Genomic DNA, 72,089 nt, shown 5'->3' on the forward strand with positions numbered 1-72,089 from the left:
CTGTAAACCTGTTCTTTATGATCCTAGATGAGAGGCGTTGGTGGGCTAGATTGACCACCCATCAGTATTTTCGCAGGAAGTCCGTTCTTTTAACCAGGCGTCTGTAGTCTGCTCTAGTTTACTTACGTACGAAGAGAAACGGGAAATTGGATACATAATATTAAGGGGCAAGGCGGAGAGAAAAAAGTACAGAAGATGGAAGTGAAATGGAATATGACGAGAAATTACAAGAAACTAAGAAATAGTGTTAGGAGATAGCAGAGAAGAACAAAGGGTGGGTGTAAATAACCCAGGAATAAGAAACAGGAAGAGACATCAAAGAGTAGAGAAAAAACATAGTAGAGAGGTGAGAATAAAATGCAGGGTAGTAAAGGAAAGACAAACAATTGAGGGAAAGAAAGAAAAGAATCTGAGAGAGATAGACACGATAGAAATGTGAGCGACAAGAGACTTCACTTGTCAAGGGTGAGGTACCGGCATTATTAGCCTCATGATTTTTGCAATCGATTATGAAACATGGAATTCTAGATCACGAATGTTGAAAAGCCTGAGATAGTTGATTGTGCCCCTTATTTTTCTTAAGAAATGGTGGCGACTATATCTCAGTGTACACAATTGATAATGACAGACAGCAGTTTGGCTGCACATACATGTGCAGCTGTGCCAGGATAAGGCATGGACTTATTTTTAATTTCCAAACTCAAATACATTCAACACACACCTATGATTGTCTTTTCATATTGCATATTGATAAAACTACATTTTCAGGGTAATCACATATTTCGATACTGTGTGTGCTTAGGAAAAGTTGATACAAAAAAGACAGTAGTAAAATGTAACGGATAATTTTCCTCAAGTACTCAGTTGAAGCCTAATTAATTAATTGCTCTCAGGCCCTGGTCATGGGGCAAGTAGCGGGTACTGGGACACAGCTGTGGGGGTGAGGCCGTTTGCCTCTGATCTTGGCTTTTGGATCTGGGTTTGGTGGCTGCAGAACTTAGCACAAGTTCACTCGTGACACAGATAAAATGGCCTGGTCATGCTCCAATTGCAAAAAAACACCTCATGATGCCACCAGCGTGCTATTCGCATAAACCTGTGACAGGACTGAAGTCCTCTGCCACTATGGACAACACACTTGGTGCACCCCTCCAGGTCCAGGAGAGGTCCACAACTGGACTCTTTATCAGCAAGTAGGCCTAGACCTTCATGCACATGCTAGATTAGCATAAGGCTGGGGCCCAGATCCCAAAACAGGATACAATGCACTCACAGGTGTAGATGCAGACCAGGAGATTCAACTGGTCATATTCCCTTCCCAAAGTGTCAGAGAGCCTTTTACAACACTGCTAGCCACTGTATGTATGTATGTATGTATAGGCATTCTATATAGCGCACTACTTACCCGGAGGGTCCCAAGGCGCTTCGACCGCTGCGAAACCCTTCCTGGCTTCCCTGAGAGATGGTCCCTTAATGGGTATCTCCAGGGTGAGACCAGGCATCCCCGGCAGTCTGGTGGGGCCGTTAGTGAAGATGAGGCAAGCTAATGCCCAGAGTTGCCGAGTGTGATCGCTGATCAGAGTGGGCACCGAGGCGAGAGAATTATCGAGTCCGCTGACCCTGGTCCAGAAACCTGCCGCGCCGGGAATCGAACCCTGGTCCCGGGCCGTCCTCTGCTCTCGGGTCTGCCGCCTCTAACCAGTGAGCCACACTACCTCACTGTGGTGTTGGTTATATAGATGTTTTGTGACAACAAACACAACTCCTTCAGATAAAAAGTATTAGGCCCTCCTTGGTAACGAATTTTGACTTCTAGTCATGCTGCCTACCTATTTCATTACTTTTATACTATTGCTCCATCTATTTTGATATGGACCTACAATTGCTTTTTTTCCTCAGATTTTCACCCTCAACTTTGTCCCGTTTTACTGATTTTTTACAGCAGTTGTCCATATGTTGCCTGCATGCCATGTTGTCACCAATGGGACACACACACAAATAGCTATACACGGAGTGTATTGTTTTTGATCTCTGCCCTCCAAAAGCTAAAATGGCTGGTGGAAAATCAAACTTGCTGTTTTGGATCAGCAAGCTCCAGAGATCAACTTTATAGTGGCTGCACTAGGCAGTCAAACTGGAACCATTTAATCTCTTTCCCTTGTATTTTTAAACCACAAGAAAGAAGATGCAAAGCACAGAGCTGATGTACTTATTGGCTGACCATGGTTGACTGAACATACATTTTTCATTGATGAGCCCCTTCGGCTAACTGGATATTGTCAGGCCAGGGGTGGTCTGTAAGACTGCATAGCATCTATGCTTCAGTTGATATGATTCAGAAATCGACATACAGAAACCTTGGTTCAGTCTATTTGGTCTCCACGGTTGAGATGACCCAGTAGAGATGCATGAATGCCCATTTTATGCCAACCAGTGGTTTTCACCTGTGGGGCAGGGCATATGCAAACTGGAACAACCTGTTGCTTTCACATAAGATCCATTACATGTGCCTGCTCAGTGGTATAAAATACTTTTCAAAACAGTTGGATTCCCATAGTTAAATACACTGGCCATTGCAATGCACAGGCTGGCCACAGAGGTCCCAAAATCTCCATTGTTCTGTACAATCTCGACTAATTCATGTGCAAAGAAAACAAACATTGGCAAATCCAAACTGTCTGGCCTATGTGAGAGCTATTGGCTTTAGCAATGCGCTTTATCCATGTTGTACATCAGTGTGGCTGCTGTTTAGCATGGCTGAAAGTTAGTGCCATGGAGTGGGGTAAAATGGAGTGGGGTAGATTGGGGTGGGGTAGATTGGAGTGGGGTAGATTGGTTTAGAGTGTAGAGGGGTAAATTGGGGTAAAGTGGAGTAGAGTAGAGTGGGCTAGATTGGAGTAGGTTGTAGTGGGGTAGATTGGAGTGGGCTAGAGTGGGGTAGTGTGAGAGGGTGGGTCAGAAAGTAAAGAGAGGAGGTCTTATGTGCTGCTGAATGATGGCTTCATTTATTGAAAAAGTACCAAAAAGAAAGTAAACATCGATATAACAAAAACAATTCGGTGCAAAAGTCTTTGAGTCGCCTTCTTCCTCTCTTGGATTGGGGATGGGACCACTTCTTTTCATAAGGCTTCGGTGAGGTACCACCCCGGGAACATCGTGGAAAAAGAAGAGAAAAGGCGGTCAAGATCACTGTTTTCTACAGGGAAGTTAATTCCACCACTTGTTGCCCCAAAAGTGCTCAGGGAATGATGGAAACTAATATCCGTTTCCAGTAGGGATAGGTCGCAAAAAGGGGGAAAAAATGATTTAGGATAATTAACAGAAAAGCGGCCTCTTTATATTTGAGTAGGCATAGATCTGCCAATACCTCACGAGGCTCGAATAGCTAACATGGCTCTTTGGTAAAGAGACAGACTTGCGGAATTAACGTGGTAGGGTAAGGAATGTGCCAAGTCCGCATAACATTCAAAGAAAATGGGAAGGGTAGTGGTACACGTGTGGCCTTATAACTATGGTGCATATATCAGTGCCCCGTGTCCCTTAAGTCCCTTGGACTTGCCTCCCGCCTCCATTTATTTATACTGACCCCTTCCTGATTCACTTACCGCCGTGGCCGCAGTTCTCCTGAACTGCGGCGGCGTCTGGGCCTTCCTCCGGGGGTGTCCACCAATCTTCGGACCACTCCTCCCGTTCGGCATCAAAGGCTTCCGCGTCTGCTTCTCATCCTGGTGGCTCCGCGTCTGCTTCTAGTCCTGGTTGCTCATGGCTCTCGGTCCTCTGGGCACTGCTCCGTACTCCTTTGTCCGCGGGGCTACCCTTGAGCGATCTTCCGTCCACGTCTTCCGAGTTTTCAAGTGAAGTCCCCGCCTCTGTACTCGTCCATGATTGGGCGATGTCATCAAAGGGGCGTTCTGGTTTCTGTTTGGGAGAGGAGGCACATGGAGTTAACCCTTTCCGCGTTGTGGTTATTGAGGCGGCCTGTTTCATTACATTAAAGGGCTCGGAACCGGCTAAAAGAGGGGCAATGTCCCGGTCGTCCTCACACCCCCTTCCCTAACATTCTTGTTCGCAAGAATTGAGTCAAGAGGATACAGAGATAAGTAATCAGCATTGGCCTGATCTCTGCCCTTCCTGTGTTTGGTATTGAAATGATAGGGCTGTAGTGCAAGGAACCATCTCAGTATCCTGTTGTTGTACCCCTTGTGTCTGGACAACCATTCTAGAGGGGTTTGATCGGTAAGAAAGAGTGAACTCCCTCCCTTCTATGTAGCACCAAAGGGCTTCAATGTCTCATTTGATGGTGAGTGCCTCCTTTTTGATAACAGCATAGTTTTTCTCCTGAGGAAACAACTTCCTGCTGATATAGAGGATGGGTCTCTCTTGTCCCTGGGAGTCAACTTGAGACAACACTGCGCCCAAACCTGTGTCTGACGCATCTGTTTGCAAGATGAAGGGTTTGGAATAGTCTGGACTCAAAAACAGCGGATGGAACGTCAGGGCTTGCTTTAAATTTTGGAAGGCTTGTGCCAAGTCCGCATAACATTCAAAGAAAATGGGAGGGGTAGTGGTACGCGTGTGGTCTTATAACTATGGTGCATATATCAGTGCCCCGTGTCCCTTAAGTCCCTTGGACTTGCCTCCCGCCTCCATTTATTTATACTGACCCCTTCCTGATTCACTTACCGCCGTGGCCGCAGTTCTCCTGAACTGCGGCGGCGTCTGGGCCTTTCTCCGGGGGTGTCCACCAATCTTCGGACCACTCCTCCCGTTCGGCATCAAAGGCTTCCGCGTCTGCTTCTCATCCTGGTGGCTCCGCGTCTGCTTCTAGTCCTGGTTGCTCATGGCTCTCGGTCCTCTGGGCACTGCTCCGTACTCCTTCGTCCGCTGGGCTACCCTTGAGCGATCTTCCTTCCACGTCTTCCGAGTTTTCAAGTGAAGTCCCCGCCTCTGTACTCGTCCATGATTGGGCGATGTCATCAAAGGGGCGTTATGGTTTCTGTTCGGGAGAGGAGGCAAATGGAGTTAACCCTTTCCGCGTTGTGGTTATTGAGGCGGCCTGTTTCATTACATTAAAGGGCTCGGAACCGGCTAAAAGAGGGGCAATGTCCCGGTCGTCCTCACACCCCCTTCCCTAACATTCTTGTTCGCAAGAATTGAGTCAAGAGGATACCGAGATAAGTAATCAGCATTGGCCTGATCTCTGCCCTTCCTGTGTTTGGTATTGAAATGATAGGGCTGTAGTGCAAGGAACCATCTCAGTATCCTGTTGTTGTACCCCTTGTGTCTGGACAACCATTCTAGAGGGGTTTGATCGGTAAGAAAGAGTGAACTCCCTCCCTTCTATGTAGCACCAAAGGGCTTCAATGGCTCATTTGATGGTGAGTGCCTCCTTTTGGATAACAGCATAGTTTTTCTCCTGAGGAAACAACTTCCTGCTGATATAGAGGATGGGTCTCTCTTGTCCCTGGGAGTCAACTTGAGACAACACTGCGCCCAAACCTGTGTCTGACGCATCTGTTTGCAAGATGAAGGGTTTGGAATAGTCTGGACTCAATAACACCGGATGGAACGTCAGGGCTTGCTTTAAATTTTGGAAGGCTTGGAGGACGGGAGGAGAGGGGTGCTTCAGCTCCTTCTCTGCCAATATGTTCTTCTGTAACAGGTCAGTCAAGGGAGAGGCTATTTGGGAAAAATTGGGGATAAATCTTCTGTAAGATCCCAAGACTCCAAGAAACGCCCTCAACTCTTTTTTTGTTTTGGAAAATGGGATGTTGGATATAGCCGCTACTTTCTCTGTTTGGGGTTTTATGTATCCTTCCCCTAAGAGGTACCCTAAATATTTCACCGATTGGGCAGCGAGTTTGCTCTTAGCTGGGTTTATAGTTAGGCCGGCTTTTCTTAGAACTTGGATCACTCGTGTTAAGTGGGCAAGGTATTCTTCCCAAAATGAACTGTGGATAACAATATCATCTAGGTACACCGCTGAGAACTCAGAATAGGGTTTTAAAACTGTGTTCATTAGGCATTGGAAAGTGGCAGGAGCCCCATGAAGACCAAATGGGAGAACAGTAAAATGGTATAGATCGCTGGGAGTTGCAAAAGCTGTTTTCTCCCGGTCTCCAGGTCTTAGGGGCACCTGCCAATACCCCTTACACAAGTCGAGGGTACTGATATATCAATGGGTACCTAGACGATCAACCAACTCATCGACTCTCCGGAGGGGATGTGAATCAAAACAGGAGATCTAGTTCACCTCCCGAAAGTCGATGCAAAATCGGATGAACCCATCTGGTTTGGGGACGAGGACAATGGGGGAATTCCACTCACTATTCGAGGGTTCGATGATACCCATCTTCAACATTTGCTGTACCTCGTTTTCTATGGCTTGTCTACGGGACTCAGGCACACGATAAGGGCGTAATTTCACCTTGGCTCAGGTAAGGGTTATTATGGCATACTCCACTAGGTGGGTTTTAACAGGAAGTAAGGAGAAAACGTCTTGTAGGGATTGTAAGTGGGTTTCTAGCTCTTTCTTATGGGTTTCTGGGAGGTCTTCGTCAATACTTTGTCGGAACAATGGCTCAAGTCCTGGGGTAAGTCCTAATTGCACCGGAATAGCTCCCTCCCATCTCTTTAAAAGATTGACATGATTTATCTGGGTCTTCTCCTTCTTCTGAGGGTCTAATTCTAGGCAATAGGTTACAGGTGTAACTTTTTCGATGACCCTGTAAGGCCCCTGACACCGTCCCAATAACTTATGATCCGAAGAGGGTATCATTGAGAGGACGAAGTCATTAATATCAAAGGACTGCATCTTGGCTTTTTTATTATACTGGATTTGTTGGGCACTCTGGGCTTGTTCAAGATGAGACTGGACAAGATTATGAATCTGACTCAGATGTGTTTTCAAACTAAGTATGTATTCTGAAAGGGGTTTTGGTTCTTCCTCCCACTCTTCCTTTAACATGTCTAGCACGGCCGTACAACAATTTGAAGGGAGAATATCCCGTGTTCTTTTGGACTCGGCAATGAATTGCAAAGAAGGCTAGGGGAAGCATATCTTCCCACTTCCTAGTTTCAAGATCCAACAACTTCTTTAATGTTGTCTTCAGGGTGGCGGTATACCGTTCCACCAGCCCGTTTGTTTGGGGGTGGTATGCTGACGTGCGGATCTGTTTAATGTTTAGGGAGAGACACACCTGCTTCATGAGACGAGACATAAAAGGGGTTCCCTGGTCTGTAACCAGTTCTTTCAGAAACCCTACTCTCGAAAAGAAGCAGATCATTGCCTTGGCTATCTGGGAAGCATTTTGGTTGACGTAAGGCTACTGCTTCTGGAAAGCGGGTGGCATAATCGACCAAGACCAGCACAAAGCGACATCCACTTCGTGAGGGTAGCAGGGGGCCTATCATATCCATGCCAACCCGGGAAAAGGGTTCTTGGATAACCGGTAAGGGGCATAAGGAGGCACGCGATGGCAGAGTCCTACTGTTTCTTTGGCAGATGGCACATTCTTTACAGTATTTACAGTATTTCCAAACCTGTGAGAAAATGCCAGGCCATTAGAATCCCTCCAATATTGTTTTTTCCATTTTGTCCTCACCAAAATGCCCTCCCATCAAGTGACTGTGGGCCAGGAACAAAACCTTTTCCCTGTAAGACTGGGGTACCAATAACTGAGTTGGGAACCCCCTCCCACCCTTACAATATAATAGGTTCTTCCTGACAAAAAACTGAGGACCTACTTTCTCAGGATCTTCTTCTCTCGTGGCCTGGTTCCAGGCTTCCCTTAAGGCTGGATCAGCCCACTGGGCCTCCTGAAACCCTTTCCCGTATTGCCACATTGGGATCTCATTGCTACGGGTTAGGGCAACCCTTGTCCAATTCCTTTTCTTTCTCTTTTTCTGCTTGCCTCTCTTCTTGGGCTTTCCTGGGATAATATCTGGATCTGATTCTTGGGAAAAAGGTGCTGACTTCCTCCACTCCTCCCCCTCTGTCCAGCTTTCCTGCCCTAATTTAGGCATATGAGGATAGTCATTTCCCAAGACTAATGGTTCGGGCAAACGGGGGATAAGCCCTACTTTTAATGCTTCAGCTCTCATGGAAGGGCCGTGCTGGATCTTCATTTCTGTGGTGGGATATCAATGACTGTCGCCATGCACGCACTGGATCGTGACATACCCTGTAGTTTCTGGCGTTCCACCCGGAATTGCTCGTGGCTGGATAACACTTTGTAGACAGTCAGTGTTGATTAAGGCCTGTCTTTCCTCCCCATTCACTTGTACTGTCCTACGATAGGGAGGACGGTAATCTGAGGAACCACAATAATAATTGCGTACCAACCCAATTTCCATGGGTTCCTCCTTTTGGAGACAGAATCGGGCTATATGGCGGATGGTGCCATAATTGTAACATTGTGGTCCAGGTTGCAAAGGGGCCAGGGGAGGGGCTGGGATGGATGGCCCTGGAGGAAGGGTAATGGTTTCAGGCTTGCGCGGGGGTTGAGGTCGCCTATTGGATTTTAAGGGGGTTACTAGGTGTTTCCAATGTGTATCTTCCTGTCTCCTTGGGGGTTCTTGTGCCCTATGGAAAGCACTAGCGATGTCAATGGCCCGGTCCAAGGTCAAACCTGTATGTTGTCTCACCCATTTTTGAATGTTTGGGTATAAAGACAACAGGTATTGTTCTAATGCTTGTTGGGGCTTCAACCACCTATCGGCCATATCCCGGACTCGCTAGGCCAGGGCACGAGGAGTTTCCTGGGGACCTTCTTTAAGTTGTTGCAGTCGGATTTGCTCCATCCTGTGGCCCAAGCCATGCGTTCAAAAATTTAAAAAAAATAATAGGGGTCCTCTCCCGCTACATATTTCTGGAGTACCACCGAGGGAAACCCCATTTTACCCCTTTGTTGGCTGAGGGTGTTGGCCAACTTCCCAATAGCAGCCTCATGGGATTGGCTCTGCTCTGCCAAGGATCTATGTATTTTTTCCTGGTCTTCTTCGGCGACGGACAAAACATTTTCCATACATCGCTCCAGTTTCTCTTGACTTTCGGCCATCTTCTTGACGACTGCCTCCATCTTCCCAGATCCCACTTCTGACACTAGATGTGAGAGGGAGGGTCCGAAAGTAAAGTGAGGAGGTCTTATGTGTGGCTGAATGATGGCTTCATTTATTGATAAAGTACCAAAAAGAAAGAAAACATCAGTATAACAAAAAAATTTGGTGGCATAGTCTTTGAGTCGCCTTCTTCCTCTCTTGGATTGGGGATGCAACCTCTTCTTTTCACAAGGCTTCGGTGTGGCACCACCCCGGGTATGTTGTGGAAAAAGAAGAGAAAAGGCGGTCAAGATCACTGTTTTCTACAGGGAACTTAGAGGCATATTATCAAGGCGGGCGATATGAGATTATCGCTGCTTTTGCAGCTGTTTTCGGACTCAAAGCGGCGATAATTTTATCGCCCTATTAGCAAGCTGTAGCTAACAGCAGTTAGCGACAGCGAGCGGTTTGGGGCCCGCTTTGCATGTCAGCAATATTTATCACTAATGACATGCAAAGTGGGCGAACCCAACCTGTTAGCGACTGAAAGCAGTTGATAACATCGCTATTGCCTATTATATAAATTTCTTTATTCGGTTTTTGTCATTATAAAACCATAAAAGCAGCAATATGAAATTTACAGCATTCAAATAATTCACACAGAAAGATTTTTAAAGATTCCTTCGATGCCTAATAATACATTTTAAAAAGTTCAGTATATGATAACAGGTGCGCTCAGAGTCTAACATCTGTAAAAGGATCATGGCCGGACGACATTGTCTAAGACCCCATGCTTTTAGTAGTGGGAATAGCCAGATTTTCCTGTGAGGGAGATAGTATTTGCAAAACAGTATCGTGTGCATACATGTTTGTGCGGAGGTCTCATCACAGGGGCATAAAGTCAATTTTGATTCCCAAGTGTTCGTTTGCGGGAAAGCGACACAGTGAAACAGATTGAGTCTTAGTCTGGTTAAGAGCATCCTTTCGTATGAGTTAATTTCCAGTGCAAGATAGGGCTGGATTTGTGGCGATAACTGTACCATGTTTGCGTGTTGTACAGATTGTTTATTCGAAAGCAGGGTAATTCTGAGCGACTCTAGGTGGCTCATTGCTTTCTGTTTCAGCTCCTTCTTGCTTATTTCAGTCAGAGATAGTGGAATAAAGTAATATCTTTCTAAACCCATGTCCGTAAAGAATCGTTTTACGTAGGTAAGCCAGGCTATTCTGTGCGCATTATCCAGGGCCATTGAATCCTCTAGAATGGCCTTGGTCAGCATGTTCTTGTCGGATAACCATATGCGCCTCCAGAGTAGCAGTGGCTGGACTTTAATTAGGTCCTCTATATAGGGGATTCCCAGTTCCATATGACATGCATATGTAGATGAGCACTTGGGGGCAGATAAGAGAAATCTAGTAAATGAGTTCTCAGCTGTTTGAAGAGCTATTATCAACGTAGGCATAGCGACAAGAAAATTTGCGCTAAGCTGGAATATCGCTGAGAACTAACGCCTGCTCAGACCAGTTTTTAGCCTGTATATCCAATGGGAGGTGGATATTCAGGCTAAGTCCCTATTAGCGATAATGCCTGAATATCGCTGGATTTCCAGCGATATTCACGCATTTCGCCGCTATCACCGGATATTTTATCGCTTTGGAGATAAACATTGTTAATAGCACGTTATCTCTGCCATAAAATCCGGCGATGCGCGGCGATAAAAAAAATGTTACTAAGCTTATTTAGCGATAAATATCGCTAGTTGTTGATAATATGCCCCCATTTTCCACCACCTGTTGCCCCAAAAGTGCTCAGGGAGTGATGGAAACTAATATCTGGTTCCGGTAGGGATAGGTCGCAAAAAGGAAAAAAAACGATTTAGGGTAATTAACAGAAAAGCGCCCTCTTTATATTTGAGTAGGCATAGATCAGCCAATACCCCATGAGGCTCGAATAGCTAATATGACTCTTTGGTACAGAGACAGACTCGCAGGATTAACGTGGTAGGGTAAGGAATGTGTCAAGTCCGTATAACGTGCATAGAAAATGGGGAGGGTAGTGTTACGTGTGTGGTCTTATCACTATTTTGCATATATCAGTGCCCCATGTCCCTTAAGTCCCTTGGACCTGTCTCCCTTTATTTACAGTGACACCTTCCCGATTCACGTACCGCAGTGGCCGCAGTTATCCTGAACTGCGGCGGCGTCTCGGCCTTCCTCCGGGGGGGTTCACCAATCTTTGGACGACTCCTCCCGTTCGGCGTCAAATTTAATTTAATTTAATTTAATTTAGGGTTTATATAGCGCTAGGAATTGACTCCCGGAGGAGTATCTCCGCGCTTTGACCGCTGGGGAACCCGTCCTGGCTCACCCTGAGAGATGGTCCCTGGGGGGGCCGTTGTGAAGATGAGGCAAGCTAATGCCCAGAGTTGCCGAGTGTGGTCCCTGACTGGAGTAGGCACCGAAGCGAGAATTATCGAGCCCGCTGACCATGGTCCACGACCCTGCCGCGTCGGGAATCGAACCCTGGTCCCGGGCCATCCTCTGCTTACGGGTCTGCCGCCTCTAACCAGTGAGCCACACCACTCCAAGGCTTCCGCGTCTCCTTCTCATCCTGGTTGCTCTGCATCTGCTTCTCGTCCTGGTGGCTCCACGTCTGCTTCTCGTACTCTGGGCACTGCTCCGTACTCCTTCATCCGCTGGGCTTCCCTCAAGCGATCTTCCTTCAGCGTCTTCCGAGTTTTCAAGTGAAGTCCCTGCCTCTGTAATCCCCTGTGATTGGGCGATGTCATCAAAGGGGCTTTCTGGTTCCTGTTTGGGAGAGGAGGCGAATGGAGTTAACCATTTCCCCGTTGTGGTTATTGAGGCGGCCTGTTTCATTACCTTAAAGGGCTCGGAACCGGCTAAAGGAGGGGTGATGTCCCGGTCCTCCTCACAGGTAGATTGGAATGGGGTAGAGTGGGGTATATTGGATTTGGAGAGTGAGTTAGATAGGAGTGGGGTATATTGGGGTAGAGTGGAGTAGGGTAAATTAGAGATTGGAGTGAAGTGGGGTAGAAGTGAGTGGAGTAGATTAGATTGGAGTGTGGTAGATTGGGGTAGAGTGGAGTAGGGCGGATTGGGGAAAGGAGTAGAGGGAAGTCATGTAGAGTGGAGTAGGGTAAATTAAGGTGGAGTGGGGTAGATTGAAGTAGAGTGAGGTAGATTGGAATCGAGTCGGGTAGATTGGGATAGATTGGAGTGGAGTAGATTGGTATATTTTGAAGTGGGGCAGATTGGAGTAGAGTAGCCTGGGGGAGAGTGGAGTAGGCTAGATTAGAGTAGGGTATATTATAGTGCAGTAGATAGGAGTGGGGTATAGTTGAGTTTGATTGAGTGGGTGTGGTGAGGTAGATTGAAGAGAAGTTTAGTAGACTGAAGTGGAGAGGGGTTGATTGTGTTAGAGAGGAATTGGATAGATTGGGGTAGAGTGCAGTGTGGTCGATTGGGGTGGAGTAGATTTGAGTTGGAAATATTTCAGTGAGTTCGATTGGAGTGGGGGAGTGGGGTCTATAGGGATAGATTGGAGTTGGGTAGATTGGAGTGGATTGGGGTAGATTAGGAAACATGGGAGTGTAATGGAGTAGATTTGGGTAGATTGGAGTGGGGCAGATTGGAGTGGAGTGGCATAGATTGGGGTAGAATAGAGTGGGGTAGATTAGAGTTGAGTGGGGTAGATTGTGGTAGATTGGAGTAGGGTATATTGGAATGGAGTGGGTAGATTGGATTGGAGGGTAGTGGGATAGATTGGATTGGAGTTGAGTTGGGTGGATTGGATTGGAGTGCAGTGGGCACATTGTGTAGATTGGAGTGGGGTACATTGAGGTGGAGTGGGGTTAAGTGAAGTGGGGTAGATTGAAGTGAAGGGGAGTGGGGTAGATTGTGGTGGATTGAGTTAGTTGGTTTCTGGTAGCTTACAGTGGGGTAGATTAGAGTGGACTGGAATGCGGTAGATTGGAGTGGAATAGACTATAGTGGAGTGGGGTAGGTTGGAGCGGAGTCAGCTAGATTAGCATAGAGTGGAGTGGGTAGGTTCTAGTGGAGTGGGCTGGGTATATTGGAGTAGGGTAGATTGAAGAGGAGAGTGGTATATTTGTGTGGAGTGGAATAGACAGTGTTATATTGAGGTGGAGTGGGGTAACGTTGAGTGGGATAAATTGGTGTGAAGTGGAGGGGGTAGAGTGGAGTGACATGTCATAGAGTGGAGTGGCACGTGGTAGATTGGAGTGTTGTTGAGTGTTGTGGAGTGTTTTAGAGTAGAGTGGCATGTCGCAGAGTTTCATAGAATGGAGTGGCATGGCGTAGAGTGGAGGGGCATAGACTAGAGTGTTGTAAAGTGGAGTGGTGTGGAGAGGAGTGACATAGTGTGGAGTATGCATGGTGTGGTAGACATTACAGACAACACATTTTCAATTGAAATGACCATTACATTTGCACATACATACAGTTTTACTCCACACAAAGTGTAATGTGTAGAATTGTTTTGCCTAGCGTATTCATGTGTTTTAATCATATTCAATATTTGTTTCCAAGACACTCCAGAATTGCAAAAAATGTGCTTCATTTGTAATTTCCTAATTCTCTTATATTCTGTAATATCAGCATAGTTCATTTACAGACTTTGAATGTATTTTGTCCTAGAAAAAGACTTTTCTTTCACAGCAACATTGTCACATATGGGATTTCACTTTGACGTCAGACAAAGAAAAGTAAGTCAAGCTCCCTAGAAGACAGAGCCTGACATTTTATTTTACTGCTGAATGCACAGCAAATGTGACAAGATAAGAACAAGATTTCAAAGCCTATTTAAAGAAACTGAGCACTCAGAAAAATACAATTAAAAGGCGATCCTCAGGGGAGGGATGAACTCAAGCTGGACAGCCTAAAATAAATAAAGCCAGCAAATACAAAGCAAGTAACTGTGAGTTTCAAAATGCAAAGCCAGTGGTCAGCAGTGGATGGAATGCATTCCCAGGGAAGATTTCAGAATACCCGCAAGAAGTTGTTAGCAAACCAGACAGCTGCACTATCTTGTAGGCTTCGACTTACAAATGGCACAGCCTGTTAAACAGGAGCCAGAGTCTCCAAGCACTAAAATAATCCAGAGCCCAGTGAAAGAAGAATTCCACTCCAATCAGGCAAACTGGCTCCTAGACTAACCTATTTTAGAAATGTTTCAGGCAAGGGCTAGATCTGTCCCCGAGTGACCACTGTTGACCGGAGAAAAGCCCCAAAAGTCAAATAGAAACCCCAAAGTTTGATATAAAGCTTTATACCTACAAGCTTCACAGGGTATTCAGGCTACCCTCTGTTGATGGCTATGTTGTCTCTGAAAAATGTTATGTGTGAACTGAAGGATAATACTAAATTCTGGCAGGAGTCAAACTCTACTAAAAGTACCAGAAATAACTTTGTAGTGTTTTTTCACCACCCTGAGACAGAGGGTGGGTTGCTGGAGACCTTGGAGGGAGCCAACAATTTTGCTAACATCAGACATTGAGGCACACTCAGAAAAATACAATAAAAAGGCGATCCTCAGGGGAGGGATGAACTCAAGCTGGACAGCCTAAAATAAATACAGCCAGTAAATACAAAGCAAGTAACTGTGAGTTACAAAATGCAAACCCAGTGGTCAGCAATGGACGGAATGCATTCCCAGGGAAGATTTCAGAATACCCGCAAGAAGTTGTTAGCAAACCAGACAGCTGCACTATCTTGTAGGCTTCGACTTACAAATGGCACAGCCTGTTAAACAGGAGCCAGAGTCTCCAAGCACTAAAATAATCCAGAGCCCAGTGAAAGAAGAATTCCACTCCAATCAGGCAAACTGGCTCCTAGACTAACCTATTTTAGAAATGTTTCAGGCAAGGGCTAGATCTGTCCCCGAGTGACCACTGTTGACCGGAGAAAAGCCCCAAAAGTCAAATAGAAACCCCAAAGTTTGATATAAAGCTTTATACCTACAAGCTTCACAGGGTATTCAGGCTACCCTCTGTTGATGGCTATGTTGTCTCTGAAAAATGTTATGTGTGAACTGAAGGATAATACTAAATTCTGGCAGGAGTCAAACTCTACTAAAAGTAGCAGAAATAACTTTGTAGTGTTTTTTCACCACCCTGAGACAGAGGGTGGGTTGCTGGAGACCTTGGAGGGAGCCAACAATTTTGCTAACATCAGACATTGAGGCACACTCAGAAAAATACAATAAAAAGGCGATCCTCAGGGGAGGGATGAACTCAAGCTGGACAGCCTAAAATAAATAAAGCCAGCAAATACAAAGCAAGTAACTGTGAGTTACAAAATGCAAAGCCAGTGGTCAGCAATGGACGGAATGCATTCCCAGGGAAGATTTAAGAATACCCGCAAGAAGTTGTTAGCAAACCAGACAGCTGCACTATATTGTAGGCTTCGACTTACAAATGGCACAGCCTGGTAAACAGGAGCCAGAGTCTCCAAGCATCAAAATAATCCAGAGCCCAGTGAAAGAAGAATTCCACTCCAATCAGGCAAACTGGCTCCTAGACTAACCTATTTTAGAAATGTTTCAGGCAAGTTCTAGATCTGTCCCTGAGTGACCACTGTTGACCGGAGAAAAGCCCCAAAAGTCAAACAGAAACCCCAAAGTTTGATATAAAGCTTTATACCTACAAGCTTCACAGGGTATTTAGGCTACCCTCTGTTGATGGCTATGTTGTCTCTGAAAAATGTTATGTGTGAACTGAACCATAATAATAAAGTCTGGCAGGAGTCAAACTCTACTAAAAGTACTAGTAATAACTTTGTAGTGTTTTTTCACCACCCTGAGACAGAGGGTGGGTTGCTGGAGACCTTGGAGGGAGCCAACAATTTTGCTAACATCAGACATTAAGGCTCATATTTATCATTGTGTGAAGCAGTGCAGCACTGCAAGCTACCTTGATTAACTGCATGACAGGGAAAGGACAGCAATTCACCATATTTAACATAAAATGGTGCATTCCTGCCTTTTCCCATCTCAGACACACAATGTGATACCTAGTGCCAATGCAGGCACTCTTTCACTGTGGTGCAAGGGTGCCTGCATTGTAATTAGGAGTGTTTTTGTGCAGGAAGAGGCACCTTTGTGCACAAAATGTCCCCTGAGACATTTTCCTCTTTCTATGTGTGCTGCAGAATGCAGCATACATAGAAAGTGGGAAAAATGAGGAGTAATAAACATATTTCTTCTCATTACACCTCACCTGCGGAGACATAGCAGTTTTGGCACATTGCCAGGTCTATCACTTTAGGTAATTCTGGGAATGCTTTAAAATGCACCACCCATGGAATTCCTCCGTGGGGCAGAGTAATGCAATGCAGTGAATTGTGGTGCGTTGCGTTACTCTGGATTTATCAAGCCACTCAGGGCCATGCAAGGTGACCTTGCATGCCTTGGTAAATTGTACTAAAGGGTTGCATCACACTTTCATCCCGTTGCGTGGTGAAAAAGCGATGCAACCGTTTGATGAAGATGGCCCTGAGTCTGTGGGTGTATGGAATTATAGAGGTAAGGCGAACAACCAGTAATGAAATTAGAGAGGCAGTGTGAATGGTCAGTAATGAAATATGTAAATACCTGCAGGTCTTAAGTTTAAATTTGGGTAAATCCACGTAGCCTCACAACCTTCCAAGAAAGGGTGTGTGAAATATACATAATTTGCTTTAACCTAATTATATAAAACTAGCAGCCCGTCCCGACCTTGTCCAGGAGCAATCAGGCTTCCCCGACCTCCTGCCCGCCCCGACATTGTCCAGCAGCCCGGGCCCCCGCCCGCCCCGTCCCCCGCCTGCTTCGACCCCCGCCTGCCCCGACAGCCAAACCTATGTACATTGGGACCAAAAAACAATGAGGCATGATGGTGGTATTGCAAGCATTTGAAAGGGAGTGTGCATTTTGTTAACTCTTCTCAGTGCGAGTTAAAGAACCATTTGCGAACATAATTTAGTAAATGATGCACTTGGCTTCCCCGACCCCTGCCCGCGGCCCGGACCCCCGCCCGCAGCAGTAAATGATGCACTTAATTAAGTAAAGGATGCACTTGGCTTCCCCGACCCCCAACCCCCGCCCGCAGCCCAGACCCGCACTTGGCTTTCACGCCCGCAGCCCGGACCCCCGCCCGCAGCAGTAAATGATGCACTTGGCTTCCCCGACCCCCGCCCGCAGCCCGGACCCCCGCCCGCAGCCTTGACAAACGCTCACCCCGTCCCTCGCCTGCCCCGACCCCCGCCTGCTCCGACATTGTCCGTGGGTCCCCGGAGCCTTACCTCATCTGCCGCTCCTCCTCCGCGCTCCTCAGTTCACCGCTCCGCTGCTCCTCACCGCCTGTCCGCCGGTCGTCACCACTCCTTCCCTGCGCCATGTCCGCCACTTCTCCTCACGCTCCTGGACGCCGCTCCTCCCCGCGCTCCTGACGCGTGCACTCAGGTCGCGGTCAGCGCTACTTCTCAGGGACTACTTTTTTTGTTATGTTATGTTATGCTATCATCATTTATTTTGCGCACAGATGCTCCAGCTAAGGAGCGTCCTGGCGCATGGAAAAGGTGAACATAACACAACGCAAAAGGAAACAGAAAAGTGTTGGAGTCAGTATAAAAGCAGTTAAAACAGGTGAGTTTTCAAGGCCCTACGGAATGCTAGTAGATCCTCTAACAGGCGGATTTCCAAGGGGAGAAAGTTCCAGAGAGCCGCAGCTCTCACACGAAAAGAACGACCGCCCATCCGGCTAAGCCTGAAACGCGGGATAACCGCAAGGGATTGCCCAAGAGATCTGAGAGAGCGAGTCGGGACATAGGCGGATAAGAGATTATTGAGGATTCGGGTGCCGATCCTTTTAAAATTTTAAAGGCAAGGCTAAGGACCTTAAAATGGATTCAGCTTTTAATTGGTAGCCAATGTAGGGACCGCAGAGTATTGGAAACGGGACAGGACCTCGGCAGACCCACCACTGCTCTCGCAGCCGCGTTCTGTACGCGCTGCAGGCGAACGATCTCAGATTGGGTAACTCCCAGCAGGAGCGAGCTGGCATAGTCCAGCCGGGAGATGATCGTCGCTTGGATGACCAACTGTCTCGTCGGGGCATCAAAAAATTTGAGCACCGGTCTCAGCCCACGCAGGATACCAAAACAGCATGCCGCCACTCTCTTAGTGTGGGTAGTAAAACAAAGGGTGTGGTCAAGCCACACTCCCAAGTTTCTAAGTTCCATCACCGGTGTAGGGGCTGGCCCTAGCTCCTGAGGCCACCAAATGTCCCCCCAGCGATCCGTTCCCCTTCCCACGATCATCACCTCAGTCTTTTTCGCGTTCAGCTGGAGACAGTTGTTATTCATCCAGCTGGCCACCTCTCTCAGCCCATCTCGGAACCTGGGGGCATCCTGTACGGCATCCCCGCTGATCGTGACCGCTAGCTGTGTGTCGTTGGCATACGAGACCATGGTTAGGCCCCACTGCCTGGCGACATCAGCCAGCGGCCGCACGTACAGATTGAAAAGCATGGGACTTAGCGAGGAGCCCTGAGGGACCCCCAGGTCCAGCTGATGGAATCTGGATTGAAAAGGAGTGGTGGCAACGCAAAAGGAGCGATCGCTGAGGAAGGAACGGAACCACTGCAGAGCAGAGCCACAGATGCCAATATCCTCCAGGCGGTGCAGAAGGATGCGATGGGACACGGTGTCAAAGGCAGCGCTAAGGTCTAATAAGATAAGCGCTGCCGTTTGACCTGCATCCAAAACACTCCGCAGATGTTCTACCATTGCCAGAAGGGCGGTCTCCGTGCTGTGGCCAGCACGGAACCCATTCTGCGTAGGATCGAGGACATTGGCCCGGGCCAAATGCTCGGATAAAGCCAGGTTGACATGAGCCTCCATGACTTTGGCCGGCCAGGGAAGCAATGAAATCGGGCGGTAGTTTTCCGGTTTTAAAGGATCCAATGATGGTTTTTTCAGGATCGGGGAAACCACCGCCTGCTTCCACTTGGCAGGAACAGTGCCTGAAGTCAAGGAAAGGTTAATCAGTGAACACACTACAGTGCGCCCCTGAAAAGACGGATCTCTAAAGAGGGCAGGTCTGAGCGGATCCGCCGGAGAACCAGACTTGACTCGTTGTGCCAACTTAACAAACCCATCCAAGGAGAGAGTAGGGAGAGAGTGTAATGCCGGGCAGCTGTGAGGGCCATTCAGAGGAGTGAGTGGCAGCGTCGTACTGGGAAACGACTGATAAATGGTCTTAACTTTCTCCAGGAAGAAAGCGGCCAAGATCTCACAATGGGAGGTAGAGCCATCTACAGGCGGAACCGCTCTCTTAGCCATCAGATTTTTTAGGGCTTTGAAGATGGTATTCGAAGGGTTGTGGCTATTACGGAATTCCGTCGCATAAAACGCAGCGCGAGCTCTACAAATAGCTCAATGGTAGAGCTTGACAGAGGCCAAATATGCAGTTTTTTACGGCATCATACGCCTTCCGCCACTCCCTTTCAGCCCGTCTACATGAACCCTTCAGAGAGCGGAGGGCACTGTCATACCAAGGACTCGACTGCCTGGAGCTGGATTTACTTAAGATGATGGGCACCAATCTATCGAGCGCCTTGGTAATCCAGCTGCAAAATTGGTCGTAGCCCGAGGTGGCGTCGGACAGAGGGCCTAGTGGCTCTTCAGCCATGATGTAATGTAGGTCCTCAAGCCTGAGCTTATTCCAGTGCCGCCGAGGAATCCACTGAGGAGATGGAATAGTGGGGGTTTCGGGGAGAGGTAGCCAGATGGACACCAAAAAATGATCAGTCCAACCCACTGAAGAAATAGCCAAAATTTGGACATCCGATAAGTTAGTGAAAAATGGGTCCAAAATGTGACCAGCCACATGTGTGGATTGAGTGACAAGTTGGGTCAACTGAAGGGCCTCCAGATCCGCCAGAAAACCACTGATGGCCGAAGTCTGTTGGTTGTCAAAATGGAGGTTGAGGTCACCTAAGATGCAAAAATTGGCGCAGTCACTAGCAAGCGTACTAACCGCCTCAGGGAAAGCTCCCCTGAAAGCTACATCACTGCCTGGGGGGCGGTACACAACCATCCCAGACAGCGTGAACTGGGGACTGATAGTAATCTTAAACAGGGCGCTTTCGCACCCTGCAATGTGCAGACCCGTCCACGAGCCCGCAAAGGTAGATTTTATTTTTGAATGTACATTTTTTAAAATATAATGTATTTTTTCACTTTATATAGCCTATGTCCATCTGCACACCCTGAGGATTCCAACGATGTATCGGGTGTGTGGATTGGCGCTGTTGTTCCCGAGTTTACCCGCCTCAAATCCTCAAAGTTCTTCCTTTATAATAGTAGTATAGATTTAGCACAATTATGCAAAATTACACATAGCTACACATAATGCAAATCTGTCATTTTGCATCCTGTTTAAGTTGTGAAATGTGTACCTGAGACAAATGTTGATGTCAGGATTATTTTGATGCTTAAAAAATATTGCAAAAACAACTGCATCTATAACAACAGTTGCTCAAGTTCTGTTGTCTGCTTTCACAAAACATTTTTACCATGAATGGTGCATAGATATGCAAAGTGGCATAATGGCATTATATTGGGAATTTTGAGTAACACGCATAACATGGCCACCCTAAAGTTGCACAACTTGCACTGGTGTAGAATAGATTTCACCCTGGCCTAGCTCTATTGTGAGTAAATTGAGCACAATTAAGTAGGCTAATAGTAACACCTGTTATGTACAGTCTAATGAAACAACAGAAGTATGGTGTAAATCACTATATTAGTAACTATTACCATTATTTTCCACATTTAAATGTGTGTAGTAAATGTACTGTTTATAGGCTTTTTGAAGTTTGTGAATCTTACCATTTTCCCCCTGGTTACACCTATGCGACAGTTTGTTCTACAACACCATTTAAGCAGGTTAGTTTGGTTCTAAAAATGCAATAGACAATAATTGCCACTACATCCTTTGCTGCAGAAACATATTTGACACAAGAATGTCACCTGTATGGTTAATGGTTGTGTATCCCTGCCCTGATTGCCCTACTGCATGTATGGTTTATTTGCTTTTCTTTTGTCTTGAGCATCCTGATGATCTAGTGTTAGGGCAGAGGCCTAGTTATATCCCTGGAAAGTTATGCCCAAGACCTTTCCTGTGACCTAGAAGGGCTCATGTTTTGGTTACCCCAGTTTGGAGCCAGCCTCAGTGCTACCTCCTGAGGAAAGCATCACATCACACAAAGACTGTGTCTAGAGAACACTTGAGAAGTACACTTAAAAAACAACCACCAATCAGTTTGAGACATTGGCTTTACACACTGTGCCTATGGAAAAGTGTACAAATGTAGGATTCAAACCACCCCAATCTGTTTTAGTCCCAAGTTATTCTTGACCAAGAAAGGAGGTGCTCTACAGATTGTCTGCCTGATATACAGTCTCCTAGTAGTGAGGGGACATAATCTGAAGCCTCCACCCTCTGCCGCAACTGATGAGGGTCTGATCTGCTTAGCAACCTGTCTCAAAGCTGGGAGAATGAAGGAAAGTGCCCTGACTCGTGGGAGGAGAGACTTTCAATGAGGCGAAGTCCAGCATGTCCCTTGTATGAGAAACACCCAGACACAGCAGATGGCATTAGAGAATAAAGCCAGGACTAACCCCTAACATGAGTTGGTCTACTGGTCTCCCGTCACAGTTTCTACCGTGAACTGCCCCAAAGACATAACCAAATAAAGTGTGGCCACATCCGCTGATAGCTGCTGTGGGCCATGAGCTAGTGGTGGTGCTGCTGCTTATGCCAGTAGGAAAGGAGCCATCGACATTAAGTGGGGCACGGTCAGCCTAGGACACCACAACTGCCAAAGAGGCAGTGAGGCCTGGACAGATTAAGCTGTCATTGTTAATCAATGCTGGTCCTGTGGCGTGGCTACCGCAAATACAGAAGGCTTGGCCTGCACATCACCCGATATGCAAAATCATTGCAAAGGTTACCACAAGGCTTTACCTCCAGCAAATGACTGAGCTGTGCCCCTAAGAATTTGAATGTGAGGATTTTTCTAAAACTAAATCTAGGGCAAGAATTAATAAACTGAGTTATTCCTCTAAACCTCTGGGGTTCACAGTAACATAATCTGCATTTTTACTTAGTTTATTTCTCTGGCACAGTGTACTGGTGTCTATAGCTACTTGGGTACCCTGGGTAGGGAGAGCATGCTGGAATAGGGGGCAGGATTTAGCTCTTACTAGATCACAACCAGAGATACAAACCTATAGTCACTAACGTAATTGGATTGTGCAGTATTTAGTTCAGCTGTGTGATTAAAATAATTATTTTTCCAAAAACATAAGCACTGGGTTGGACGCGGCTTTATTATGTCTCTTGGTTGACTGTTGAGTGATTTTTTCAACTATTGCCCCCATTCTACCTCCTTGAAAAGACTGTGACTATTTGCTTTGGGAAATTCATCCTTTTTACCCTGATAATACCCCATTTTTGGACTGATGCTGGTGGTTACTGACTTTGAAAGTGACCTTGGCACTGTCAATGAGACCCAGGGCCAGTATGCTATCCTTTAAAGGCATATGCATATTGGTATAATTCTAATTTGTAAGGCGAGCATTTCTGTGATGTCCCAAGTACATAGTAGGGCATGTAGGTTTAGAAAAACCAGTGGCCTTAATGCACTTAGGTGTGCACTGTTGTGGTGGCTGATGTCATTATTAAGCCATGCCTGACTTGCAAGCTGGTTTTAAAATAAAACAATGTAAAATTCGACTTTATAATTATAATTACTTCTAAATTCTGATACTACCTTTTCATTATTTATAATCCACCCCTAAGGTCTGCCCTAGGTGCCCCAAGTGTAGGGTACATAGTTTTAAAAATCAGGGATAATATAAATGATGTTGTATATGCCCTGGTAGGGAAAAGCAGCCAAAGTATTTCTTCCCTTTTGTAGTGCTGCCAGCACCATAGGCTATCAAGAGGAAGGCTTTATTAAGTATAATAAAGTCTGACTTTTGATTGGAGCTAGCCAGACAAATCATTCAAAGTATCAAATTAATAGTTACATTAAACTCATCATCTTGCCAAGGCTGGATTTATTATAACTATTACAAGAAACTCCTTTTGGAACTTGCCAGCTTGAAATAACCTAAAGCAGCCCCATTGCAGCCTCTTCTGACTGGTCAGCCTTTGACAGCCTGAGTAAAGCTGCTCTTTGAGTAGGTAGCATTAGGGCTGCAACAACAGCCATTTGGTGGTAAAAGATCTTCTTCCAGGAGAAGCCAGGGAGCGGAAGGGTGGTGGGTAGATAAGCTAAACTTCAAAGTTAGGGCCCTCTGCGGCCCTCTGCAGAAAACAGATGTTGCAGGAACCAGATCACCCCTACTTCCTTGATTTCCAGATAAGTGGAAACTTCCCTAATTAGATTAGGAGAGGGGCTGGAAGGGGTGTGTAGTCAGTTCTTAGGCACACTTCAGGGTTGGGTTACACAGACACACACTCCAAGGTGATATTTTTTCCATTTTCTTGGGGGGGAGAATGTTGTATTTTGAGCTAGACGTTTGCCACACTGCACAGGACATACCAGAGAGTGGCAGCTTTCTTCCTATTAGTTGCAGTGACCCTCCAACTCAAGCCCGGAAATGATGAATAAATATGCAGGACTGCAGACCTCACCATATCACTGTTCAGAAAAGAAGAAGAGAAGAGATGCCTGCGGGATCCCTGGACTACACCAAAGAGAGGGTTGCACTCTGGAAGACTGCACCTGCTGCACTCACAAGTCTCCACAAAAAAGGGGCTGTGTCTGCTTCCAATTGGAAAGGAGGGAACTCCCTGTCCAGCAACAAGTGAAAAAGAGCTGAAAAAGTCACGTGCAAAACCAAAGAGGACACCACAACTAACTAGCTGGAACTGGACCTGTCCTTTACTGTGCAATTGCATTGTGGGAGTTTTGGGTCCGAGCCCTCAAGTGGTAACCCAGAGTCTCTGAACCCTTGAGCAGTGCTAAAGAACACCTATCTCCCCAAATGAACCAAGAAACTGATGGCAGGCTCATCGGAACTGAAGCGAGATGACGAAAAGCCTTTTAAACTTTGCCGCTCAGCTGCCATCTCCAAACGAGCCGAAGCAAATTAACCAAAAGCCTCGCAAAACCTTTCTGCACACTTTCATTGGAACCCATGCAATTCAACACAAAGCCTTGCAAAGCCACACCCCACAGCTTAATCAGAACCAAAGTAGTGCGACACAAGTTGCCACAAAGGCTCACAAACCCTCACCACACAGCGTTATTGGAACCTGCACAACGTGACACAACTCCATGCTAGACCTCACATTGCAGCCCAGGCAGCTCCTTGGAACTGATGACGAGAAGCTTCATAAAGCAACGCTGTGCAGTGCACTAAAAACATAAGGTACAATACTTAGTGGGCCTAATTTGGTCCTGTGCCTGGCCTTTGCTCCATTGTGGTTGGCCTGAGCTTGTGACTTTGTTCCGGTCCAGCATCACCAGATATCCCCACTAGGAGCTTTGCACCTTTTGGTGCTATTTTTACCTAAATCGTTAGAAATTCATATCTCTGGTTCCGTACATTGGATTTTTGTCATTTTGGTGTAATTTTAAAGATAAAAATATTTCTTATGTTTATACATATGGTGTTGGATTTTTATTGTGTTGTGTCTTTTACTTATTCACAGTTTTGAGGGTATTAAATGCTTTACACTTGCCAATCTCCTAAATTGATCATTTGCTGACACTTGAATGGACCTATTAGTGATTGCGGATTGTTGATAGTTGAGGAGTTGGAATGCCCCCACCTACTACTAGCCCACTTTCCCAATCTAGCCCTCACTCCCTGAGAATAAAGTGCAGAAAGGACCTTGTTTACAGGGCCAGAGTAGGATGGACCACGGGACAGCAGTGGCAAACAACCTCAACCAACACAGTCAAAGCCCAGCAGCCCATGTCTGTCCTGTGACCCCCACAAACCGGTATCTTACAAACATTGATAGCAAATTAAAATGTTCACATAACTATAGACCCTGTTTCAATTAAAAAGATATTTGTAGGAAGAAGAGCCAAAAGAATTGTGGATATTAACAGCCAGAGTGCCCACAGCCTACTACATCCTCATCTGGCTTGTGTCTGGTCAATGTTGAAACATAATTTCTTGACAACAGAAGCAACAAAGCAACTCAAAGCCATGGATTATCTGCCTTTTTACTAACATTTTTAGGATTTAATTGTGTTTCAGATAATGTTTTTGAGGGCTTGGGGAATAGCTACGGCAAGTTTTGGAGCACATTATGTTTTCTACAGTCAGCTAGGGGCAGTAGCAGGGTGAAGGTTGATATGTTCATTTATGCATTGGGTGACTTTGGCAAGAGGGTAGCAGATGGTGGGCCTCTGTTAGCCCTGGCCCTTTTTGCAGGTGTTTCCCCAAAATGTTGCCTTTTGCCTCCAGTTTTTCTGACCCTGTTTCTGTTGGCTATAGGACTCTGAGCACTTTACCACTACTCATCAGTGCTAAAGTGCATATGATCTCTGTGTAAATTGTGATTTTAGATTGGTTATCCACGATTGGCATATTTGATTTACTGGTAAGTCCCTCGTTAAGTGTATTGAGTGTGCCAGGGCCTATAAATACAATGCTTCTAGTGGGCTTGCAACACTGGTTGTGCCACTCACATTAGTAGCCCTGTAAATGTGTCTCAGACCTGACACTGGAGTGTATGTGCTCGCAGTTTTTAACTGCCATGTTGACCTGGAAATTGCACCCACTTGTCAGGCCCAAACCTTCCCTTTTCTTACATGTAAGGCAGCCCTCAGGTAGGCCCAAGGTAACCCCAAGGGCAGGGTGCAGTGTATGTGAAAGGTAGGACAAGTACTAGATGTGTTACATGTCCTGTTAGTGAAATACTGTGTATTTCGTTTTTCACTATTGAAATGCTGTCTGTCTCATAGGTTAAATTGGGAGCTGGCTTGTGACATCTTACAAGTGTAACTTTCCATTGTGACAAGATAGAGAAATGGAGTATAGGCTCTCTGAACTCACAACTTCATAACACACCTTCTAGAGAAGGTGTTTTTTAAATGGTGTGTATGAAAATAACACTTTTAGAAAGTGGGCATTTTCTTGCATTATCATTCTGTTTCCTTCTGAATGTTTGTGTATTCACCATCTAGTTTTGGAGTGACAGGAGCTGGGGATTTGCATTCACTCTAGACAGTCACAAGGGGGAGTTAGGTGTGTCCTGCCTTCCTGGATGACTCTTAGCCAGGCTGAATAGACCTGGCCTGCATTTAGAGTTTTAGAGTTGTAGGAGGAGTTTCACTAGCTCCTGAATAGGCTGTGTCTCCTTTGCACAATGCTGTCCCCACCCCCCTGTTGTCAAGCTGGACCAGGGAGGACAGAATTGGTTTGTACTGAGCTCAGAGACTCTGAAACAAAGAGAACAATGAGAAAATGGGGTATAAGTATGAGACCTTAAAACCCAGGACTTTAGATTACTTCTGGAAACAAGAGGACTATGCCAAGGAGAAGAGCTGAAGATCTGTGTGAGGAGTGCTGCCATTTCTGTGTGAGGGGTGGGTTGGCCAGCAGTTTTTGCTTCAATCTGTGGGCAGATACTTTTTTCCCTGCTGTGGTATCCTGCTTGACAAGATCTCCAGGGGCTTATGTTTCAGCCTAGCGGTTTGGGAGCGCTGTTTAAAAGTTGTGTTGTTTACTCCAGCGCGTGTAGCACTGCACTGTCCCTTGTGTTTTGAGCAGAGGCAGGGGAGAGCTTGCAGTAAAAAAATACTTTACCTCCAGCATTTCCTAGCAATGATCCAGGAAGCTGGTGAAGTCCTGCAGCACCTGGGACAGGGGAAATGACAACGGTTGCTGCCCAAATTAGCACCAGAACCAGCGGCCATGTACCCAGGCCCCCAGCACTCCCAAGTGCATGGGAGGTGATGCTTCTCATGTGAACGAGGCAAGGGCCTCGCCTCCATTCCCACGCCGCATCTATTCTGCCGCTGCATTTAATGTTGGCAGCTGCACTGCGTGTCTGTAGGCAGCTGCCTCTGGCAACTTCCCAGGCAGTGGGGACTGAGGGACGTCTACCCCCTGTCGGGCCAAGGGTGTGTGCCCTCCCCTCTGCTGTGTATGCACACATTGAGGGCAATTACATGACGGTGCTGACTGGGTGAATCCTCAATAGAGGTCTTAGGTGGGTATGCCAAAAACCAACGTAATATCACTAGAAGGAGCTCAGAGGCTTCAGTACCATGCAGGTAATCCCTGAATTATCATGTTGCATATAGTAGGAGGGTGGGTGCACTATCTTCTATGCTCTAAGGGTGATTGTGTGTGCCCTATGTATGGCTAGTGATATTTGGTAACAGACATCGCATTTTTTGATCTGATGGTTAATGTATACTGTTTTGGACTTGCTGGTATGCACAATATTTTATGTGTTCCCAGTTCATAACTGCTGTTTTGCTTGCCCTGATATGCTAGTGTATGTTGGCTTGATTTATACACTGTCTGAGTATCGAATATTATTTCAGAACTACATATTTTGTACAGAGAGGGTGTTCTCATGATGTGTGCAATATATACATATTTACTTCATTGCACTACCTGTGATGTTATGACAATTGCCTGGTTAGCCAAGTGATTTTTGGTTTATGTGATTGTAGTCTATGTGTTTATACACAATATAAGTGATATTTTTATATAACCTGTGTGTAGACTCTTTTGTGTTGTTTGTAGTGTGTACCTGGTGTGTGTGTGTGTTGCACAAACGCTTTACATAGTGCCTCTCGGAAAAGACTGACTGCCAAGCTACCAAGAGAGTGAACATGAGTTATCTTGGGTGTGTAACTCCTTTACCCTGCCTAGAGTGGTGAGTTCTGCCTGCCTTAGGTGCATACCCTGGCCAAGCAATAAACAGGTAGTTGGGACAAGGGGGAATTTTAAAGACCATGCTCCAACATGTTCCCTACATACATATTACAACAAATATATTGGAGGGTCTGACACACAATGAATCCTAACAGGGTATCCTCTAGCAACTCCAAACTATGTGTATCGAAAATACCGGGGTCATCCCCTTGATGATCAGGGAGGGATGCCCATCAGTCATTGGTATTCCACCAAGGCCACCAATGGACAAGCCGATACACTACCACGGTCGGGGGTCCTGATGTAGGAAGGAGATCCACCGCCGATAAGTAAGGTCTGGCTAGGGTCTTGTTTTTAAGATGAGAAAAAACTGGGGACTGATGTTGCAGTGCTCAAAAGTGTTAAAATAAGAAGACAAAAAAAAGGTGAAGATAAAATAGGATAGGGGGGTACTTATAACTTTATTCTGGTGTTACCCTACCTACCAATGTTAAAAAGTAGTAGTTACTGACAGTCAGAAAATATACAGACCGTCTAGGTGTGATATGTGGTCGGCATGTTTCAGCAAACTAAAGACATAGTTGTTGTTGCTTTCTTCAGGACCAAGTTAACTAATAGCTACTGCAAACAAAGTGCTAGTGAATACAACTAAGTGCTCAAAATCAAAATAAGATACAGAGATCACCTGATTTCACTAGGTGTTCTGCTTCCTCTTAACATAAAATCTGAAAGAGAGGAAACAGAAAAGTTTGGAGGGTGTCGCCAAGGCTGTTCTGTTAGAGAAACGGTTTAACATTACATTCATAATTATGATTAACAATGAGTATCACCACAGTCTAAATGCCTCAATATTTGAAGAGCATACATATACTGATTGGGCCTAATCTGTTGACTGCCAATGAAGAATAATTTGACCCATCTTACCATTTTTGTAAGAGGTATGGACCTCACCCCACCTGGCCACGGCTCAGGAAAGAGGAGAAGCACCGCTCTGAGATAGAGAGAAATGTAAATATGCAAGCATTAATACACTCCTGCTACCAATTGTCTATAAAAGTCTAAATAGCGCACGTCACATCAGGGTATCGCTCACTCTCCATGCACATGCACCACATCACAAACATCAAAGGTTAGAAATGTGCCATCACTCAATTTATACCAAAGCGAACAGGGCTCCATGGTATTGTTGTTCACTCTATGTGAAAAAGAGAGCAAAGCCCACACATTATTAGTATATCTCTATGTGCCCAAGGATTAAACCTCTTCTATGTGGGTTCAAAGATGGCAAATCCATTCGAGTTTTACGTGGTCCGTTGTCCGTGCCTCTCACTGGCGTACATACTGTCTCCACTTTACCGCGTGTCAGACACACACAATGGTTAAAGCAGCGTGTCACACGCATAAACGAGATAAACAAAGGCAAGCATATACAGGATATACAAGAGGGTTTCCCGCCCGCTAGATGCCCCGGTATTGACTCCTCACCTCTCCGTCGGTACTACAGCGTCGGCATCCAAGCCGATCGGGGAGGTGCCGGCGGACGGTGGAGAGAAACATTATATTCTGGTGTGCGATTGGTCCTAGACACGCACATGATAGGCTCTCATAGCTGGAGTCTGAGAGCTCTTTTCTAATTGTCTAAGGGGAACAAACTCCCGGCCAATCAGGATGCCATGTTTATTAAAAGGCAAACTACTATTTGTAAACACTATCGTGCCCCCAAACTTTATAAAACTTTATTAGATGGAATATCTAATTCTGAGAACATGAACACACCTCCGACGGAGTATAGAGTACACTGTATATCAACAGTTTGACAGTATTAAAGTCCCCAATTCCCACGATAATATAATTTGAGCACTGCAACATCAGTTCCCAGTTTTTTCTCATCTTAAAACTTGAGAAACAAGACCCTAGCCAGACCTTACTTATCGGCGGTGGAGCTCCTTCCTACATCAGGACCCCCGACCGTGGTAGTGTATCGGCTTGTCCATTGGTGGTCTTGGTGGAATCCCAAATGATGAAGGGAGGTTCCGTGTGGTGACTGATGGGCATCCCCCCCTGATCATCAAGGGGATGACCCCGGTATTTTCGATACACATAGTTTGGAGTTGCTAGAGGATACCCTGTTAGGATTCATTGTGTGGCATACCCTGGCCAGCCACAAACCCCATTTCTAATAGCATCAAATATTGTTGTCTTATTTTTTGCCCATTTGTGCAATTACTGAATAAAGACTGCATATGTGGAAGAGTGTGAAGTGACAACAATATGCTCACTTGTAAGTGAAGGTCGTTTATGCATTTGATGAGATGATACAGCAGCAGTAGATAATTGGCACTGTGAGGGAATGTATATTATATTATATTATATTATATCATATCATATCATATCATATCATATCATATTATATTATATTATATTATATTATATTATATTATATTATATTATATTATATTATATTATAATATATTATATTATTTTGGTCATATTTGTGGGGATAATGAATGCCTTTGCATATATTTGCAAAGTAATTTTGTTAACACTTCAGTTTTTGCTTGCACATTTGTGTGCATGCCAATTAAATCTAGCTTTACCTGCTTTATGTTTGACAATAACCTTGGTAGGTGGGATGACATTTTAGTCTATTGGGGCCCCCAAATGTTTTGTGTTTTTAAGCTGTAGGCACATTTTTTTGGAATCACAAAGCAAACATCTTCTCTCATTGCACCCTGCTCACAAAACCACAACCTGCGTGTTTTTCTAGGAGGTCAATAGAAAAGTTTCAACCTGCTGGGGCATAATCTATGTACTGAGGAAAATCAGACACTATCTCTCTCAGCAGGCGAGAAAACAAGTTGTGGTCGCTCTCATTGGCTCCCGTCTGGACTATTGCAATGCGCTCCTAGATTTTTGGCCAATGTGACAGGGACAGGACATGCTCCCAGTGAATCCGGCTACCAATTCGGTGACCATATCTCTTCCTTCCCTCCGAACAACATGACCTTCGTCTTCTCCCCATTTAATTTCAATGAATTGTAAATCATCCATTGAGCGACTGCCTCCATACAAGATCTAAAATTGGAGGCAGCCGAGCTGGCCGGCTGGGAGAGAGAGACGAGGATCTGGGTGTCGTCGGCATAGGAAACTACCTCCATCCTGAAAGATCTAATCAGTCCGGCAAGTGGGGTCACATAGATGTTGAAAAGGGTCGGACTTAATGCCGACCCCTGCGGGACCCCACAATGCACAGACAGGGATGGAGATAGGAAATCCCCCAACTTCACTCTCTGCTCTCTCTGGTCGAGGAAGGATGTCAGCAAACGCAGGGCAGGCCCCTCAACCCCAATCTCCCTCAGGTGAGATGTTAGAACCGAGGGAGAAAGGGTGTCAAAGGCAGCCGTGAGGTCTAGCAGGATCAGGAGGGTGGTCAGGCCATTATCCGCACGTGTGCGGATATTGTCCAGCACTATGGTAAGGGCAGAATCAGTGCTGTGTTCCCTCCTGAAACCATGCTGCGAGTCATCCAGCTGACCTGAACTTTCCAAGAAGCCCGCGAGATGCTTATTCAGATGGGTTTCCAGCATCTTCGCAGGAGCAGGGAGCAGTGAGATAGGGTGGAAGTTCTTTAATACCCCAGGGTCTAGAGATGGTTTCTTAAGCAATGGCTTCACCACTGCCCTCTTCCATTGCTGAGGGAAGATGCCGTCCCTCATAGCCCTGTTCATAATCTCCACAAGAGGGGGCAGGAGAGATTCCCTGCACTGCTTGAGGATCTTAAGCGGACAGGCATCTAATGGGGAGCCAGACCTAGTTTTGCTCAGGAGATTCTTTAGTTTCTGAAGAGAGAGAGGCTGGAAGAAGGCAAGGCGCCCCAAGGGAGAATTCTCAGCAAGAACTGGTGCGGAAACAGAGGGAACCAAGGGCTCAATAATAAAAGTCCTCTGCAGCTCTAAAGCTGAATAAATATCAGTGATCTTAGTCTGAAAGAAAAGAGCTATGTTGTTACAAAGCTGCTGAGAGGTAGTGACAGGGTCCGGGATCTGCAGGGATGTGAGAGAGTCAACAATCTTGAAGAGCTCTTTCGGGGAGGAGAGTGAAACAGTGAGAGCCGTGAAATATTCCTGCTTCACCCTTATTACCTCCGCCTTATAGCCCCTCAATAGAATCTTATGCACCTCTTTGTCCCTTAGATCCCAGCTGGTATGCCAGAGACGCTCCTGTCTCCTGACTCCCTGCCTAAGGAGTCTTAGATGCTCAGAGAACCACGGAGCCGAAGGTTTTTTCCTCGCCGAGTAACGCAACCGGGCAGGGGCCAGTTCATCAAGTGCCATAGTAACGGCCTTTTCATACTGCGAGACCGCCAGATGAACGTCTTTCTCTTGAGAGGTGGACATACTAGAGATCCAGGGGGCAAGGGAGCTATTAGAAATATTTTTAAAATTCCTCTGTGATTCCATTTTACTCAGAATCCTTTCATTCCTGACAGCAGTCAGACAGGTCACTTCAATCGGTACAGCGAAGTGATCCGACCAAGAAAGGGGAAGGGGGTCTTTTACAACCAACCTGCCATCATTGGAGAAGATCCCATCAAGCGTATGACCCGCTTGATGGGTGGCACCTCTCACAAGCTGATTCAGCCCACAAGCGGACATGACATCCAGCAAGGAGAGAGTATCACTAGCCTCCAACTTCTCCAAGTGATAATTCAGATCTCCCAAGATCGTTAGATGTTCGCGGCCAAAATAGGTTTCCAGAATGTGCAGCAATTGTTGTCCTAAGTCCGCTCTGAGGCCGGGAGGGCGATATATCAAGATCCCATTAAATGGGATTTTGGAGACGCCCTTTAGAGAGAAGTACAGGGCCTGAAAGTAATCCTGAGGATCCGATAAAGGTAAGGTGTGACAATGAAAGCTATCTTTGTGGAGGATAGCCAGCCCTCCTCCTACCCTGCCTATTCTATCCAGTCACGCTAGAAAATAGCCCTCTGGAACTGCCTCAACAAGATCAGGGCCGGAAGAATCCTTTGCCCATGTTTCGGTGACAAATACCCACGAGGGCTTTGTATCCAGCACAAACTCCTTAAAAGCGATATTATGGTTGATTAACAAGCGGGCATTGATAAGGAAGCCATCTTCTCTCACAATACTGCCTCTTTTGTTGGTATGGTCTCCCGATGGGTGAGATGACGGAGGAAGGCTAGAGCCCCCATAGCCCTCACGAAAACACCCGCAACCTAAAGGGTGAGAGAGGGCTTCCGGAGAGGTTTTAAAATGACATGGGAGCCACGATGGTTTTAAGTTAAGCAGGTCATAACTGGAATACCTGAGGACCATGGAATTTTCCTCAAGGCTACCCGATAACCAGCCGTCCAGCCCGTCTTCAGCGCGGACGGGCGCAGACGGGCTGCACTCTGGCGTGACTCCAGCGTCACTTCGGCGCACACGCTGCGCGCCATTATCTTGAGTTTAAATAGAGCTCTAGCCAGTCCACCTGACTGCTAGAACGCAGAGTGAGGCGTGAGCTTCCCTGAAATCCCCCCAAGATGGCGCTCACCAGAGTAGAAAGCGCGAAGGACAATCCGCCGAAATAGCGGTGCGGGGCACAATTAAGGTACGGCAATGCGAAGGGGAAGATAAAAACAAGGTAAGAATGTAGTCACACACAAAGTAAAAATAATACTGTTGTGTCAATAAATGTTAAAGGTTTGCGCCATCCAGTTTGTTTTATTCAAGAGACTCATATAGATGACAACATTTTAGATTATATGAAAAAGAAATGGGTAGATATGATTGTCTCTTCTTCTGCTAATGGTTAGAAAAATTGTGTGGCTATTCTTTTAGCAAAAAAATTACACAGTCAAATTTTGATTAAAAATTCAGATGGCAGATATATATTAATTACAATTAAAGTTCATTACTCATTCTTATTTTTACTTAATGTTTATGGTCCTACTGCAGATGATACTATTTTTTGGTCTACTCTGACAACAGTGGTTTAAAAAGTTGGAAATGTTCCTTTAATTTTTGGAGGTGATTTTAATGTTATTTCTGACCCTTTATTAGATAGACTATCTCTCACTAAATTTCACCCTTCTGAAGTGTATTTTGTGTTCAAAGCATTTATTCAAAGCACTAAATTAGTAGATATTTGGAGATTACATTTCCCCACAGAACAAAAGTTTTACCTTTTTTTCCAATCCTCATAACTCCCATTCTAGAATTGATTGTTTATTAATCTCCAGGCAATTAATTAATTCAGTAAAGGATCCTCAAATTGGTAACATTGATGTCTCAGGACATGCTACGATTTCCTTGGTTTTGAATTTAAAATCAACTTATACTAAACAGTCTAGATGGCGAATGAATACTGGCATAGTGTTAGATGAACAGAACAAACCAAAACCTTTAACAGCCATTAAAGACTATTTTTTATTTAACCCAGAAAGTTCTACCTCTATGATTAATAGATTGGATGCTTTTAAAGCTTATATTAGGGGGGCAACGATCTCCATCATGGCGCATGATAACAAAACCTTTAATGCAAATATTAATGACCTACAAAAACAAATTGCAAAAAATTAACGACTTTTTATTACCTCCAATGATCCTCAATATAAATTTAAACTACAAAAATTGTGGTATGAATTTAACTCTATCCTTAGTAAAAGAGCAGGCATTTAAATCTCTAATGCTAAAGCCAGATTTAGTTTTAATGTCAATAGATCTGGAAGACTCTTAGCTAATTATCTACGCATAAAAAAAGGACAAAACTCACATCAAGTCAATTCATGGTCCTCATGGTAAAATTGCTTTATTTCACAATGAAATCGTTAATGAATTTTTGAATTTCTAATTTAAATTATATAATAAGCCTGGTTTTCATGATGCTTCTTTAATTGATTACTTTATAGCTTCCTGTGGATTACCCAAGAGTTCACAATCTGATAAAAATGGACTTGATACTCCCATCACTAAAGATGAAATTTTATCAGCCACAAAATCCCTTAAAAAAATAGGTCTACTGGTCCTGATGGGATACCAGCAGAATTTTACAAAGAATTTCAATCACACCTTTTACCTTTTTTATTTCAACTTTTTGAGTTTTTTGGATCTACAGGATCTACCTCTGGTTCTTTTACTGAAGCTTTAATTATTGTATTTCCAAACCCAGATAAAGATCCCACTCTTGTATCTAACTGTCGTCCTATATCTTTAATTAATCAAGTTTGTAAATGATATGCAAAAATACTCGCTACTAGATTAGGCCCTATTTTAGATTCTTTTATACACCCTTATCAATCTGGCTTCATGAAGAATAGATATTCTGCAAATAATACAAGAACTTGGCTACACTTTATTGAACAAAGTTCTACTTTAACACTACCCTCATGATTTTTAGCCTTAGATGTTGAGAAAGCTTTTAAAAAAATACATTGGCAATTTTTATTTCATACGTTATCATTTCATTTTGGAGAGTCTTTTATATGTATGATTTCAGCTCTATATTTTGCCCCTACTGCTCGTTTATATATCAATGGTCAAGTTTCACATAAATTTTCACTTTTTAGAGGTACAAGACAAGGATGTCCCCTTTCTTCACTTTTATTTTTAATTGGAATTGAACCTTTCCTTTCTTTAATAAGAAACTGTGATGATATTAAGGGAATCAATATTAAGGATGTTCTTGTTAAAACCCATGCATATGCGGATGACGTGCTTTTATTTATTAGTGACCCTATATCCCCTTTCCCCTCTTTAATTATAATTATAGCAAAATATTCTACAGTTTCTGTATACACTTTAAATAACAACAAAACTGAATTTTTCCCCTTAAATATTTATTGCACTCCTGATATGCTTCCAATGAATGGAATAATTTGGCAAAATAGTCAATTAAAATATCTTGGTATCTTATTTTAGTCATCCATAAAATCAACAATCACTTTAAACTGTGATTTTATATTAAATTATATTAAAGATAAAACATCTAAATGGTCGTCATTGCATCTTTCATGGTGGGCTAGAATGGATTTTATCAAAATGAGTATAGGTCCTAAAATCTTTTATACCCTTGCCATGATCCCTACTCAATTTCCATTAAAGTTTTACAAAGATGTTGCTACATTTCTAAGTTTTTATGGCACAGCAAATCACCTCGTATTAGTTACACAATATTAAAAATACCCAAATATAATGCTGGATTTAGTATCCCTGACTTTTTTCTGTATCATAAAGCCTTTACTTTAAAACAAAGTTCAATATGGTTTAAAAATTCATTTTTAAATAACCCACCTGCGTGGCTATCTATTGATAAATCATTAGTAAATCCACTTCCACTACCTTCTCTGATAAGAATGTGTAATAACGCATCATTTTTTCATAAATCAGTTATTATTTAATCTACTAAAATGATGTTTAATGAATTAGACTTAATTTTTCTTTTTCCCATGAATAATACTGAAGATATTTCACTTTGGTATAGTAATGTCATCAAATTGAATAGAAATGTTAGTTTCTGGTTTTCATGGATCAAAGTGGGTATTTTTTATCTTAAAGACGTTTCTACCCAAAATACATTCATTTCTTTTGAAACATTACAATCAAGATTTGGTTTATCTCAATCCAATCTTATTAAATATCAATATTTGTGCAGCTCAATTTGGATTCTTTCCCAGATCCGATTCCCTTTAATTTTGTAGCTGATTTGTCAATTTACATTCAAACGGTTTCTACTTCATCTCATGGTGTTGCTATTCTATATAACATGTTTTCAAATACTTTAGGTAGCAATATAGATATTATTTCAACTTTTTGGAATAATGAGCTTTCTCTTTCTTTATCTAATGACACGTGGAAAGATATCTGGCTTAGTGGTATATCTGGTTGGCTACTGGTATCACTTTACCAAACTAATTCTTATATTCTACTTAATCGGTTATGGACCCCATTACGTTTATTTCAAGCTAAACTTCTTCCTTTTGCAGAATTTTGGCATTGTAAATTACAACCAGGCACGTTACTACATATGTTATTTGATTGTCCTTTAGTTTTTAAATTCTGTTATGTAGTTTGGGATAATATAACAAAGATTTAAAAAATTCATGGTGATGTTTCTTATCAATTGTTAATATGCAAATGTACTATTTTATCACAAAATGTAAATGTTTCAGAAGGTAAACTTTTCAATTTCCTAATTTCAGCAGCATTGAAATCTACTACTTATTGTTGGAAAGATATTTCTTTATTATCTGTTAATGCATGGTGGTCATGGGTTATTTTTACGAGAAGAGGTGCTCAGCTATCCATGAATGGGAGTCTTCATAATTCCCTTTTTAATCGTTTTGGTTACCTGTTGATATATATTTATCCCCTAAGTAATGTATTGATAATTTATCGTTTGGTTTGACTACATCTCCATTAATGTTACTATTTGTTATAGTAGATCTATTTATATTTAATGCTCTAATTTTATAATTATCCCATCCCTTCCTTCCCTCTTTTAGGTTTCATATGAATATGTAACATCTACTTACCTACTGTAGTTTAGTTATGCCTTCGATAATTTTATGTCATGTGGTTAGGTATTTTCACCTTATAGTACTATTTTCTGTTTTGTCTTTGTTTATTGTCTATATGCAAAACTCAATAAAATATTTTGAACATAAAAAAAATCCAATCCACCTACCATTAGTTTGTGGCTGGTATCCTTGTTAGGTCCCAGGGCCCTATAGATAAGAGCACCACATATGTTGAATCGAGTATTGATATTTAGTTTAAAGTAAATGTTTTCCTGCCAGTCAGGTGCCGGCATCAATAATGGTGAGCAAGATATTCACAAGACATATTATGGCAATTCTCCTACTAGTTATACCAGGTGAATCTAGTCTATAGTACTTGCTGCTGGGAGAGATTTCCTTTGGAATATCAGGGTTTTAAGCTGAATTGAGCCAGGTCTCCATGAGAAAAATTAAATCCTGAGAGAAAAAGTTGATCCTGTCCCGAATATCGTTTTTGTGGGCGGGTATATTAGATGATAGAGGGGTTGCTGTGCCAGACTTGTGGTCTGGGTTGACAAAGGTGACACAAAGTGTTTGGGTTATCTTGAAGGTGTTAATATTTTTTTTATAAAAAGAGGATGGGGACAGCTGTAGGGTCTCTCTGTGAATATAGGTATATCTACAACAGCCATGCAAGTTGGGTTGGATGCAATTTTGAAGGAAGTGCAAAGAATTTGAGAAGCTTACTTGTTGACAGAAGGCCTACAGAGCATGGGTACTTTTAATTAGCGTAGTTCAGGTGAGAGTGGACACAGACAGGCCTGCCTTTGGCACATCTTTGATACACATCTGCACTTCAGGCACCACTTTAAAAAGCAAGTAAGGTGGGAGCAGGCACCAACTTAGGCCCTGCTCACTCAACCAAGTGGAAGTCAGGCGTTAAAAGTGGTGAAAGCAAAGAAATACTAGCAACATAAAAAGCTAAAATAACGAAATGCAAATTAAAATTAAGCGATTCCAGGCAACCTCGAAAGGGCAATATAAAGAAAGCAAACATTAAGATGACTGAATGAAAATTAACACACTAATGAGGTGTGAAGGGGCTAGGCAACCCCGAACCAGAGACCTGGGGTACAAAGAAAGAAGGGTTGACATATTAGGAAGATGAAACAATGTTCAAAAACGTTGATGTAAAATGGCCGATTCATGTAAAAAAATTAAGGGGGTTATTTACAAACCTCAGCACCGCAGGTTCGTCACTTTTTCCCAAAATAAAAGTGACACACAGGTGGCGCAAGGGGCTTTTAAATAAGCCCAGAATAAAACACATGCATTAAATGGAATATGGATTTTGAATATTTCATTGTCACTTTTTGTTTAAAAGCATTGCCTACAAGGAAAATGGATTAGAACCCATCAAGGGGTCACAAGTAGTACTGGGGAGACACTGTCCTCGTAAGGGTATAGTGCAGAGAATACAAGGAGTAAAGGTCAGAATGTGGCACCCCTCTAGCACACTGAACAGTAAAGGATTGGCGGCCAGATTCATGAAAGACCAGTTTTGCGAGTCTGAAATAGCGATTCATAAGGAATCGCTGTTTCAGACTCGCAAAACGGGATTCATGTAGGAATCGCAAAATTGAATGCGATTCCTAAAGATTCCTTATTTGCGATTAGAAAATTGCTAATCGCAAATAAGGAATAACTCCCCATTCATTCCTATAGGCCAAAAGGCCCATAGGAATGAATGGGGAGTATTCCTTATTTGCGATTAGCAATTTGATAATCGCAAATAAGATAGCGATTTGAAGGGTGCCAGGGATGTCCAAAGGACACCCTGTAGCATCCCTTAAATGCACATTTCAACAGGTGTTGCGCACGCACATGTCCTAAGGACATGTGTGTGTGTAACACGCAACTTAGAAAAATGCTTTTAAAAGCATTTTTCTAAGTTTTCGCTATTTACCACGAGGTTTGACCTCATGGTAAATAGCGGCCGAAATTTGCGATTTCGCATTTTGAAAATGTATCAAGAATAGCATTTAAGGAATTTCTAATAGAGATTCCGTAAATGCTATTCCTCGCAAATTTGCGAGTTTCTAAATAGCGATTTTTGCATTTGGGATGATGAATCCCAAATGCAAAAATCGCACTCGCAAAGGGCCAGATTCTGAGAATCTGGCCCTTTGCGAGCCGATTTCGGCTTGATGAATCAGGCTGTAAGTTTACAAATAAGAGAAAGAGTGCAGTGATAATTCCTTATTTTACATTTAAAAGATAACACAGACTTCATTTTAAGACCGAGACTGCAATGTGTTTAATAATGTATCCCAAATGCGTACATATGTGTATGCAAGCAACATTTCAAAAAAGTGAAGGTATGCAATCAAAAAACAATGCAAAACCTCAAAAGTCTTGAAATAGATACGCCTATTTTACTCCTTCCAATTCACTTTTTATACCCTCCACCACATGAAAGCATATATTACATCACAAAGTGCGTCAGTGAATGAGTCCTTGGTGGCATCTTTTAAAACAACCACAACGCATCGTCAATTAATCTGGCTGTAACAATCTTTAGAGAAAGGGGAAAAGTTACTTTTGAATGCACTTGTTTAGTGAGAACGCGAGAGAGGATATTTTACACTCCATGCAAATGCCCATATCTCACAACCTTGACATTGCAGCATCTTTTGAAGCGATGAAAAGGTTACACTGTCCTGTGGTGGCGATATAAGACAACTGTCTCCCGTCATGTAATTAACATTAGCCAATAATCTTCGTGGTACAGGGAAGATCCGTGAAGTGCGTAGATTCAGCTACCCGGCGCAATGTTTTCTATTCTTCCCAAAGCTCTTAAATCTTGTACTGAAGGCATTACAATAAACGCTGAACATCCAGATGAATTATGAAGGCACGTTTCCCTAATTATTGTATTTCAAGTCAAATTAAATATTTCTTTGTTTCACTGGCGACTTTCTTTTGTGCCACACAAAAACAACGCATTAAACTTGAGGCTGTGTAAAACCCTATAAAATGTACAACTGCTCACATATTAAATATTGCAGCTATCAAACAGCTCACAAGGCTGTTAACGTGATTTCTACATCTGTTGCTTTTCTCAGGGAGGCCTCTAGAGGGGGCACTTAAAATACCAGCTTTTCTGACTACATTGTACTTCTCCGATCATTTTCTTGGACACGTTCACTAGCTTGGGCGATAAAATTACAAATGCTCCTCATAGTGTAAAGGATGAAAATACTACTGGAGTATTAACCAGACTTACATTCCCAAGGTTCATTCCAAGTGGACAGCGATCAGGGGTTGGGATGGTGAAAATAAAGTATTACGGGGCATATTACCAAAGCAGGAGAAATTAAATTATCACCGTTTTTGCGGCTGTTTTCGGCCGCAAAGGGGCGATAATTTCATCGCCTTATTAGCAAGCTGTCGCTAACATCAGTTAGCGACAGCTTTTAGGTGATAGCCAGCGGTTTGGGGCCCGCTTTGCATGTCAGCGATATTTATCGCTAATGACATGCAAAGTGGGCGTACCCAACCTGTTAGCGACTGAAAGCAGTCGCTAACATCGCTATTGCCTAGTATCAACGCAGGCACAGCGATAAAAAAATTGGTGCTACGCGCGAATATTGCCAAATCCTAACGCCTGCTCAGACCACTTCGTAGCCTGTATATCCAATGGGAGGTGAATATTCAGGTTGAGTCCCTATTAGCGATAATGCCTGAATATCACTGAATTACCAGCGGTATTCACGCATTTTGCCGCTATCGCCAGATATTTTATCGCTTTGGAGATACACGTTGCTAATAGCACATTATCTCTGCAATAAAATCCGGCTAAGCTTACTTAGCGATAAAAATTTACTAGTTCTTGATAATATGCCCCTGCATTTCTAATCCTTATGCTTTAAAACCATGCCGGAACTCGACTATTTGGCAAACTTATATTACCGTCAGATTTAGCGTTCTCCTTGGGAATAATCTTTTGTGATGGTTGCAGTGAGCTGAAATCCAAATCCCATTTGTGAAGGGCAACACATATGTTAAAACAATAATTTGTACTTGCCATTTCCTTACTTTGCCAAGTCGTTCACTAAATGTACATTTTCTGATTTTCCTATATAAATGTACCCTTTTTTTTTGCCCACTTGAGGTATCTTTCTTGTGTGCTTGAAAAGAAAGAAGGAAGCAGGTTGTGAACAGTAGAGGAGCATCTTTCCAGTTCTAATTTCTCAATATTGTCTTGTCAAACCCAGAAAGATAACAAGTTTGGGGATTTTTCAGCCATTTTTGCCAAATCTAAAAAAGGAAAACAGCTCAGCAAATTTCATGCAAGGAGAAGATGGAAGATGGAGCAGAGGAAGCTACACTGATGCAGGACAGAGACTACCAAGGTTTTCCTAACTGCGAACTGCCTCAGCTTCCAAAGGGCCATTAGACCATGCTGGCACTTCTTTATCACACTAGGTAAAGCTCTATTAAGACTCATTAGATGAATGAGGAGGTGTCTGGTAACAACAGTTGTTTCGACTCTCTCTTGCCTTCATATCAGTTTGCACCTGGCCTCATGCACACTGTCCCTCTCCTATAAAATTCACCTTGTTGACTCTACCAATATTCTCCTGTTCTGATTTGATTTTTTCATTACTGTGAATCCTCTTGTGCAGTCCTGTTTGTCATTTCAGCACCACTCATCATTTCCCTGAATTGATGGAGTTTGATCATTAGGGGTTCTTGCTGAAGTTTCTAGGTTTGCCTGGCATCAACTTACAGAGAAACTCCGCTGCTTACGGGGTAAGCATTTATGTCCTAGCTCCTGGTGTTTATGTACATTGAAATTACATCTAATGCTAAAGTTACCTTATTCCTGTCTCTGTTTTCCTGAAGCCATGATTCTGCACAGGTGTGACAATGTGTTGCCTTTAATCTGAGAGTCCAGTCTAGGTCTTCCATCAACCAACCTATTGGCAACAGTGCCTCTATCTATTCCACACCACCTTTTATCTTAGCTCTGAGAAGCCTTCATGGTTCTGGAAATTAGAAACAGGCCTTGAGTTAACTCTTAAAAGGAGTTTGTCAGTGAATCTTGTCCTGACTTTTTGGACTTTACTCTTCCTAATGATGAAGGGCCAATCAGATTGGTATAATGTAGGTCCCTATATCTAGCAGCACAAGGAGCCAAAAAGCTATGAAATGCAATGTGACACATAGAACTTACCATTGGCTAAGATTCATTCATGAGTTGATTCCATCAATTTTTGCGCTTCGCAGTTCTTCGTTCAGCCTCAGCCAGTCATTGTCTCGGATAATTACAATATATTGAATTGTTTGACTGGATTCATCTTAGAAAATGACCATTTTAGATTTTAGCTGTAAGAGCAGCTTCAAGGTGGCATATTGCTCTTTGTCTTGGAAGAAGATGCTCTCTGAGATCTCACCTTCATCATCCCCTGGCCACAGATAAAGGAATGTGTGACACTGGAGAATTTCCTGAACAAACAGAAGACGGTTCTGCAATACTATATTAAAGTTCCAGTTGAAAGGTTCATTACCTTTTTCAGTCATAGCACTGTAACTAACCTCAGGCAGGTGCGAATACATTCCTCTGAGGCGACTTAGTGAAGACATTATGGGCCATATGTAGGTAAATATATTTTACTGATTTCTAAATACCGAATTTTACCGATTCTGTATTCCGGAATCGGTAAATGAGATGTAGCAAACATTCTGTAACATTTACCGATTTGAAAAAAAACGGAAAAAATTTCCGAATCGGTATTTACAGAATCGGAGATTCAAAATACAAGCAATTGAAGATTCAACCAATCATGTGCATCCACCCCACCCCACAACCAGGAAGCGGCCACGCCCATGCAGGTACAGACAATCAGAACCTTCTGGTGACCAACTGAGCCACTGGCTGAACTGTGCTCAGCAGAACTGCAGGATGGCACCCCAAGAATCACAGAGGGAAGGAGCAGACATAAAAAGAAAGTTGAAGTTCAGTACAAGTGAGCTTCTGGTGCTTGTGGAGAAGGTGGTGAAACACCACACCCAGCTTTTTGGGAAACAGACCCTCACACTCCAGGTAGCAGAGGCTGTGAAGAGGAAGAACTGGCTGGCAATCCAGGCGAAGGTGAATGCCCTAGGGGTGAGACCAAGAGAGATAGATGATTTTAAAAAAAGATGGTATGATCTCAGGATCATTACCAAGAAGCTGGCTGCACAGAGGAAAGAGGCCAGTGTCACAGGGGGAGGAAGGAGCAGGGAACCTGCCCTCACTGACCTGGAGCAGCTGGTGGAGTCGACCCTGGAGCCCGAGAGTGTGTTTGGGATCAGGGATGTAGACAGCTCAGCCAGAGCTGCACACAAAACAAGGTAAGTAGCATGCCAAGCAATCCTCTCCCTTCCCCAATATGGCTGTGTGACTCACACTCCAGTAGAGGTTTTGGTATACACCAGCAATGCATCATGGGAGATGTAGTCATTGAAACACCCATCATGACAGTCATCACACCAAACAACAAGACATGCCACACACATCAGTCAGAAACAGTAGAGGACATTGAAATAGTGTGACAGGATTGTAATTTAATACTGTAATACAGGGTTGCTGGACCACTAAGCTAATGTCCATATCTGTCCACAGGAGAGTCATTGTGCAGGACAGCGCAGGAGAAGGAGGGAAGGACTGAGGATGCCAGCATGAGTGCAGGCCACAGCACTGAACCACCACCCACACCAACACCACAGGCAGCTTCACCACCAGAGCCAGCCACAACAGCAGAGCCAGCATCGCCACTGCTGATTGAATCACCGCAGCAGGACTCACAAGGACAGTCAGCCTCACTAGCTTCAACTTCATTGGTAGTGGTAAGGCCCAGGAGGCATGCTGGACCCACTCTCCATGTCATGGATTCGTCCTCTGACAACAAAAGGGAAGGTGACACGCCAACTGCTCCCCTGGAGGAAACCAATGCTGGGCTGCAGTCCACCTCCGAAGGTGTGCACACAGGTGCGAGATGCCGTAGGGTCCGGGAGCGCAGCACAACTCAGCAGGGTTACAGGGTCTTCGGAGGGCTGGAGGCCTCTATGGTTAAAGTGCAGCACCTGCAGGGGAAGGCCATACAATCAGTGCAATGACAAATGCAGCACTTAAACCAAAACAAGGGCAATATTGACCGGGGCATCAGCTCCATGGCGGAGGGCATCAGGGAAATGGCAGAGGGAATGCGGGACATATCCCAGTCCTTGATGGTACTCTGCGACAAACTGGATGAGGACAGGGCAAGAAGGTGCAGGGAGAGGCAGTACATGCAGCAGCACACCAAGGCGGTGAACCATCTGGCAACTGCCACTTCCCTGGTCAGCCGGCACTCTGTGGCAATGCAGGAGGGGCTTTGTGCACTGCTGCACTGATGTCTCCAGGGGGATGAGAAAGGTGTCATCCGCAATAGAACTGCTGCTGACCACCCAGTCAGCCAACGCTGGTGCTCTAGGTGTGGGGGAGAGTGAAGAGACCACCAGCAGGAGCAGCAATACCCCAACTGTTCCTGACATCCAGACTCAGAGGAGCAGCAGGCGGCATGCTGCCGGCCCTGGCTCAACATCCAGTCAGGATAGCCAGCTGCAGGCATCAAGCACTGTTGTGCGTGGACGCAGACAATAATGCTGCCCACACATTAATGAACACATTTTGGGTAAGTAACCCATGTGTACCTCTTAAGGTTGTCACCAATTGGACTGGCATGGTGTGCCATTTGTTAATTGTTGCAGTGCCAAGTTATTAAACTACGTCATGCACATGCAACGCCTGGCTGTGTCTCCTTACTGACTTAAACATTGTTGCTTGTGATCTCTGGCTGTCTTAATCTCACATCTGTTGCTGGCGCTACTCCTGCTGCGTAGGGCTCTGGCTGTTCAGGTCCATCATCAATGTTCTCATGATAAGTTATTTCAAATTCTGGACCTTTCTTTGTGGCAAGGTTGTGCAGCATAGCAAGGTTGCAATGATTTTACAACAGTTGATGGGTGTGTACTGACGTGCACCTCTGCTTTTGTGGCGGCAGCGGAACCTGCTTTTCAAAAGTCCAAAGGTGCGCTCCAAACGTTGTGTGTTGATTTGTGTGCCACATTGTAATGTCTCTCACTCCGGGTTGATGGGTTCAGGTAGGGAGTGAGGACAAAAGACCCCACAGCATAAGCACTATCGCTTAGGTGGGAAAGAGAGTGCCATTAGTTACATGCAAAAGAAGACATTCAGCTGCAGTATCTATCAGGGTGTGTCACAGTGATTTACCTAGCATGTATCCTTCCCCAAAATCTCCAGCAGCCAGGCGTGTGTGGATCCCACTGTTCTGGAATATGTACGAGTCGTGGGTGCTCCCAAGGAAATGTGGCCACAATGTCAGTGATTATGTTGCCAGCGCCGCAGATTACCTGCACATTTATTGAGTGTGTGGACTTTCTGGTCCTGTAGATGTGCTCAGTGGCTGCAGGAGGGCAGATTGGAGTGTGTGTCCCATCAATACAGCCTATGACGTGCAGGAACTGTGCCATCTGTTAAAAGTCTGTCTTGGTTTAATGCAGTTCCGCCTGTGTGTTTGGGAAGCTGATGTAGTGGTGCATTCTCTGCATCATGGTATCCAGGAACTTTCTGAAGAAACGGGACAGGCAACTCTGAGACACCCCACCTACCGCAGCTATCCCCCCTGGTAACTGCCAGATGCAAGGAGATATAGGCAACAGAGCACCTGCACATGTGGTGGTATGGTGTGCACCCTTGGTGTTGGGTGCTCCAGGAGTGGATGCAGGTCCCTTATCAAGTCCAGGATGGTGTGGGGGTATAGCCTGTACCTCTCATGGATCTCTGCCTCAGTAAGTTGGAAGAGTGTGATACGCTGTCTGTACACTTGCTCCTCCCATCTCCAGATCCTCTCTCCTGCTGCCTGTAGCCGTATCTAACTTGCAATGATGTTTGCCGGGGTGTGCCTCTTCCCTCAAAGCGCACTAACCTGCTCCTACTGTGATCTCCAGAAAGCACTTATACCGCTGGTGAAAGTATGGACCTCAGCATGATCTTCATAGAACCATCACCATTCCCAAGAAAAAACTCAAATGAGAACGTCTCTGTCCCCAAGAAAAGCCTCAAATGAATGAATGAGTCTTAAAGGCTTCATAGTGAAGTGACCATTAAGAGCCTGAAGTAAAAGGGGAGCAGGATCAAAGGAGGCATCATATCCCTTTCATGTCATCAAGTACAGCAGTTGACATCTAAATAAAATGGAGTGTCGTAATTTGACGATGGCTGGGTTAGCGCTTAGCTTTGCTACACGTTATTACTCTTATCTTGGCCTTACTTGAAAACGCCATTTTGAATGTTACGGCGGCCATTTTGGAGAATGAGCGGCCTCGTGGTCAGCGTGCCCTTTAGTCCTTTTTCCGTGCCACTGACCACTCGAGTTTGCCCAGCAACAGGCTATTTTTAGTAACGGTCAAGCCCGCACATGCGCAGTTACGACTGACCAGTCATCCCTTAGGAATGTTCCGCCAAACTGACCAGTGGTGTTGTAACCCCTCCCATGAGTTGGCTGTGTTCCAAAAATTACCATATATGTACCGAAAACTCTGTAACCATGTACCACCTACCTTTCTTATGTTTGAAAACTGTATAAAAGAAGGACTCGCACCGATGTTCGGTGTGATACTTCTTGCATTGCCGAAGGGTGCTGTAGGAATGTACCACCACCCCATGGGGTCTTAATAAACTTGTCTTTTGCATTTCCCAGTTTCCGTGCCAACAGTTCTTACGGTGTAGTGGGTATTCTGCGGAGTATGTAGGCCTGAAGAACCCAATACCACAAATTGGCGACCACGAAGGGACTCATCGGCGACTCGGATGCCCGAAGGAGAGGTCGTGACGAAGGATTGGAAACTCGCCATGGACGCGTACGCGGCCACTAAGTGACCCGAGTCTTGGCACCCACGGTGTTTTCTTCCCTTCCTTCCGATCTGACCTTCCAGGTGGCGCCGGTCCCCGACTGAGATCCTGCTCGTCTGCGTTGCGGTACAGTGCCTGTTTGGCTGATTCGATCAAAGACCTTGGCAGTTGGAAGCTGGATATTTGAGATTTCGGTAAGATTTGTGATCTTTGTTTTGTACTCTGAGCGGCACATTTGTATGAAGTATCGTAAGTGCCATTTTTTGCGGTATCACGTTTTCGTGGTACTTTTTGAACATGCCTGTTTTAAGCACACTCCGAGGGATGTGCTGTCTTGGAAATGGTACTACCTATAGGTTAAATGAATCTCAGCCGGCTCCCCCAGAGGGGACCCCTAATCGCGATATGTATGTCAAATTTGGCCTTCCCCCTATACTGTACAGTAAATTATGGAATAAATATACCAAATCTGATCCCGAGTTGCAATGGCCACTACATGGGTCGTTTGATTTACGAAAGGTTCAGTTTGTGGAGCAATGTTTGTTTCAGCGCAGGTCTAGACAGGACATGTTCGATTGTGTGCGAATGTGGGAGAAAGCAGTGCATGAACGAATGAAGCGTGAGATTGCCTTGGCGGAAAAAGAGCAGCGCAAGGCTGCTCGAGATAAAGCTTTACAGCTGGAGGAGAAGGAGTCGCAGGAGAAGAAAGAGAGGGAGGCACGGGAACGTAATTTGCAAACGACCAGTCAATTTCCTATTCGACGTCCGCTTTATCCTGTCCTTACTAACGAAATTGATGATTTTTCATTACTAGATCGATCTCCGCCTCCGTATGTTCAGCCTACGGCCCCGTCCGAGGATTCCGGTGATGACAATCAGGATAAGACGAGTACGAGGTTAACTGCGCAGAGAGCTGCGGACTTACGAGGGTTTGCTAGAAAATTGAATTTGAATAGAATTACTTTGTCAGAACTTAATGCTGAAAGGAAAATGTGGTCGGAACGAGAACAGATGTGTTTTTTAGGTACTTTAGAACCTAAGGATGTATCAGTCTATCATGAACAAATGCGTAAAGGTTTATTTGATATTTCAGATGCGGATACCTTTTTCCAACGATTGGTCCAGCTACGGGATGAGGCGTCCAGATTGCGGGAAGCACAAAAAGCCACGGAGGAGTCCTTGCCAGAGCCGACGAGATCCACCAAAAGTGTTCTATCTTTGGAGCAGATAAGAGTTCTAAAGTGCATGGTATGCCTATGCGAGAAGCTGCACCTTTGTATGTTCCCCCTAAAGGGCAAGGTACAGACGAAGATAAATTGTCAGCAGATGCAAAAGGGTATTTTATATATAATTGGGTGTATACGCCTTGGAATAGAGCGGATGTTATGGCGTTGAAAAATGCCTTACCTGATCCCCGTAAAAATCCGGCAGCTTTCTATGAAGGAGTAGAGGGGGCTATTTCTTCTTGTGTTATGACTCTTGTTGATATAGATCTTTTCTTTGGATTAATTCTCCCCCATGATATGTGGAGAGCGATTCGTAAGTTTGATGATCAAGCAATGTTTGGGCAACCTGGAAAGATGTAAGCCAGGCTGATTTAGACAGGGAGCCTGCATGCAAACCATGTCAGCTAATTTTAGATCTTCCAACAGCTATTTTGAATAAATTGAAAACGCTTCTTCCTCCTAAAAAGATTGATTGGACTATGCTAGCTTCGTGCAAACAGAAGCAAGACGAATCGGTATCTGACTTCTTCACACGTTTTGAAGAAGCGTTTCATGATTACAGTGGGCAATCGTTAACAGATGATACGGGTAGACATCTGTTTGTAGATAAGTATGTGGCTAATCTCCTATCGGAGATTGCAAAAAGATTGAAAACAAGTGAAAGTTCCTGGACCACAGCGACCCCTGCGTCTTTGTTAACTATGGCTCAGTATTACGAGCGTCAGGAAATAGAGGCTAAAGAAAGTGTTGATAAGAAAGCGAAGGAATTGAAAACGAAGGTGATGTTGGCACAGGTTCATGGTGCGCAATCTAGAGGGAATGATAGAGGCAGGCGAGGAGGGGGTAATGCGTCGTATGGTCGTATTGAAATTGCTGAGGACCAATGCGCTTATTGTAAAGAGTTTGGACATTGGGCTGATGATTGCCCGGTGCTTCGTGAGCAACGTAGTCAGCGTGGTCGAGGAGGTGGAAGGTCGCGGAATAGTTATTCGGGAGCAAGAGGTGGCGGAGGTGATCGTGGTCGGTTTGAAGCGAGGGGTCGTGGTCAGGATGAACGAAACACCTTTGATCGACGGAATCAGTATCAGATATTGGAGGGTGAGAATGGGGAGAATACGGATTATGTGCATGCATAGGATTGCATAGGATGGAGTGTGGAATCGGTTGAAGTGCCAGTAGATCAAAGAGGTCCATATGTATCAGCGGGCATTTTGGGTTCTACTGATCAGTTTTTAGTTGACACAGGAGCTACTCGTAGTGCTTTGTCTAAAAACTTGGTTCCAAGGGCTCCCCTGTCTGGCGAAACAATAACATGTATAGGGTTCGATGGCACACCCTCTCCAAGCCCATTATCACAACCTCTTGCATTTTGTATTGACAAATGTTTTAGTTTTTGTCCATTTTTGTTGTCGCCCCACACTCCAGATAACATTATGGGCATTGATTTGCTCAAATATTTTCGAGCAATGATACGCTGCGCTCCTGAAGGAGTGCGCGTCATTTTGAATGATAATTACCCAGATTCAGGCAGATTTTGTACCATGAAGGAAATTGAAGCATTAGCCTCTTTCCCACACACGTTATGGGCGACCTCGGATACGGATGTGGGACAGATGCTTATCCCGCCTATTCGAATTACTGTCAAGGAGGGAGTACTTTTGCCACGTGTACCGCAGTACAAGATATCTAGGGAAGGTGAAATTGCCCTGACGCACATCGTTCAGGATTTGATTATTGCAGGAGTAGTGGAGGAAGTTCCTTACAATGTCTGTAACAGCCCTATTCTTCCGATCCTTAAGAAAGACACTGACGACAAAGTCTATCGATTTATTATTGATTTGAGAGAAATTAACAAAATTGTCATTCCCCAGTACCCGGTGGTGTCTGATATCACGACATTGCATACCCTGGTCCCCCCAACTGCAACGACCTTCTCTGTTATTGACCTTAAAAATGCGTTCTTTTCCATTCCCATCCATCCTGACAGCAGATACCTATTTGGCTTCACGTTAAATAATAAATCGTATAGATTTTGTCGTGTTCCTCAAGGTTACACAGAGAGTCCTAGCATTTATAGCCAGGCTTTAAAAAGACAGCTCGATTCATTTGAATTGCAATCTGGAGTAGTCCTCATCCAATATGTTGATGACCTCCTGTTAGCTGCAGATACTTATGCTCAATGTGAAGAGAGTACTCTTGCCTTGCTCTCTTTTTTTGCTCAGAACAACCATAAAGTTTCTAAGAAAAAGCTACAATACTGTAGACCAAAGGTGACCTACCTCGGTCATCTTTTGTCTAAGGAGGGGCGTGCATTAACATCTGATCGAATTCAAGCGATTTTAGATACAACAGTCCCCCGCACTCAGAGAGATGTACGTGCCTTCATAGGATTAACGTCCTTTTGTAGACAGTGGATCGTGGGGTTTTCGCACATTATCAAACCTTTGTTAGCGTTATTGTCCAAAACTACACCAATGCCTCTTGAATGGACAGATGAATGTCAGACTGCTTTTGATCAATTGAGACAGGCCCTTTGCTCTGCACCCGTGTTAGGTACACCAGACTACGCAAAGATTTTCACGTTGTATGTGCACGAGAAAGATGGGTGCGCGTTATCAGTGTTAGTGCAGACACACGGGGATAAGCAGAGGCCATGTGCGTATTTCTCAGCCATTCTTGATCCTGTAGCGCGAGGGTTACCTGGGTGTTTCCGAGCAGTTGCAGCAACAGCAGTAGCAATACGGCAGAGTGAGGGAATAGTTTTGTCGCACAAATTGTTGGTGCTAGTTCCCCATGCAGTAGATGCCTTGTTAAATCAAACGAAAACACAGTATCTCACGAGCGCACGTTTAACAGGATATGAGCTCACACTTCTGGCGCCACATATCACACTGAAAAGATGCGCTACCCTGAACCCTGCCACTTTATTGCCATATCCGGTTGATGAGGGCCAAGAGGAAAAGCACCATGATTGTGTTTTCCTGACCGAAGAACAAACAAAGGGTTGTGTCGACTTACAGGATATGCCACTTCCAGATGTGGATGGGGAACTGTGGGTTGATGGATTGTGTTTGAGGCTGCCAGATGGCACAACTTCTGCAGCATATGCGATCACGACACTTAAGACGGTGGTAGAAACAGCACGAATACCACAGAAATCGGCCCAAGCAGCGGAGCTGATAGCTTTGACAAGAGCCTGCGAATTGAGTGCTGGCTTATGTGTGAACATCTACACAGACAGCCGGTACGCCTTCGGAGTAGCGCATAACTTTGGCCTACTCTGGAGAGAGCGTGGGTTTTTGACTTCGCATGGAGTACATATTATGCACGGAGAGCTAGTGCATGATCTCCTAAACGCGTTACTTTGTCCAAAGAAAGTGGCGATAATAAAATGCAGTGCACATAAAAAGATCACTGACAAAGTGGGACAAGGTAATGCCTTTGCAGACAGTAAAACAAGACAAACAGCTATGTCACGAAACGACTCCCCCACGTATGTAGTGAAGTCGCAGGCCGAGCGATGGCATGATGCTAGAGCAGAGATATTAGACATTCAGAAATCAGCGACTGAAGCAGAACTTGTAACATGGGCAGCAGAGATGATGGATGATGAGGGTTGTTGGAGGAGCAAGGATATGGAACGATGGAATTTGCCTGCAGCTTACTTGCAAGCAATGGTACAGGTGACACATGGGTTGGCACATGTTGGAGCTCTTGCGATTACTCAATTGCTAACACGAGTTTGGGAGCATCCTGAGATTGACAACACAGCCCAGAGAGTAGTGCAGACCTGTTTGATATGTTTACAGCACAATCCTGCAAAAGGGACGCATACTCCGAAAGGAGGGTTCGTTCCACCTTCTGCACCATTCGAGGTACTACAAATGGATTACATCCAGCTTGAGCATTGCAATAACCTTAAGTATGTCTTAGTGGTGGTATGTGCTTTTAGCAAATGGATTGAGGCCTTCCCCACGAAAGATAATACAGCTTTGACAACGGCTAAGGTTTTGCTCAAAGAGTACTTACCTCGATATGGCGTTTGCAAATTTTTGTGGAGCGATAATGGTCCTCATTTGGTTGGTAAAATTGTGGAATATGTGCTGAAGGGATTGGGGATTCAGCAAAAGTTTCACGCTGTGTTCCATCCTCAGTCAGCAGGTCTTGTCGAACGGTACAATGCCACTTTGAAACTAAAGTTGGCTAAGATTGTGGCATCCACGTCGTTGAAGTGGCCAGATGCTTTGCCGTTAGCGTTACTCTCTATTAGATCAGTGCCCCACTCTCGAACTGGCCTCACACCTTATGAAGTGGTGTTTGGAAGGCCAATGAATATATGGGGAGTTCCTAAGCCGCGATTGTTACATGATGTGCCTTGTATAATGATGAACGATTATTTGGCACGATTAACAAATGATTTACTTTCCATTCACCAACAGGTTCGAGAAGCGCTCCCTGACAATTCCATTGGAGAGGCTTACAATCTCCGTCCTGGTGATTTTGTGATGGTCAAATCCTTCGAGAGAGCGAACAGCTTGGAACTGAGGTGGCGTGGCCCCGAGCAAGTCCTGCTTGCAACTCGAACGGCTGTACGAGTGACCAACAGGAAGCGGTGGGTGCATTCAACTCACTGCCGTCGTGTCTCTCCGGACCTGGTGAATCCTACTGTGCTATCTGACTACAGAGATATTTTGGACGAGGAAAAGAGCCCAGCTGTGACGTCAGCCGAATCGGAGGGAGCCTTCCCGGACCACACTGTTTCTGGACGACAACGATACAATCTGCGGCCACGATAGGAGGAAGATTTTTTTTTTGGTACGAGACTGGTTGAGTTACCGCTCTGGGGTTTGTGAAACGGAAGACGGGAATCTCAAGGGGGGGGGATCAGTTCTGCCAAGAGTAGCGACACCCGTCTTGACCCCGGAGAAGAAAACAACGGCTACCTCGGAGCTCAGCACTCACATTTTTATTTTTTAGTTGCATATTTGAGACATTGTGAACTCTTTTGAACTATGGCGTCTTCTGCATCGCGAGACAAAAGAATTCTTGGTGCTATATTGTTTGTATTGACAATTGTGGTGATAGCTGTGATAGCCTGGGTAGTAGAACTGGTGGTACCTGTACGAGAACATTTGCTGTCGACTACCCCGGCTCCATCTGAACATTTTCATTTCACCTTACCCTATCATGAAGAACGACACCGACAGACTTACTTGAATAATAGCTTCATTCAAATTTTGCATCATACTCACAATATGACGAACACTTCTAACTGTTGGGTATGCGTGATGTTGCCTGGACATCAGAAGAAAGGAAGCACACCGCTTATCCCACTCCCTTTTTCTCACAACGGTTCTTGCAATGCCTGGTATACACTTCTGTTCACTTTGCGCTGGCCAACAAAAGGGGGGTTACTTTTCCGTTTGAATAAAATATGTTACCATGATCGGGATGGCTATCCACAAGCTGAGGGTACTCGGTTCGAATGGGAGGAGTACCGCCCTGATAACGTGTCTGCACCTCGAATTTACAGTAACCAACGGAACATTAACATGTCTAACTCTCATGTTATTAATGTCATAGATACTAAGGCTGATCTCTGTATACGTAATAAAGGTACAATCCTGGTTGGCAAAAGTGAATGTAACACCACACTTACCTTTGACAGCCCGAATGGCGTCTCGTTTATAGCATCCCGAAATACATACTTCATCTGTGGCAATAAAGGTTATCATCGTCTCCCGTTAGGATGGTTAGGCACGTGCTATATCTCTTTTGTATTGCCCCCTGTATTTATCGCCCCACCAATGTACCATAATGATTACGTCTTATACCATGATTTTGTGCTAAATAGAGTTAAAAGAGCTGTAGTCCTTGAAGATATTGACCAAACCGATACTGTACTGCAACAATATGTGGATTTTAACTTGGGTTTGTTTTCCTTTGTGGGAGCTGCTCTAAACAGTCGAAAGATACGACGATTGACCCGTGTTGTTGAGGCTGTTGCTAACGATACTGCTTTTGCATTGGGGAATATAACTGAAGAACTTCAAATATCTAGAATTGTAATGCTCCAGAACAGGATGGTTCTAGATGTAGTTCTAGCTGATCGAGGGGGGGCATGCCGAATTATCGGAAGTAGCTGCTGCGTTTACGTGCCAGACAATTCACCATCTGTATATGATGCCATATCTAAATTGCATAAAATTGCTGCTGAGACACATCCGGACAATGGTACATGGACCTTTTCGGGGTGGTTCTGGTCAATGCTTAGTACATGGGGCTGGAAACTATTGACAATCTTATGTATCATAGTTGGGATATTATTCTTCTTATGTTTATGTATACAATGTGGCCCTGCATTATTTTCTATGTGTTTATCAGCTTGTATTCCATCTAGACGAGCTTTTGCCCAAAATGAATTAATGCTTCATAAAGAAGTGGCCCAGATTATGTTGATCGATATAGAAGATGAGTATCCTGACTATGTTCATTATGAGGTAGCTTCAGCTGAGCGCTAAAAGGGTCGTCTGTCGTAATTTGACGATGGCTGGGTTAGCGCTTAGCTTTTCTACACGTTATTACTCTTATCTTGGCCTTACTTGAAAACGCCATTTTGAATGTTACGGCGGCCATTTTGGAGAATGAGCGGCCTCGTGGTCAGCGTGCCCTTTAGTCCTTTTTCCGTGCCACTGACCACTCGAGTTTGCCCAGCAACAGGCTATTTTTAGTAACGGTCAAGCCCGCACATGCGCAGTTACGACTGACCAGTCATCCCTTAGGAATGTTCCGCCAAACTGACCAGTGGTGTTGTAACCCCTCCCATGAGTTGGCTGTGTTCCAAAAATTACCATATATGTACCGAAAACTCTGTAACCATGTACCACCTACCTTTCTTATGTTTGAAAACTGTATAAAAGAAGGACTCGCACCGATGTTCGGTGTGATACTTCTTGCATTGCCGAAGGGTGCTGTAGGAATGTACCACCACCCCATGGGGGCTTAATAAACTTGTCTTTTGCATTTCCCAGTTTCCGTGCCAACAGTTCTTACGGTGTAGTGGGTATTCTGCGGAGTATGTAGGCCTGAAGAACCCAATACCACAGGAGCACTTCATATTTTCCACCTCATACTCAGGAAACCCTACACTAGGGCAAGAGGATGATGTTGGAAATGCAATGCTGCAACAAGTTTGGTGCATGACACATTTACAGCTGAATTCACCAATCAGTAATAACAGAGAATTAATCACACATAGAACTCCTCTATCGTAAACAATCCTCTAAGATTAAAAGCGGATTTCGGATGTAACCCCAGAGTCAATAGATGATAAGTAGAAAGCCAACTAAATCTTGAATGCAATAAGTGAGGTCTGAACTTATAGAAAAATTGCGTTACTGAGATCGCACCCTGTGGTTTTCTAAACAGGTATAATGTGACAAAGTAGAGCCTGTACAGATAAAACTGTGGAGGAGAATAGACTGGATGGTCAAATTAAATTATTGCGCGGCACCCATAGCAGCAGAAAAATGTGAGCAACTTAAAGAGCTGATCAACATTTTATTGAATGCATATTTACCCGTAGAAATTCATTCAGACAAATCTTTCTGATCTTCCATTAAAATACAATGGAGCTATTGTCAATCTCCGAGTTTGATCATGCTTATAAGGATGATTCGCTATAGATTCAGTGTTGTTGGTATCAAGATGGTGGAGTGCATTCAAAATTTTTGCAATAAATTGTAAGACTCTGCCTGCACTTAAAACATTTGTGAAGCTGAGCAAATTAACATTTTATTGCAGGGAAATCATGACTATAAAATAGGATGAAATAGTCAACCATCACCAAAAAGACTGTCAACTGTTGGGACTTGGGTAATTCAATATTAAAGTCCATGGACAGATTAGCCCATGGTTGTCATGTTGTGGTTTCTGGAGAGGTTGTGAGAAATCTGTTCTTTTCAAATGCCGTTTTGTGTCCTGTGCGCAGTTTCCACAGGTCTTCGTGTATTTCTGCATAAAAAATCAGTTTTTTGGCTTCCAAAAATTAGATATACTTGCAATTGTCTTTCTGATACCAGGATAACCAGTTGCGGGATAATCACAAAATTACTTGATTAGCTTTTTTATATTTATATTTCTGACACAACCAATCTAAGTAGATGGAGCAGGGAGAAATGCGCATGCGCGGCCGCCCGCGCATGCGCATTAGTACCCAAGATGGCAGCGATGAGGAGAGCGAGCCCCGGGGATGCGGCGGGCAGGGTAAGTGCCTTATAATTCTTTCTAACATTTAAATTAAAGCATTTAGGGACGGTGGGAGGGAGGCGGGTGGCGGCCAGCTACGCACCATCTGCGGAGCGTGCGTAGTGCCGAATTCTACGCCTGCTACGCAAAATGCGTAGAAGCCGGCACTACGCACACTCCGTGCACGGAGCGTAGCTGCCCGCCCACCCCTAGTAGCCATAAGATAGTCGGCACAAACTTAATTGACACGTAACCCAACAAAAGCGGCCACGTACACGTAATCCAAAACACTTCAGCTTTGTAGGCTTGCCTTAATCGTCACGGTGTATATAAAAAACAACAGTAACGCCAGTGGTCTGTATCAGTAAGTATCGGGGACACGGGGCACACTTCAGCTTCATTGGCTTGCCTCAATCGTCCCGGTGTATAAAAAAGCAACAGTACCACCAGCGGTCTGTATCAGTTAGTATCAGGAACACGGGGCACACACCTCCAGTGACAATGAAGTGCAGGAAAGGACTCCAAATAGCGAAATTTAATGCATGGCAAGTGCAGGTCAGGCCAGAAAATTAATGTGTGCATATACGTCCACAGCACCATCAGAGAAACACAGGGAACAGTCAGTGGAGGCGAAGATGAATCTACTAACCCAGAGGCAACAGGGCAAGTGGAGGAAATGGAGGAGGAGGGCTGCCAAGGCATCCCTCCAAAATGCAGCAGGCAGAACGCAGTGCCCCGCTGGAGGAGGAAGCCCAGGCCACTGATGGCGATGTCCAACCAGTCCTGGGACAACCAGAGCCACAACACCGTGCTCGAGCACGTGCTGATCCAATTTCGCCAATTCCATCCAGGCACAGGGCATGTGCATCCACTACTGCAGCAGTGCCATGAGAGGACACAGTCTTCAGAGGGCTGGAGGGGCACATGTTGGAAGTCCAGCACAGGCAGGCGGGAAACATTAGACCAATACAGAGGCAAATCAGGGTTGGCTTCATGGGCATGACGTGTGCCCTGGAGGCACTCTGTGCTGAACTGAGGGCGGATCATGCTTCTAAGCGCAGGGAGATGCAGTGCCTAGACCTCTACACCAGGGCGGTCAACCGCCTTTCCTCAGCAGCCAATGTGCTGTCAAGGCGCAGCATCAGTATGCAGCGTGAGGTGGCACACAACAGCCAGGGTGCGGCAAAGGTCCTGGTACAGATGATATGTGCTGTGGATCAACTGCGGGCAGCTCGCACTACTGGCCCAGGAGTCCTCACTCCAACAGACAAGGATGCCCAATCTGGCAGGAGCAGCATTACACCCCCGCCCCCCGGATAGGCGCCATAGCGGACGTCACAAAAGGGCTTCTGGGACAGGTGAGGAGGGCACTGTGCACCCACAACCAGGGGCTGCAGGCCGACAGCGCCGCTGTTGAGGTGCTCGAACTTGGACAAGGAGATGGATGCATCAACCCAGTGTACATGGACACTTGCTCCTGATTGTTCATTCGCACTGTGATTCTAACAAGTGCTGGGCATTGGACAATACATTGTGTGCTACACAGGCTGTGTGCCATCATTAATCCTGATAATTGATATTTATCATTGTGCCATATTTTCTTACCTAGAAATAGTTCTGTGTGATCTCATCTCACCTCTGGCACCCAGCAGCTGCACCAATTACACCGGCTGACATGCGTCCTGGCGCTGGCCCCTCCTCATCTGATAAATCCGATTCACTGAGCTCCACTGGTGTGCCTTTCCTGGTGGCGATGTTGTGCAGCATGGCACATGCTACCACTACCTTGCGACAGGTCTGGGGGCTGTATTGTGGTGCCCCTCCACTCTTATATAGGCATCTGAATCTGCTCTTGAGTATTCCAAAGGTCCGCTCAATGGTACATCTGGTTGCTATGTGGGCACTTTTGTAACTCTGCTCCCCAGCATTGGCAGGATTCAGGTAAGGAGGCAGTATGAATTCACCAACCGCATATGCATGGTCACCTGTGGGGTGGGAGGAATATGGTTAAACACTGTCCTGCCAATGCTGTCCTTTACTAGTGTGTCCTTTGTACAAATGCAATTATCTAGTAGGTATCCCTCACCAAACTCCCCACTTGTGAGTCGACGGTGTATCCCACTGTGGCGGAAGATGAAAGTGTTGTGCATGCTGCCTGGGTATTTTGCAACAATGTCGGTAATAATGTGCTTGGCATTACACACTACCTGTATGTTCAGGGAATGGTAGGATTTGCGATTCCTGAACACATACTTGTTCTGGGAGGGGGGTGATATGGCGACATGTGTCCCATGTATGCATCCAATGACGTGGGGAAATTGTGCAATTTGATAGAACTCCTGCTTCGTCTGGTCTAGTGCCTGTGTTGTGCTGGGGGAGTGGACGTGGTGATGCACCTCTGCACCATGGCATCAAGGAACGCATAGAAAAAGCATGACAATGCTCTCTGTGAGACCCCTCCTGCTGAGGCTATCACCCCCTGGAAGCTACCTGATGCCAAGAGGTGCAGTGAGCACAGGACATGGATGTGGGTGGGGATGATGTGTGTCCTGCATGTGGGGTGTTCAAGTATAGGTTTGAGCTCCTCTATTAATTCCAGGATGCTCTCTTCATCCAGCCTGTAGTTTGTATGGAGCTCCTCCTCAGTCCGCTGGAACAGGGTTTTGCACGCTCGAAAGATTCTTTCCTGGCGTCTCCTTCTCTGTGCAGCAGCTCTGAGTCGCAGCCTCCTGGCTATCACATACAGCCCAGCTATTGTGGAAAAAATCTGTTGCATTGTGGGCCTCCTTAAATAGTTTGCACCTGCTACCACCTGCTCACACTTGGTGGTAATTGTGATTCTCTAAATTGCGAATTTCATCAAATCGCAATTTGCAATTTTTTTCATGCATTACATTCTGCGAATTCGCAAATTGCGAGCTCAACAATTGCGATATTCAATATTGTTGGACCACATTTTGAGAATTCGCAGAAAAAGCGCTAAGTTGAATGATTCGCAAATTTGCTAATCGCTGATTTTGCGATTAGCAATTTTGCGAACAGAATGTGTCTCTGACATAGCAAAGCTGTGTTTTGCGATCGCAAACACCGTTTTTTGTGAATCGCAGTTTATGCGATCGCAAAACTGCTTCATACATATGGCCCTATATACGGGTCATTAGTGTTTATCTGCTTGACAAGAAAAAGCATCTACTTTATCAATGGGGTTTTCTTGGATGCTAAGAAATTATATAGTTGAATCATGAGACAAAATGGTGAATGGGCATGCTAAGCAGTGAGACATTTGATATGCTTTAAGAATCCACATATACGTTGAGGGATGATGTGCTCCTTCATAGTTTTAAGTCCAGCAGTCATATGCCACCTTGATAGAAAACAATTAGTGGTCATAAATAGTAACATTTCCTTCTGCTTTACATAATGACCTGGAAAAATAAACGACTTGTTAATGGGAATCGATGACCAGCTGTCTGTTGGAAAAGATAACACCTATTGCAAAGGAGGGGGCACCTGTCTTCATAATTAATGACCTCTGGCAGTATGGATGCCTCAGTGTAGCTACTGTAGCATATGCATTTATCAAAGGTAAGAAACTCTGCTTCTTTTAAAGGCCCCATTAAAAAGGCACCGCTCTAGTAGTCAATCTGGAGATAAGTCTTTGATGAAATGCCTACATAAATTTGCAAATACACGGAATTGCTGGATGTTTTTGATTATGGTGTGGTATGCCATTCCTTTACTACAATAACCTTATTTGTATCCATATGCTAGCCTTAAATAGAAGTTCAAATACTCAGGAAGGTGACTGTGACAGGTGACAGCCTGAGGGTATAGCTCCCCCTTCACTTTGACACACCTAAGAGGACATAGAGACCTCAGAAGCAAGTGGGTGACCACCCGACATCCCACTGGCTGAGATTGAGGTCTACCCAAGGTACAGGATTGAATTATCCAGAGGGTGAACTGGTTCTTGACACTGACAGTTGTCAGTGGCTCTTGTTGGCTTCTACTCTTTTGGGAAGAGCTGGCCCTGAATTCAGAACAGAAGTCTGATCTAGGGGGCAGATGGGTCACACCACTTTGTTGCCATTGAGGTACTATTCACCTTTGGGGATACATCTGTGGTCAGGCTAGGGATGAGCCTCTCCCAGCGGGCTCTGCAGATTGGAAGGATTCCCCATGAGTAAGGCAAGATGATAGGGCTGAGCTTCAAAGAATGGCAGTACTGTCAAAGACAGACAACAAACGGGAATGTCCAGAACTGCTGGGGTGGTCATTCTCCCTACAGTGAGTGGACATGTCAGATGGATGTGAGAATGGAACTGACCACCCCAATTTAGATGGCTTTTCCACATCTCTTAGTTTGGGGTCACAGTGAATAATCCCCCTTTTTCACACGAACGCCCCCATTTTGTACTGCCTTGTGGTTTTGTAGTTTAACTCTGATCACTGGAGCACCAGTGTCCAGGTGCATGTTCTGACCCATAAAACATGGCTAATCCACAATTGGAATACATAACTTTTTAGTAACCTCAGAGCATATTGTAGAAGAAAATACATCAATGACATAGAAAGTTACATTTCACTTGTGGACTGCAGCACAGGTTGTGCCATTCAGTAGACTGAAAATGAAAACAGGGAGGCTTCAGGGTTACCTGTGTGACCTGATTGCTGCCAGTAGCTTTTCAATTGTCAGTTTAATCTGTCATTAAAAATCTTTGTAAGATATTGAATATGTCACCCCATGTAAGCTGTGTAGCCCAAAGGCATGATTTCTAGTACCTGAACGTGGTACATGCAAGAATGTAGTGTTGGTGTGTACCTACAGTGACCACCTTCCAAAAACTTCACTGAAAAGGGTTGTAGCTGTTCCTGTTAGAAAAACTAAAGTTCTAATATATTGTTATTTTGTCTGCCTATCCACTGGTGGAGTCAGATTTAAAAAAATATTTAGGAAAAGCAACTATTCAAATGTGAACTTCCAGTTGGCTAATTAGCATTAGCCTGACAGTCGCTGGCCCCTGTTAATGCTTCCACTTAAAAAGTGAAAACTGCTCAAGAGCAGACACAATGGCTTAAGCCTTTTGGAGGGGAGATCTGGGTATGAGGAATGCAAATTCTCCCAGCTCAGGAAAGGCAGCTGTGGTGGGTTCAGGAACTTCATTTACTTTAAAGGGGGCCAGGGTGGGGCCTGTAAGTTCATAGAGAAGTGGAAAGGGATACCTGGAAAAGCAAAGTTTTTTGTCCCTTGGGCCATCTGTAGCCAGCTTGGCACCAGCGCAGTGGGAGGAGGAGTTTGCTGTAGTTGAGGAAGATGGGTTTACTCATTTCCCTAAGCACATCCCTGGCTGGCACACCAGAAACCTCCAGGTGCAGAAGGGTAATGCCATATTGGATTTGCCTCAGAATCGTGAACTGTGGTATAGCTTGCAGTAAGGCAAACAAAGTGCGCTGCAGAGGTAGGAAGGGTGCTTGATTCTTGGAATGGTGCCCCATCAAACTTGTCGTCCTCAATCAATAAAGATATGCGTAAAAGCAAATACTCCTTTTAATCCTTTCTTTATTTTTTCACTTCAAATCCAACTCACAACATCCAGCCAACGCCTTTCCTTCAGGTTACACCTGAACTTCATCAGGGCTTTGTTCAATAATAAATCGTAGGCAAGTTCCAGTTCCTCTTAAAGTGCTGTATATGCAAGGTGAGCATGTATATTTTTCAAAGAATGTGATTCCGTTACATCCCAAGGTAGCAAAGTTCAAAGACGCAAAGGCCCATATTAAGGCCAAAGGTAAAATAGCCTGTCACATATGCTGAGGCGGTGACCAGTCACGACTCCAGCTGGATCAGCATCCAAAGATAGGATGGGTTGCAGCGGGTAAAAAAAAAATCTCATTCGTTAGAGAGTGTCCAGGAGACACCGAGACCAACTGGCTAGCAAATCCCACAGGTGTGGCACTTCTACCACAGTCATCGGAACACTTATTGACCTGTAAAAGAACAGAAGAGGATTGGGCCTGCTGTCTTTGACCTATAGGAAGACCTGAGGGTCAGGACCTGCTCCTACTTGTATAGTATCAACGACTGAAAAGTGGTCAGTTTGTTTAGCTCCTGCATGGCTACAATGAAGCGACAAGCTGCAAGAGGCTTTTATTCTGGCACCTCTCTAACCAAGCAGTACCTGCCTACCAAACCATTTTAATGCATGGCCTAAGTCCCAAAGAAATATATTACGATATAAGTTTGTTGAGCCAAAAACTTAATGTGCTAGCCTGCAATTTATTCAAACAGATTTTGTTTGTTCTTACAAAAACATTTCATATTTTCATTTAGACAATTATCACATATGTATACATATACATATACCCACCCCCACATATACAATTGTATAGATTCCTAAGAATTCTCCCCGCTCCTTCACTTTCCCAAAAGCGTCACATTAAAAGTGCTGGAGGCACACTGCATTCACCAATCTACGCATTCATGCCATCAGACACACCTCATCTGCAACCAACAAGTTACCACACATAAAAACGATATGCGGACCGGAAAAACCTGGGCATGATATGTTGACCAGAACAGTTTTTCACAAATACCTCTCTTGCATAATCGATACTTTACTTTAAAGGCATACAGAAATGAATCACCTCTACCTTTAGCATACTCAACCATATTATATCTCTTTAGCATGATCACTTCAAGGGTGGTTTATCAAGATGTTTAACATTATGTCAGTATACATTGCCAATATTGTCCAAGTGCATACAATATTTTATTTCTTATTGATAACCTGCGTTACATAGTTTAATACGATCCTCAATGCAGTGCCAATGTGCACTTCGGTAAGACCGATTCACGGTTTTACAACTTCTTCAGGACACATATGATTAATGGACCACACCAAGAGAGCGAAGGTAGTACTGGTTGCAGGCTCACCTACATCAAAAATATATATATAAATTAATAAACGGCTAGCATCAAGTAGGCTCATACTATATAACATCAAAACAATACAGCAAAAACATCCAGTATTCAATATTTTCTGTGGACTTTGAAAGAAATAAACAAAAATATATCCAAAAATATCTCACCCATAGAAAAATACACACAGCCTCCACCAACACCCATGTGTACATCCAACTTAAGACCTACAACACTTTGGTTTCCCAAATCCATGTGTGTATATTCAAAGAAAAACAAACAGCTCCTTTATTTCGGAGTTACCGAGATGATATGCCTTCACCACAACCTGTGTCTAGATACTTTACATGAAGGGCCAAAGTCCACAGCACACTCCGGCAGATGAAAGAACTGCTGCACCAACTCAGAATACACAGCTGGTCAGGGAAACAAACATATAGGTGGCAACCAGATCTCCACACGAATGGCTGGTTGGGCCATCTGCAACTTTATTTTTGTAGCCCATACCTCAAACTGCTGACCACAGCCACAATCATATTTGAGCCATAAGGTCAAACCATCCAGTAGTGTAGATGTAAATCTATAAGCATCTCTTCTATCTGTATCCCATCCAATCAACTGAGTTCTCTTAACTCATAGGACTGTCAAGTCACCCATAGAAGTTCATTGTAAGAAGGAATATGGTACTTAGACTAAGGTCTGTACAGCTCAATCATATATATGGTTGCAACAAACACCTCATCCGCAGACCAACTCATTGGGAGAAAAAGCTTGCCAATACCAAAACCTGCAATGTCTCTCAGGGTCCGCTCTGGATATCCCTAAAATAATTGCCTAATACGATATCATCACTGCCCATCAAAGAACGCTCCATGCATCATACACCTAAGCAGAGTAGCACCAACAGCTGACCAGTAGCAACTGGGCTGGGCCCTACTTTTGGACTCTGCTGGAGTGAGTCCTGACCTCTAAGTGCTGTCCCTGAGGTATTGGAAGCCTAAGAAAAGACAAAGAGAAAATAATGCAGGATATCATAAATGTTTATATGCAGCGTCCAGGTTTGCCCCGCTGGAAGATTTTAAGACCAAAAAAGTAGACTTTATATCGGAAGGTAGAAACCCTAACCAGGTAAATGTGCAAAATAAATAAAGGACTTTGGCAGCCCCAGTGGAAAGGGGTCGTAAAATTTCAGCTTTGAAGGCAGGTAGAGACAGCCAGATCATCTACCCCCTTTCCACTCTGAACCTGGCCGGATGGCAGACTTAAGGAAAGCGTAAGGAAGGACTGTGCAGATGTAGAAGGGAGGGAGCTATGGTAATGAGCCATCCTGGAGGTGGGTTTAGGTAGCTCTTGCTTCTCTGCAGAGACTTCAGCTATATTGAACTTTGGAGAAATAGTGCTTTCTGGGAGGCCATTGTGCAACACTTTGGAGAAAATGGTCATGCTCTGGGGTATTGCCCAGCACCTCATCGGACAAGAGTGCCCTCCTGATTGACCCCAGAGAACACTGAATAAGTATCTGAGAGGGGCAGAGACTCTCTGATCTGCTGCTTGAATCAACACAAGAAGTGTCAATCCTGGAATTCTGATTTGCACAAACCAGGTTCTCTACTCTGACTGACTGCGCCTGCTGCACAATCTGGAACTACAGCCCTGTGGACCTAACTTGCTTCAAGGGGAATAAAGAGTGTACTGCCTGCAAGCTACAGGCTAACACAGCTTACCTGGACCAGCAACACCAAGGATCCCCAGCCTGGAGCGCTTCCAGTAGATTTGTAAGGGTTTTGTGCATGTGGATTGTTTGGGAACTGAATTCCCAAACTTTCAAAGACCATCTTGGAGCTTCCAGACCCTTGGATTGTGCTTTGTGCACTTTGGGTCCCTGAAAGGAACTTCAGGAAGATGTTTCAGAATCTGGAGAATTTTGCACCAACTTTGGGAAAAAGCTCCATAAGTAGACCAACTCCACCTGGCCAGCCAAGCCGGAGACCCACAACCGCAAGTGGCTTGCCCTCCAGGTTCGTCTTGCTGAAAAGCTCAGGAGGTCTGACTTCCAGAGTTTGACCATGAGCTTGTCATAAGGCAAGCTGGCGAACCCTCACCAAATTCGGACTGGTGGGGAGCATCGAGGGACCCCAAAAGAAAAGGCTACAGGAAAGTTTCTAAGTCAGAAGGTAAAAACTTTGACCAAAAAGGCCTACCAGGGCTCCATTGCAGTCGGCCTGAAACTTTGCTTTTGTCCCGGTCTAGCACGAACATATGTCCCAGTAGGTGCTATAGGTTTCTATATGCTATGTGCTCTTAAATCAATGGAAATTCATATCTCCGGTTCCCTACATTGGATCTTTTTCATTTTGGTGTCATTTTAAAGATACAAATATTTCCTATTTTTATAAATTGGTGTTGGATTTGTACTGTTTGTTGTGGCTTACTTATTTACTGAATATATGTTTTTAAATGCTTTACATACCTGCCTGCTCACAGCCAAGCTACCAAGGGTTATGCAGGGGAATCATTTTCTGAGACCTATTCTGCACCCTAGACTGTGTTAGTGGGCATATTGCCAGTGGTAGATATATGTTTATAACCACTAAATCACCCACTTTCCAACAGAAGCCTTAAGAATGTTGGACCAATTCCCATTTGCAAGCCAGGAATTCAACTTTTGCACACAAACTGGTTTGTAAATGGAAAGAAAACTTAGAATGACAACAATGCACTAATATGTCATATGACAAATTGCCAATTTCTAACTATCAGTTTGGGTGTTGGGGCAACACCTACTTCTGAAGGCTACCAATAAGAATCCCACAGCTGTTGGGCCTTACCGAACAGCATAATCTTGGGGGTTTTCTACATTCCGCTGAAGTCAGTTATTGGTCATCCAGGCTGCGATTCCTTTCATACTTGTTGAAAAACTTTCATTTACTTTGACCAAGTCTTTGTCAAAGGAGAAGACCACCTGTGTGTGATTGGCATAGGACAGTATTTCAAATCAAAAGGATTTGATGATTTTGGCAAGGGGGCTACATAAATGTTGAAAAGTCTGGGACTTAGTATGAGCCTTGAGGAGCCCCCTTGTCACACAACTTGGTACGTGATTTGAAAGAACCCCCCTTATTACACAACATGGTATGTGACTTGAAAGAACCCAGAGATATGGTTTGAGTTCTGTTATTTAGAAAATCACAGAACCATTGTAAAGCTGTCCCACGGATTCCAATCTCATACAGCCTTTGGAGCAGCCTGGAGTCGGACACAGTGTCAAATGCGGCCGATAAATTCAACAGCAGGAGAATAGGTGGTGTATTAGAATCAAGAGAGAGTCTTACGTGATCAGTGACCGCCAACCACACATTCTCTGTGCTTTGCGAGGATCTGAACCCAGATTGTGATGGGTCCTGGACCTTATTATCTTCTAAATAATACGTACGTTGTTTATTTGTTTGACCTTCCAGCAACTTGCCTAGAAGTGGAAGCAGCAAGATGGGCCGATAGCTTGTAAGGTGTGTTTGGGTCATATTGGCCTTCTTTTATGTAGGTGTAACCGGAGCAACTTTTCCAGCCAAGGGGATTTGCATCAGTTCAGTTGTTATATATTACTTCAGTGTGGTGAAGATGGGGTACAGCTACCATAGTCTTCAGCCTATGAGAAGTTAGGAAAAACTAATGAAATCCCAAGTTTGGATTGCTGTATAGGTCAAATCTTAATTTCTTGGTTTATGTTTCCGATTGAAACAGAACAAGATTGTATTATGTAAATTTGCAGTTGCACAAAAAATGAGGCAAATGGATTTTGCAAAGTTCTTGCTACACCAAGATGGGAATGCTCCAAATGTATTTCATGCAAATTTTGCTGCATACTTTGGGCCTTATTAGGATGGAGGATTTTCTGCACCCTCCGGGCCGGCGGAAGCCACCGCCGGCCCGGAGGATGCGGAAAATCCTCTGCGGACCAACCAAAGACCCATCGCCACATTAGGATGGCTGGTGGGTCCTGGTTTCCGTCTGCAGCTTTTCCGCCGTGGTTGGCGTACAACCGCGGCGGAAAAGCTCTATTATGGTGACGGTGTCTCTCAGACACCGTCAGCCAGATTAGGATGGGGTCTGAAACATGCTTTTCCGCTGCGGCTTTTCCGCCGTAGAAAAGCATGTGTAACTTCACTGCGGGGGTCCGTTGCGGGGGTGGGGGGTGCACATGGGGGGTACCTATGGTACCCCCCTGCATTTGTATGCAGAAAGCGACAGGCACCGCGCGGTGCCTGCCACTTTCTACATACAAATGCAATGCGTGCATTTTTAACATTGCTGCGGGTGCAGTTTGAAGTCACACCCGCCGCAATGTTAAAAATAGAGTATGTGACCGCCAGGGTGGCGGTCACATCCTAATTGCACAGGAGGGAACTCCGCAGCCCATGCGGAGGTTCCCTCCTACTCTATGGTGGCGGACGGACTCAGGTCCGTCCGCCATCATAATGTGCCCAATAAGAAATTAAGAAGAATCTTTTTGTCTCGGCGTTATTTTCACTCTCAGTATTTAAATGTAAAGAAACATATTTGTGCAAATACAACAAAAAGCGTGCACCGTCTGTCCAGTGTATTTGTCTACTTTGTACAAAACTATAAGTAAGATGACATAGGCTAAGTTTAAAGTAGAATTTGTTTGAACTATTCCAATAAACAAGCCAGAAATGTAAAACCGAGTTACCCATGTGTTCTATTTTGCCAAGGCTTAATTACTCAGGAGCCGAAAAGGGTAAATTTGGTCATAAACACCTCAACTGAATATGCCTTACTCATGCCAGCCAAGAATTCACAAAGGAATTCCTGACAGGCCTCTAAGCCTATTCATGTGTTCAGAGATATCTGCCATGAGTGCATAATTCGCTGCACCTGTAAATCCCACTCAATGAGTGTGAAGAGTGCATTCCAGGCAGAGCTGTTTGTTGCCATTCTCACACTCCTCCTTTTCTCCTTTCAATGAAGGAAACGGTGAGAGATTTACTCTAGCCAAGGATGGCGTAATTCCACTTCCAGGGTGGGAAGGTGACAATCACCTGCATATTTGCTGTTGGTGCAGGGGAAGGGGTTTCTCCTCTAAAAAACATATTTTCTCCATAGACAAAAAAAAATGTGCATATGTTCAGGGCATCCTCTTCCCCCTGCAGGGAATTCTCCGCAAATGAGCTCTCCACTAATGGGAAATGAGATTCCTTTGGGAATGCCACATAACCTATCTAGGAATATGTATGGAAACCTGTGCTTAGAACAGCTTTAGATGTGTGTTCCTGGAAACTGTTTGTGAATTCCAGACATTCATAAATCTAAACTCCCATGTAAATCCTTAAATCTGTAATGGCAGATTAAGGGGCAGATTTACAAGGACTGGCGCATCCCTGATTTACCCTTGCGCCACCACAGATGCGCAGCATTTACAATGCGGCGCATTGTGGCTCAAGGATAAACAGATGCGTGACGCATTTAATGGTGTAATGGCGGCGCATTGCTGGAGTCGTGTCGCAAGCGCGACGCAACTCCAGCAATGCTCAGGGGCTGTCCATACCTAACATGCTGCGTCACGCCTTACGCCTGCTTCAAGCAGGCGCATGGTTTTGACGCAGCGGCGTCGAAAAAGTGACTCTGTGAAATCTTGTAGATTTCACTGCGTCACTCTTCCGAGGCTTTTTCCGACAGAACGCCCACCCTGCATACATTAAACCTGACGCAGGTTTAATGTTGCGGGGGGCTTTACAAAGTGACGCATCTCCCTAAATGCGTCACGTTGTAAATAAGGCGTAACATGGCGCATGGTTTACGCCGCAGCTGCGTCACAGAAGTGACGCAACGGCGGCATAAATTTGTTGCAAGGGGCTTGTAAATCTGCCCCTTTTGCAAATAAATTAAGCAAGTTAATTTTCGACCCGATTATCATCATGCATACCGAAGACTTTATCAAAAAAGGATTTCCTTTAAAGTGGCCAATATCACGCAAAATGTTGCCCCCAGCCAGAAAATAAATGGAGTATAACGATTTTGCACTATTTTCTTGCTTGTGAAACAAGATATGGTGCAAACTCATTTTGCTCCACTGTGTAAAAAATAAGATTGAGGTAAGCCTAATTCTAGATCAATTTACACCGTTCTTTATCACGAAAGCAACCGAAATGAAGGTTTTGCACCAATGTTTATTACTGTGTGTTTGGCACCTGTAGCTCAAAAGCGGCAGGTGCCAGTTTCACTGCGCTTCACTCCTTCACATAAAACAGAAGGGTTCATCGCCAAGCGAAACCTCTAGCAGGCAGCGTGTGCCTCTCACGAGTAAGGTGACGCACGCGCCTGCCTTCGTTTTGGCTTCTCCCCACTGCCACACACCTAAGCTAAACACCCATCTGACATATTTTTACTACAAACATGTACACAATGCTGAAGGGCAGAAGCGATCAGAAACTGCACATCAAAGGCCGTACTGTTCTTACGCTGCATTTTTACTAAAAACAAACAGAAAAACAAGCCCTGCCAGCTTTATAGTCGGTGGCATAATCAAATGCAGATAATAGACGCGTGCCGCTCGCCTCAGCCCTGCGATGCAAGTGTTTTGACTCCGGGGTCTTCATGAACAATGACCTTTGCATTGCCCTTCCCCGGTCCTGTCCGTCGCCCTGTCTGAGAGAGGGCGTGCTCCTTCTATAGATCTGCAAGAAGCAATTGCACTACAAATATAGGGAACTTACTTGGTAAACCACTACCTCGGGCAAACTAGCAGGGCCGAGGGGACATTTTAAGGCAAAAACGTGTCTTTCCTGTAAAATGTCAGCAAACTAACTGCCCCTAACGCACAGGGTCAAAGATGAGAGGTAAGGGTGGAAGGAGAGGGGCAGTCTCTCCCAAGTGTCAGTCGTTTTGTAGAAAACAAAAAAGATCCTCCTCAACCGCATGAAAGTGTGTTCGACTGGCTTTATTATCACATCACTGTCTGTTTTATTTTTTTTTAATAAACGTGACTTGCAAAGGGTGAGGGGAGAAAATGTATGGCATTTTAGCAGACGCACCGGAGTTGTCTTTGCCACTCTCTTCAGGTGAGGTGGCCTTCCTTTACTTGGTCAGCACAGCATGGTGTATCCTTCTGAGAGCGGGGGTGTCGCACCGGATGCCAGTTACAGCAGCTATTTCCGGGCCAGATCTGGGATCCAGCCGACCCTGGGAAATATTCTGAATTTGTCCTGGTGTCATTTTCCTACACCAGGACACAATTCAGCAGTGCCCACGCGTTGTCTACATTTTGCTCCATGCTGCAACTTGTGGCCAGCAGGGGAACTTTCTTTATTTCACTTCCAGCTGGACATAAACAAAGGCTTGATTTAAAGGCCCTTCACCCCTTCTTTTTTTCAACTGTCTTCCTGGCCAGCATCTAGATGCCAATGCAAAGGAAGGAAACAAAGATACATAGCGTATCACTTCACAAGTACTTCAGAGAAACTCTGACTTGGAGGAAGGTTTTTGACTTTGTTCAACCCTTCCTGTTTAAGAGATGTATATGCACTGTAAAATTCAAGGGTCTCATTTATGAGGTTTTGGCACAGGGTAGCACCACAAGGAATCCGGCTGCGCTGCCCTACGTCAAAAGAAAAGGGCAGGAATGCACTGTACCTATAAAATTCAGTGCATTCCTGCCATTTCCCCCAACACTGGTGCACAATGGGCTTCCATGCGTCAATGCAGGCACCCTTGTACCATGGTTCAAAGGGTTCCTGTGATGCGGGGCTCATTGATTTTGTGCAGGAAGGGACACCTTCCTGCACAAAATCAATGCATTCATTCTATTTCCTCTTTCTAACAGCAGAATTCAGCACATATAGAAAAAACGAGGGGAAATTAAAACATTTCTCCTCGTTGCGCCTCCCTAACACCACCCATGAGGTGGTGTTAGATTCTGATGCATTCCAAGGTTTACGTTTCTCGTAAATGTGGGAATGCTTCAGATTCCATTGGTGTTGCATTAGAAGACCCTCAGCAACACCCACAGAATCTCCCTTTCATGGCGAGTTCGGCGTGAAAGGTGCACATATTTACAAGGCCATGAAAAGCCACGTAAAGTAGCCTTGGAATTATGCTGTTTTTCATTGCTGCACAAGAATGTTTAAAAAAGTTACGTTCCGGCGGTCAAAAGTGCCGCAGGGGCCTCATAAAGGAAGCCCTTAAGATCTGTGAGTATGAATAATTTCACTAATAATTATTTAATTAGCACCTACTAATTTATTT

This window comes from Lissotriton vulgaris, chromosome 7 (assembly GCF_964263255.1).
Source record: "Lissotriton vulgaris chromosome 7, aLisVul1.2, whole genome shotgun sequence".
NCBI lineage: Eukaryota > Metazoa > Chordata > Amphibia > Caudata > Salamandridae > Lissotriton > Lissotriton vulgaris.